The sequence below is a fragment of the Squalius cephalus genome (genome assembly GCF_949319135.1).
Source record: "Squalius cephalus genome assembly, chromosome: 1".
Lineage (NCBI taxonomy): Eukaryota > Metazoa > Chordata > Actinopteri > Cypriniformes > Leuciscidae > Squalius > Squalius cephalus.
The window spans coordinates 14,480,440-14,532,166 of record NC_137122.1 but is presented as its reverse complement, the minus strand read 5'-3'; the positions used below and the strand labels follow the sequence as shown (position 1 = coordinate 14,532,166).

At 38.2% G+C, this 51,727-nt stretch overlaps 1 protein-coding gene across 1 annotated transcript; it reads left to right on the top strand.

Moving 5' to 3' along the window:
- Nucleotides 1-22,034: 22,034 nt before the first annotated feature.
- Nucleotides 22,035-51,287, top strand: LOC307163678 (uncharacterized protein). The gene is made up of 3 exons (XM_079879854.1): nt 22,035-22,387; nt 23,441-23,719; nt 49,497-51,287. The coding sequence occupies exons 2-3, from the start codon at nt 23,617-23,619 to the stop codon at nt 50,330-50,332; spliced, it is 939 nt and encodes a 312-aa protein (XP_079735980.1). The 5' UTR covers nt 22,035-22,387; nt 23,441-23,616; the 3' UTR covers nt 50,333-51,287.
- The last annotated feature ends 440 nt before the right edge of the window (nt 51,288-51,727 follow it).

The window sequence follows — 51,727 nt, the reverse complement described above, 5'->3', positions numbered from 1 at the left end:
TAAACGTTTAAAAAATGGCTGTCTCATATGACCTTGTTATTTGTACACACTGTGACTATACAAATCACAACATGTAAATAGGAAAATGTTGGCGTTATTTTGTCACTTATTGGCATTAGTATGCTAGCTGTAGCCATTTACATCCAGTCTTTGTGCTAAGCTAGGCTAGAGGTGGGTGCGTCAAACAGACTTAAAGCACGCACGGAGATGAAAAAGGTATGTATGGACTTATCTAACTCTGGGGGATACGGTGAATAAGCTAAAGTCCCAAAAAGTCGAAGTGTTCCTTTAAAAATAAAGCAAAACAGGCAGATGTAAAAATATTAACCATTTAATCAATAGTCGAGTACAGAATGCATGTGCACACAAAGTACAACACAATGTTTCAAGCTCAATGACTGGACAGACTCACTGTACTGTACATTATTCAGTTATTTACACTACAACCTCTAATTAAAAATGCTGCTTTTGAGAAAAGTTCATGAAGAGATAACAGTTAACCGAGTTTGCACTTTGAATAAAATTAAAAGCATCTGACAAAATATTGCATATAAATAACTTATTTACTCTTTTGTTTACCTTTTTGTTTGAGAACATTAACACTGCATAACATGCACATTGATGCTGAGTTTCTGCATAAAATATATTTTCACAGTTAATTAGGGATGTTTTTAAGGCATAACCACATCCATTTTTAAATCCAATCTGGGTTTATATTTTAGTTAAAAATGTCTAATGTCTGAGTTACAAGGTGTCAGGTCTGCTGATAAAAGGCAATGCACAGGTGAATGGAAATGTTATGGAAATTGTGGCCGAAAAGAACGAACAACTCAAACCTGAAGACTCGAGGTGAACTAATTATTTGTGTTTCCTCTAGATCTGAGTTGTTAGTTCAACACATCATATCCCCATAAGCTGAAGCTATCCAGCCTGTACAGGTTAAAACGACAACACATCAAAACACAACAACACAGCAAATAAAAATAAGGGTGACTAATGTATACAAACAGCCGTCTCATTCTATCTCAGTCATGTGTGGAGTAAAGTATAGTTTATTAGGTAATTGAAGAGCATTGAGTGATTCAAAACAGAGCACCCAAAAAGCAAACATAATACTTCAGATTACTCAATACTTTTCATATATTATGACAGTAATATCATGATTAGGGTTGGGTACCGAAACTCGGTTCCAAAAGGGAACCGGTTCCGACGTAAACGGTAGTAACGAGACCGAATAAGAACGAAACTTTCGGTGCCTGATTCCGGTGCCTGACTTTTTTTTACCGCCCCCTGGTGTTCCGGCGTCAACTTGCGTGACGTCAGTTCTGCTACTCGGCACACTTGTTTAACTGATAGCGACTTAGCGAGAGGATTAATGAAGATGCCGAAGGCAAAACGCTCCAAGGTTTGGCTGCATTTCACGTGTAATGCAGAGTTAGACTCTGCGACATGCAACAAATGCCTTAAAGCAATATCATGCAAGGGAGGTAACACTTCAAATTTAGTAAAACATCTGACGAGACATGGAGTGTACTTAAAAGCCGAACAATGCACCGTGTTTGACAACCTACGAGACGCAGAGCCAAGCACGTCAACAACAGCAGCAGCTAGTGTTGGCCTCGCCGCTGGACAAATTGAAGAGAGTCCCAGCCCTGCCAGTGTGGTGGTGGACACCACAGATGATGATAACAGCAGCCGTACGTCTTTGGGTAAGTCTAGTAATTTAATGACAACTGTAAATCTTGCATATCAAGTAGGCTAGCAAACACCGTTGCCATTCAACAGCGTGTGTGACAACGTGTGCAAAATGTTTTAACAAAGTTCTAACACTTCTTTATACGAAGCTATACTGTGTGTGTTAAATATTTCTGCTCAGTGTCAGATATTTCTCTGCTTAAAGTAAAAGTCATAATACAGCGGGTGAAATAAGTATTGAACACGTCACCATTTTTCTCAGTAAATATATTTCCAAAGGTGCTATTGACATGAAATTTTCACCAGATGTTGATAACAACCCAAGGAATCCATAAATAAACCAAAACAAATAAGTTCAGAAATTTCACATAGAATAAAAGTCTTCTCACACTCAAAGCACATGTACTCTCTCACACCAGTGTGAATTTTCTGATGTCTATGTAAAAATTGCAGCCGTGAAAAACTCTTTCCACACACAGAACATGAATGCGGCTTCTCCTTTGTATGAACTGTCAGGTGTTTCTTCAGGTGTGATGCACAGATAAATGTTTTGCCGCATTGATCACATGTGAACGGCTTCTCTCCAGTGTGGATCCTCATGTGTACTTTAATTGTTTATGATTGGGTGAAACTCTTCCCACATTCATGGCATACATGCGGCTTCTCTCCGGTGTGGATCCTCATGTGTCGCTCACGATTTTGTTTGCGTGTGAAACTCTTTCCACACTGAGTGCAGGTTGTAGATTTCTTGGCTCTTCTTTTCTTTAAAAATGTCTGTTTAGTCTTTGAGCGACTCAAAGGTTTTTCTCCAGGTTTGACATGATGCTCCTCCTCCACTTCACTCAGGTCTGACATGAAAGAAATGTATTAAATGTAGAGAGTAGAACTGTTATAAAATTGTACAAATTGATTATATGTTGATATTATCTAGGTTAGCTTTTCTTTGGGTTCAGTAGAGATAATTTTGCCTAGATTTATCACAGGTTTAGAGAAAAAAATAAATTCATTGTTATAGGCATATTGAAGTCAATTATACTTGTATATTTATTTATATCTGCAGAAACAGGTGCATGGTTTCATGCTTTCTTTTCTGCTCATCATGATTGATTTTACAAATTGATTATATGTCCTTGAAACTTTCCATGAATGAGGTATATTAATAATCTTCCAATTATTATTTTTAAAACATTATAGACACAAATCCCATGTTTCTTTAGCAAAAAATATTAAATATATTTGATCAATGACAAAATTATCTAACATGATATTAACTAGGGCTGCAGCTATCAATTCTTTTTGTAATCGATTAACAGGGCTCTCAAGTGTCACGCATTGAGCGTGACAGTCACTCATTTTGGTGTTTTGTCACGCACTCCCGCCGTCACACATTGTATTTCTCACGCAGAAAAACTATTTTTAATATATTTAATATGCCGCAGCGCCCGAAATTTCTCTGGCGGAATCTCTGTGTGAAAGGGGCTTTATTGTGTCACAAAATGTAATTTTAAGAGTGTTTCAGGCGAGAATGTAGTTGTTTAAAGCTCAAATCTGTGGTTTATTTATAAAGATATTGTGCCTATTTGAAAAATGCATCTGACGTTTTCGAAATTGTGAGATCCAGGCGAACACCGGCCGTTCAACGCTTATTAACCCCGACTGGAACAGCTTTTCCTCGGCTAGTCCTTCTGATGTTTGCCCCTGGCTCTAATGTCTCTAGTCTATTGGTTAAACATGTGATACAATTCGTCTTGTGTATAAGTCGATCTTTGGTCTCATTAATCTATAGTTTGTTCCATGGCAAATCGTTTTGGCAAAGTGAAGTTTCACAACTTTATATATTTAACTTTAACTTTGTAGCCTATTAGAGAACTGACTTATGTTTGACTGAATTGTTTGCTTTATTTCTCAGTGTATAGCTTCTTATACCTTTTAGGCTACTTATACTTTTATACTGGATATTATTGATCATTAAAACTGACATTTAATAAAAAGAGACGGTTGTGTAATTTTATTTTATATATTTTTAAATATAGGCTATAGAATATTTTTTTATCTTGTAGGTTTTTTGGGGATGCAAGGAAGCAGAGTTGCTTAAACCAGCAAAAGGCATCTACTGATGCAGGTGTTCCACTTTCTGTTGAGGTGACTGTTATTCAGGTAAGAACATATTTAGTGTTTTACTGTTTTTATTTTTTGAATGTGTGCCTTACTATATTTTATACTTTCTTAGACTCACCATTCTGTAAGCCGAGCAGTTGAAGTCCTTGAGCAAACAGAAAATAAGACCTTCCCTAAAAAGCCACAATACTCCATGCCTACATGCACTTTGAAGCCTTGACCTCACACAACTATTTATTTTCTTCTTACAAATGTGGATACTATCCACCAGTGGTGGTCATGGACCTTCACAGAAAGGGTGTATTCAATATGTCTGGTAAGCAACAGAACAAACAGCTTTTGATGAATGAAAGAAAAGTTACAATATTTTTTAATACCATGCCTAAATCTGCAGTAAGTGAAATGGAGGCTCCACCAGCACACTTTGATGGCACTGTCGATACCAAACAATTTTGGGACTCTGTGATGTCTGACATCATTTGCAGTGGATTACTTGCTTGTAAGTTTAATTAAAGTATAGGTCTTGTCTGTTCCCCACAATATTGCAGTAATAGTATTGTGATATAGACTTTGCATGTTACTACTACTGTTTTGTCTTAATCACAATTGTTAACTATGGCAACGTTCTTAATTGAAAATAAATTTAAATGTGGGTTCACACAAGGCAGTTACTAACATGTCCGCCCCAATTTCAAGGTGGCCAAAAGAACCCGTTTGTGGTTGCTCCAAGTTATACCAACTGGGCTCCTTGGATTGGACCAAAAACTAGAATGGCTGACACCGTTTTTAACACAGAACATGAAAAGTTTCATGCACCAAGACAGGCTACTGAAATGGCAGATCTCCAAATGACAGAGGAGAGGCTTCAAGATGCACTAATTAATCTCAAGGTAATGGCTGGTTACACTAATTATTTAATTCACTGTGTTTGAATTAAGCTAATTAGTATTTAAATATTGTAAAATAATAGGTGGACATGGTTCAAAATCTGTGCAAGCAATGTGGCCTGGACTCAAAAGGCTCAAAAATGGACCTCATCCTAAGACTGCGGGATGAAATGAAGAACAGGTCATCTTACGACAAGATCTTTGAGAAGGTCTGGTGAGCTCTTTCCTGTAGTTGCATCTACATTGTTATAAAGCCCTTCTGCCAGGAGAATGTAATGTTTATAGCTCATGATGAATATTTGAAGACAGACATACAGTACAGGTTAGCATTTACCACAGGATCTTAATCAAGGGCCATATGGAATAATACATTAATCTGTAGCTGAATATTGTTTATGTACATTATTATTACATCAATTATGTGTTTTCCATAGGTGGTTGGGCAGTTGTTATGTGCCCCTGTGCAGTGGTATACTCAATCAAATTTAATTTAAGCGCAGAGAGTCCCAGAGACTATGCTGACATTTTGCTTAGCTGGAAGCACTTCCCAAACATTGCCATATATGACTTTGCAAGGGGACTGGCAACACACACCAACTTGAGGGAGCCTGAAATATTGCCATTTAGACCACATGAGGGGCAACCACAGACAATCTGCATCTGGCTGGTGAGGGAAAGCTAAAGGTCAGCTTACCATGGCTCAAAACAAATAATACAGATACAGATGCAAACTGCCACCCAATCACTGGGACATCTGATCACTACACCCTATATGACGTTTTCCATGAGAGAAATACAAAGGATGCTAGAGACGCCCTTCGGAGGATTGGACTTGTCCCAGAACTGGCTGGCTGGGTTAACAGCCAGTGCGCTGAGCAATTGTTTTCAGACATGAGGAAGAACAATTATTTTTTGAATACCCTCACACCCTCTGAGCACATCTTCATGATGCGGAACATACTGCACCACCACAACACAAAATGCAATAACAAAACTGAAGCCAGTTTCCAGAAAGTAGTGGGCAAAGATGTTCAGCTGCAGTTGGATCACAACGGTCAGATAGTAATTGGTAAATTAATTACGCTTTTTATTTTGTCAGTTGTTTAACAATGAACGGTCATCTGTATTATTATCTTATAATCTGTACTGTTTTGGTTTTGTTTTCTTTTACTACAGGCACAGCTGCACAGATACCAACTGAAGCAGAGGAAACAATACAATCCAGTGAGTGACAGAAAACTAAGTAAAAAGCAATAAAGCATCGGAATTTAACAGTATGGATCTGCTTTATCTTGGAGAATATTTCTTGATGCGTCATGTTTTCTACTGCTCTTGTTTTCACAACAGTAGTTTAGATCAAGAAATTGTTTATTTTCTTGTGATTGTACACCACTTTTCTAACTTTTCTACAGCAATAAACAAGCCTTATAAAGACCATAAAAATTAATTTACAAATATGGATCTTCTCTTAAGACTGTCCTAGCCCATCTGACCTAGTTCAAGGTGTAGCAACAAGCCAGACAGATGAACAAGCAGGCAGGAGGATATGGGATGTTGACTATTTACCTGCACAAGAGAATGTGGTAATGTGTTCTTATTGCAGTGATTGTCATAAATATTTGTATCTTGATTACTTTTCCAGAATACTGTTCTATTACATGTTTGTATGTTTTAATGAGTTATATAACCATGTTTATTCCATTTTATCAGCTGGCTTATGTCTTGGATAGAGCCAAAGCTCCAAATGAGGAAGTACTTCAGCTGAGCCCAACTCAAACATTAAAAAGAAGCGACTTTTGTTCTTTGGCCTTTGATGAGTTGTTAGAGGCTACGGTAAATGTCAATTTATAGGCATAATTTTGCTGTTGATATAAATGCAACTTGTCCTAATACTCCTATTTTTTTTATTGCTAATCAGTGCTTTCAGCTCATGGCTGCACTTGCAGCTTCACAGGTCAGTTTAAAAGCTTCTGTAGTGTTTAGTAATTCAGGGGTTATGAAAAATATTCAATGTCACACTAGGCTATGTGTTTTTATCATTTCAGGGCAAAGATGTGTTTGCTGTCAACAGTTATGTGGTGGTCACGTGGTTGCCCCCATATGACAATGATCCTCTGTCAGCTTTACCTGTTAGTATCCTTTAAAGGGGGGGTGAAATGCTCATTTTCACTCAATCTCCTGTTAATCTTGAGTACCTATAGAGTAGTATTGCATCCTTCATATCTCCAAAAAGTCTTTAGTTTTATTATATTTCTAAAAGAAAGATAGGCTGTACCGAGTCTTTCCGGAAAAAAACGAGCGGCTGGAGGCGGGCCGTGTGGGCGAAGCTAAAGCTGTGTGGTAACGCGCCGAGCTAGTAACAACACACAGAGACAATAGAAGCAGTTTTACTCACCGTCCGGTTCCAACGCACGACCGCGAACCTTTATCATTGTGACTGCTCGATCCTTAAGCATTAGACGATCTGCAAATCCGTCGATCTGGGCTTTGTTTATAAAACAATCATTGTCGAAATGCAGGGAACAAACAGTCTTGTACAACCTACGTTGATGCTCTGAAAAAACAAACTCCATCCACTGCTCCCTTAACGCTGGGTTCTTTGGGAATCTGTGCAGGGTTGGCTTGCCCTGGCAACCAAAAACCCACTTCTTTGGTGACATTGACTTCCCTAAAGCCGAGCATAGCGCTTTGATGGGCGTACTGCTTTCGCTCTCTTGCTCTGGTCTACGAGTGCGCGCGCCCGCGGTTAGGACCCGTATAAGGAAATTCCGTTACATCTGACATCACACATGCCCATACTCGAAAAAAACTTTCCGAAACTTGTGACAAACCGGAAGGAGCATTTTTGGAACAGAAATACTCCTTCAAACGTACAATTTAATTTTTGAAACTTTGTCCATGTTTAGCATGGGAATCCAACTCTTTAACAGTGTAAAAAACTCAGTATGCATGAAATAGCATTTCACCCCCCCTTTAAAATATGTGGCACACACATTTGAATGATGTTCTATATGAATTGTTAGTACAAGAAATGATTAACCAAATGCAGGAAATTAATCTCATCTCACAGGATGATGCTGCAACCAAGGATCTGATTTTACTTCCTTCATGGGAGTCAGGGCACTGGATTATATGTGTACATTAATTTCATATGTTAGCCTGGTATGCATAATGTACTTGTACTTTTTGGTTGTTATACCCATAATTACACAAGTGCGCATTATGGACTCTCGATTGGTCCAATTCTCAAGGATGCGCCAACATTCTGGCAATCGAAAATTTCAGCTGAAATCCTAAATTTCAGGATAAAAGTCCCAAACTAAGCGGACATCTCATGTTGTAGGGTTTAGGTTTGTTGGTAGCCTATTATCGAAACTTCATGTCTGCTACACATCAACATACTGTGTCTTAAAACAAGATGCTGTTGTTAAGTCACACTAATGGAAGGAAATTACTTTTTACCTATGTAAAGTATTTTAAGAGTAATAGAATTGAATGATAGTTATTCAGACCAAAGCTATTTTAAAATATACGTGTATAAATTAAACGTTTTTTTTTTTTTGTGCATCAGTAATTTCTAATGTCATGTTCTTTTACAGATCCTCAAACCAAAGTCAAAGGAGATTTTCTTTTTTGACTCCATGAACCCTGTAGACGTTGGACATGGGAGTTATATTCAGATTTTCAGGTTTAGCACTTTTCTAGTTCTACTGTTCTGCGTTCATACTAATAACATGCATGTGTTTGGAGTTCATACTAAATGTGTTCTTATGAATACCAGCTTGTTTTATTTCGTAATAGTCTTTACTTAATTTTAAATGAACTGGATATACAATTTATTTTATTTTTTTACAGGTGGAGCAGTGACGGTATAGTACTTTCATTCGACTGCATGAACCGAAATGTGTTGTGCATTATGAAATATATGGTGGATCTGTTTGAGCTCATACTTTTATGTTTCAGCCAATTATGGTTTTCAGTATTATATAATTATAATTCATTCATAGTCAAGTCATCTTTTATATAGCGCTTTTAACAATGTAGATTGTTCCAAAGCAGCTCTACAGTGATAAACGGATAATTTAAATAATAGTAAATAAATAATAGTAAAACCAAACCTCTGGCTCTAAAACATGAAACAAAAACATGGCGTGGCATGAAAACAGAAACCAAAGCATGAACATTGCACAACAGCAGACTACAGGAAACAATACTTGACCAAGACGCATGGCAAACATGAGGGCTTAAATACACAGACTAATGACAAAACAAGGGACACCTGTGAACAATGATCAGACAATAAACCAATGACAAGACATGGCAGGATCACATGACAAACAGGGAATCACATGACAGACATGGAAACAAGACATGACACAGAAACATGACAAGAACAAACCCAAAACGTGACATTATGCAAATATTATTCTCTTTTAATTTTGTAGTTCTGTAAAGCACTTAGGTCAGTCAGTGGCTGTTATAAAATGTGCTGTATAAATAAAATCAACTTGAACTTGAATCTACCAGTGGGGGTACTTTGAAAATAAATATTGATTGAGTTTTGTAAAATATTACAATGTTATGTGAAGTGTGTTCTTTAAATATATTCATACAATTTATTATTTTATCTTATTATACCAAAAATGTTGTGTGGAAAAAAAAGTGTTGTGTTCTTGGGATATACTTTTTGTTTTTTATCTTATAACATTTTATCTAGATTTAGGATAAATTTTATGTTAGATGAACATTTTGCTAATTTAGGCTAATAGAAACAAATAAATCCAACTCAACACTTGTGGGAGAGTGGAGCAAGTGACTTTTTCTTCTCCCAAATTTGGTTGGAGTGGATAATCTCAGAGCACATTTGTTATCTTGTTTTTCCTCTAGTGTGGGAAGTCACATGGCTGGTTTTAGAGTACTGGACTGCTTGTTTCCATTTCATTAAAATAGCTTAATGCATAGCCTATCAAGGTTGAGTCTATCCAGAATTACAGTCAATATTCCATTTAAATTTACAATATAACAAAAAAACAAATTACAACTGGTCTGTTGGAGTAGCCTATGCTTTTACATTTACGTACAAAAAGGGTAAATTAGGTAACTTAGTCTTATTATTTTTTATTTCATAAAATGATTTAGATTAATTCACATAGCCTTTTAAGTCTAGTAATTTACATAATCATATAGCAGACGCTTTTGTCCAAAGCGGCTTTAAAAAGTGAGGAAAACAACGAAACTGTTCATCGTAATAAAGAGAAAATAATACATAGAAACAAAGTTTACACACACATACACACACATAGTGTGAGCAATGTTTTTATTGTTTACGCGTTTGTCACAGAAACGACAAATAATTAATCATAATCATGACAAATATTAGAGAAAAATACAATATTATGTATGCCAGCATCTTGCGCATCAAAACAAACTAGTCTTTTTATCATGGTTGAACTCGCACTAACATTAAAGGAGAACTCCGGTCAATTTTAACATTGAGCTCATTTTTTTGTACATTTGGAGTGCTGTCAGTACAGAGAACAACGACAAAAATCGGTGTTGCCTACACCGTGTTATCCTCTTTTTAAAATTTGCACCCTCTTGACTTCAATGGGGCAAGTTTTAAACCTGCTTTTTAGCCTCTTAACATCCTTGATGTGTCATTACAAGTGCACCAGCCATGTGAGTGATTCCTTCAGAGTGAACACGAGTGAATCTGACTGCAGTAGATGTGAAAGATATGAATAAAAGTGATGTTAATTCAGCCAGCGCACATACCTGTATTTACTTCCTGTTTTCGGTCGAAGTCCAAAGTAGTCGATTGTCGAGTTCACGCGCGTGATCATAGGTAACTAAGCAACAGTGGAGAACTCGACAATCGACTACTGTGGACTTCGACCGAAATATGATGTGATATATAAGTGATCACTGGGAATAAGACTTATATTGTATTTAAATAAAGCGTTCACATGCAAATTTGCTTCATGTATTTCCCCGGCGTCGACATCAGGCTCATTTAAATGTCAGTAAACGTGATTCCTGCTGCATGTCAATATCCATGATCACTGGATCATTGGTAAGTTGTAAGGAACACTACATCGAGTCAAACCTTTAGTGTAAACTGATAATCGTTTGTTTTACTGGTGTTACCATAAAAATGAATATTTGTCTATAATTGAGTTTGTCTAAAGTAACTGATGAATGTCATGTTGATGAAGTTCAGAATCATGTGTTTGTATTGACATGAGTTGTTCTGTTCTTGAACAATTAAACATGTTTCTGTGTTTAAAAGCGAAACACCAGCTAGGAGTTCAACTGGAAACAGTTTCTTCTACTAAAATAAAATAATAAAGTCTGTTTACAGCTGCATGTGTAAATCAAGTATTGTAGAGCAGATCTGATGCTTCAGTCATTGATATTGCAATGAGGACATTTTCAGTAAGATTAAAGTTCATCTTTTGTTTTGCCTTTTATTTCAGACCAACCAGAGGTTTAATATTTACATTTCATATTTGACTGTTGTTTCGGATGATCTCGTGACTACAGCTCAGAAATATTTGACTTGCTTTATTATGAATTTAATTTATCTTCTTGCCAAATAAATGTAAGTTTACCATTAACAAACCTTTTTTTCTGTGTTTTTGAAAGAATTTAAAATGCATCTTAGCCTACTACAGCCTACTACATATGAAAGCAAGTATTTGTAAGAATTGTAATATAATGTGATTGATGTATATTTTATTTTCTTACCCTCGAGTTACCCGCTTTCTCTCTATCTTCTTTTTTGTCTTTTTTTCAGTTTTCAGCTAATCACCATTAACTCATTTTCTCATTTGTATTCTGATGACACTGAACACATTGTTAATACATTTTGTATACAAAGTTGTATATCATAAACATGTCATCTCTGTGCTTTTTGAAATTAAAGGTAGGGTAGGTAGGATTTTTCTAAAAAACTTTCTTTCAAATTTGTTTAAACTGTCTTTATATACCAACACATAATTAAAATGTAAGTGCTCTGAAAAAGAGAGTATAAAAATCGAGTGACTGTAGACCTTTTAATCTGCAATAAACACAGCTCATTATTTCCATTCGGGACGAAACAATTGATTGGTTTGGGCGACTGTCACTCACTCTCGCAACCATGGCTACCACCCCTGTTGCTAGATCTGCCCATATGCGCGCGCACCCGTTTGATTTGAGGAGTGCAAGAGAGGCGCGGAACCTACGAAGAGTAAAATTATGGCAGAGAAAGAGCATTCAAAATTCAAAGCACCTGCATATTCAGTCAGCGAAGGCAAACAAGGCAAAAACTACTTCCTCGGACCCTGGTTGCCCGCACTCTTGAACGACCTCCTTTGCTTCGCCCTCGACCCGGACCTGTCCTCGAACCGACGAAGCGGTACTTGTCTCCGGAGTGTAGTCCTCATTAGAGTCAACAATGTTTTCATCATGGAAACTCGCAAAACACCGTATATGTTATGAATCTTACACGAAATTCACCTTCATCACAGTGCAACTGATGGTAATGGAAAAACGTGTATCAATGCAACCTGTTTTTAGCTTTGCCTTATAAATATAGCTCGTTACTTATAAATAGAGCTCGTTACCGAATCAAACAAAGTATATTTAAAATTTTACCAGTATCGATATGCTAGCTTGATAGTGAGTACTAAAATAAATCTTATTTGTTTATATTCATAGTGATAAAGTTAGGTTTTTTTATTACATGTGATTCTGACATGATGTCACTGCATGCACTGCGCTCCTTCCTCTCCACTCGTCTCAGGTAAATAAATGCGTCTTCAGCTGAGCCTGAGCGTTTGGCGTCGCGCGTTCATGTGTTTTGGGGGCGTGGCTTTGGAAGGAGCTCAGAAGGGAGGGGGTGGAGTGAATGGAAATAATTAGCTGTGTTTACAACAGTCGTGAGAGGTCTAAAGACACTCGATTTTTATACTCTCTTTTTCAGAGTACTTACATTTTAATTATGTATTTGTATATAAAGACAGTTTAAACAAATTTGGATTTTTTTTTTTTTTTTTTGAAAAATCCTACCTACCCTGCCTTTAAAAAAGTGCTTGCTTCCTCGTTATCATGCATCACTTGAAAAAAATGAATACAATGAGTCTCTGTTCCAAAAACCACAATAGATGGCGCTAATAGCCTCTGTGCACAAGCGTAGTAACGAACTTCCGCTGTCGCCAGAAGTCGGCATATCTGTTTCCGGTTTACTTGCGCGTCGCCATTGGTGCAGCGAAATTGAAGCTCAAATGGCTGTTAGCGACTTGTTGAAGCAGAGCAAAGTGGCACAGAGTAATGCTCCTTACGTACCCATGTTAACAGGTTAGAGCTTTCACACTGCACGTGGTTGCAGTATGTCGATCCAGAGATCGTTAATGTTGTCTATTTTTGCTGTGCTGCAAACGCTGAATTAAAGTGACAGCGCATGTTTCGTGGTCAAAATGAACAAAGATTGACCTGGGGTGCGTTCTCCGAAACTACCTTAAAGGACAAGTTCGGTATTTTACACATAAAGCCCTGTTTACAGATCGTTTCTGATGAAATAGAGCGGTTAAGATTAAACTTTTGACACATGCTGCTGTCGCGAGAATTTTAGGTTTATTTCGCTTTCCCCTCCCCCCTCAAGAATGGTAGTCTATGTGCACTGGAACAATCCTTCCTAAAACGCATTAAACTTTCATTTAAAAAGAGATGAAACTCACCGAGTGGTCAGGGGTGTTCACTGATATGCTCATACAAAAATCGCTGCAAAAGATGCTTTCCAACAGGTTTTATCATAGTTTTTGTCCAACTCCATTGACTTGAATTGAATGTGCTGTGTGGGGTACGGTATTACTCCGCCGCTTCTTCTTCTGCTTCTTCTGTGTATTCAGTGAAATGCCAGTGGTTTGCTTGCAATTGGCAAATGTGCATTATCGCCACCAACTGGGCTGGAGTGTCTATTATTCAAGCTCTCAACGGAAGAATCTACGGGTGTGAGAGGTTTGGAAAAATAGATCTACAGTTTTACAACGAATGGTAAAACACCTGTTGGAAAGCATCTTTTGCAGCGATTTTTGTATGAGCATATCAGTGAACACCCCTGACCACTCGGTGAGTTTCATCTCTTTTTAAATGAAAGTTTAATGCGTTTTAGGAAGGATTGTTCCAGTGCACATAGACTACCATTCTTGAGGGGGGGTGGGAAGCGAAATAAACCTAAAATTCTCGCGACAGCAGCATCTGTCAAAAGTTTAATCTTAACCGTTCTATTTCATCAGAAACGATCTGTAAACAGGGCTTTATGTGTAAAATACCGAACTTGTCCTTTAACGCTACGTCGTTCTTAAGTTGTACCTTAAGAAGTACCTTATCGTTAATACGTGGTTTCCGAAACCTTCTTAGTTAAGTATACCTTCTGTAAGTCATACGTTCGTAAGGTTGGTCTGGAGCGCTCTTAGCTATACCTTATCGCTGCTGACGGTTCATACCGCTAGTGGCCACCACTACGCAAAAAGCTTTTCTACATCGCAGTTTAATTACACATAGAAAATTTTATATGAACATTTAATATAAAATCTGATTTAGTATTAAAATTACATTTTTACTCTACTTTAAAATTTTACACATAAAATACTTAAGTTGTTATAGCCTACACCCAGTGTATGGAAGTGTTTTCATTAATAAAGTTTCCATACACTAATGGTTGTTAGCTTTTTTAATTACTATCCTAAGGCACATCAGCTGGCGAACCATTTGACAGAAATGGCTTAGGAGTCTATATAAAGAAAGATGAGTTTACACAAACTTTATAGCTATGGCAGCGAGACAGCGAGTACTTGTTTTAAATCAAAGACGGCGCCGTCCGCGGAGCCAGTTAGTGTATGTCAACTACATGGCTGGTGGATAATCAGCATACGTTGTGGAGAACATTATGGCCGTGAGGGTTTGGGATTGCACACTTGCTAAATTATAAACACATAGCCTACTCATATTTATTTCTGCATGTACATATTTCAATGAGCCCCGATAAATGCAGTTTGTACTATTTCTAAAACGCTTCTTTATAAAGAACATTGTTTTCTCAATACTTTACCTATACCGCTGTGAAGGAAAGAGCGCACAATCGATCATCGAGGCATCGATTTCAACCTATTCAGCACCTCCACCATGGACAGCGCCTGCTAAGGTCGAACTTAACAATATTTTTCTGGGAAGTGTAGATGTTACAAAAAACAAATGTTCAAGTAATTACATTAGAAATCTTTTGGTAAATGTTACGGTTCTTCCTGCTAAAATTTTTTGGACATCTCTTTATAAGGATATTGATTGGAAAAAAATGTGGTTGATGAGTAATAAATTCTGTCTTAACAATAAAATAAAAGAAGTATCTTTCAAAATTATACACAGAATATATCCGGCAAAAAAGACGTTAGAAAGATTTAAGATTGATATTGAGTATTCATGTAATTTGGCTTAAATGAAGAAACTATTGAACATTTGTTTTATCAGTAGGCTACTAAAATGTTCTGGATGAATGTACAAAATTTTATTGAAAGGAAAACAGGACAGTCATTATATTTGCAGGAGAAGGACGTTCTTCTTTACTTTGAGGACATTAATTTGGAAAAGGACTTGATTTTCTTTGTACAACTTGTTTTATTTTTAGGAAAATGTCACATTCATAAAAGAAAATGGACTGACAGCAAGCCATTATTTAACCTATTTCTACAAGAGCTATCTCATTACAGCACCACCATCAATGATCTTAAACAGTCAAAGGCTTTAAAAACAAATTCTATTCTGGAAAAAATTCCTATGCAACTAATGTGTTTTTTGTATACTCTTTGTAACCTTATTTCTTTTAATGTTTGTACCCCTGGCAAACAGTTTTGTTCTGTACATATTTGTTAATAAAACTCATTTAAAAAAAAAAAAAAAAAAGCACTCATCTTGTTTGTTTATAGCGGATGTTTTATAGCGGATGTTTTTCGTAAACCGGAAACTGATATGCCGACTTCTGACAATAGCGGAAGTTCGTCACGACGCTTGTGCACGTAGCCTATTCGAGCCGCCAATAGAGTGCCGAAGTTATGAAGTCACTTTGTAGGCCAACACGGAAGTTAGCGGCGCATGGGTTCCCTCGATCAAAAAGCTATGCATTTTTTTTAGACTTTTGGAAAATCGCAAAAAATAAGATCTGTGTTCAACAAAGAGTTGTGACCCTAACACGTTTTGTCTATCAAGATAATCTTTACAAGTTAATCCAAAATGTATACATTTTGAAGCCTAAATAAAGCCGTCAGATATAAAATGCTAACGGTAGGCTATAAACGGACTACAGCCAGAGCCCTTCTCTGCTACAGCACACCATGGTCGCGGATCAACGTCATCATCAAGCTTCCTCAAACTCGCTTGCTCATTATGATCTGCGCTGAACCTATTTTTTACAGTCTATGGTATGAATACTTATCCACTTTTTCATGAGCAATATTATTCGTTTTTTCCAAAAATGTTAGAAACTAATTTTGTTTATGCGTGCCTCTCTGAGTTTTTAAAAAAATCTTTTGTTAATGTTTTATTTATTCGTTTATTATTTTGTTAGTTTATATAAACCTTAATATAAACCTTAATATTATTTTCTTTGTGATTAAGATTATTAATATGCCTGATCATTGTGCCCCAAATAAACTTTAAAGATTATCTTTCACTGTATTATGTTTGACTGTATGTTTGGTAAACGGTAAAAACGAGCATCTTTCATTCGACGACTTGTGGTTGCATCTCGGGACAAAACAAAACACCATTGTCGAACTACATTCTCTCCACAGAAATAAAGAACTGGTAATCGGTTACCTTAATATCACAGAATTCTGTGTACAACAATATTTGGAAAAACTATAATTTGAAAAGACTAAATATATAACGTTATGTATAACTGAAAGGTAAACTTCTAAGAACGTGAGGCTGTTTGTCATGATGACGTCTAAAGTCCCCGCCAAAGGATGTGGTCCCTTTTAGCAACTTGTTAGCAACCACCGGTTTTAAGACACAATAAAGTTTTAAAAAATCACAAGCAGGTTATAACTGGTGTGTTTTATGTCATAGATCAAAACGTGAAAATATGTAGAGGCTTTGTTAACCAGACCTTATTTCAGGCGATTTAGCAAAAACCCATTCAAAAAACCCATAGACTTTAGGGCGAGGGAACCGGAAGTGCTAAAATGCTAACTCACTTCCGCGGTTTGGCCTACAAAGTGACGTCGCCTATAGATACAGACGGTTGGTCCGGGAACGCCCCCGGGAACGCCCCGTCACGTGATGTAAATTTAGCCCATGGGGGAAAACATTGCCATGGCGCTCATTGAAATATACGGGACAATCATGCCGAAGAGTTGCTGTGTCGTTTTCTGTACCGCCAATAAACAAACAAATTATGAATTGAAGTTCTACATCCTTCCTAATAAACACACAGAACCGGAAAGGAGGACAAAATGGCTTTTGAGCTTTCTTTTTTGAGATTACTGTGTGAGTAGATCCCTGTGTGATATAGTACTAGTGGGTGTTAAACTCGTAGTATTAGCCAGATTTGTCTAACGTTACATCCCTTACGAAAAAGAACTATAGTAATCCTATAAGATTTCTATAGTAGTGTATAATTCTGTGATGTTCTGTAATACCTCTATAGTAGCCTATCCCAAAATACTATAGTATTCCTATACGATTACTATAATATTTTGTCCCAAAATACTACAAGATTCCTATAGTTGTTTTTCATAAGGGATGTCTCATTCACATTAGCGTTATCAGCTGAAGGCTCGCTTGATAGGCCAATCGCGAACCCATGGAGTAGTTTGAGGTCTACACTGAATACAGACTGCAGTCTGTGAGTTAGGGATAACTGTCAGCACAGTCCCTCGGCAACTTCGTACTGATCACCGTTTTACAAAAGGATTAATAGTTTGGAGTGAAGCATATGTACAATTGTTAAGTGACAAGGTTTTATGGAGTTATAGTATGCAACATATACAAAAGTCGATTGAGTTATAGGCTAATGTTACCGCTACAGCTACCGCAATGTCTTACCTGGAGATTCAACCAGATAGCAAAATATGTCTGGAAACGACACCTCCGGCTATTTGGTTGGGTCATTGACCCAGTTTTTAATTAAATAAGGGCAATCATAACCTATTGCAGTTAATTTTGCAATGTACCGTTGCCGGTCGGCAGGCGTCAATGATTCGCAATATTTTTGTCATTCAAATACACACGATGTTCGCTGTGTTTTCCCCCACGCCGACCACGCCCCCAACTATGACTAGATGCCGACCGTATCTATGGCTGCGTCCGAAACCGCATACTGAATGAGTAGGTACTTAATTTCAATAAGTACTTACTTAACGAGCGCTAAAAGAGTAGGTACTTTATAGCCAGATCTCGTTGAGTATGAATGCGAACCGGACATCTGCCATGTTTACGTTATCATGTGACCTACGACGCGTTATCACACGCGCAACAACTTAAAAGATTTGAACGACACGTTTAATTCATCTATCCGTAAATATCTTGATATTGATTAAACTTGTTCATTTTGTGGTCTTTTTGAAGAAACTGCTGCCCATTTATTTTGTGAATACATTTAGGGTTGATTTAAGTTATTTTATTTAACCCTACTAATGTGATCCACCGTTTTATCCTTAACGATATTTATTTATTTTTATTACGGAATCCCAAAATTGTCATCTCTTGAATATATTGTTAATTTATTTATTTTATATCCAAACATTTTCATCCACAAGCAAAACTGCTTACTGCTTTATGTTTTCCTCTTTTTCTGGTTGAATTTAATCCCTCAGGCCTAGGCCTATAAATAACAAAAAATGCATTTTTTAAATGTATTATAATTAATTATTTAAGAAAATATATATTAAGATATTCAACCTTGTAGGTTCTTTTTTCCTGTGTAAATAATCTCATATTATGTATGCAAACCATATGCAAACCCATGATATATATATATATATATATATACCTTATAACATCAGTAACTTGACAGACCTAGAATGTTTTTCCTCAGTGTTTGTAATGTCTGCACAAAGGGCAGCTGTGCGAAAATTCGCCTTTGGAGAAAACTGTTGATTTTATACTCAAAAAATGTAAGTATCATTACTATTAAAAATGAATATTACCCCAGAATGAATTGCATTGCTATCCCACCCCAAAACATACAATAATAACAATGATAAATGCTGACCAATACTTAATTATATTACTTTTTACTGAAAATGATATAATTCAATAAAACAAAATGTAATGTATGTCATATGACATAGCTATGCATAATTGAATACACTCTAGATGTGTATATAGTGAACATATCTACATTTTTATTCAAACAATTAAATAAAGCATTAATTAAATTATTATATTTTATTTACTGACAACAATGAGAAATATTAATAAATTAATAAAATAATGAATGAAAGTCACCATCACACAATAAACAAATGCATACAAGTCAACACATGAAACAAAGCTTTATTCAAACTACAATCATGTATGTAGGCTACAGGCGCTGAACCCCACATCCTTCTGCCATCTCAACACAGCGGTTCCTATTCTGCAGCTTTATTCTGATGAATCAGCTGACCGCCAGAGGTGAGCCGTTCCCTCGTGCCAGAGGTTGTTGCGTGATGCGTGCTTCACAATCTGAGGCAATAAGGGCAGATGGAGTGATGGAGGGTCTCATAAGGACAGGTGGAGGGTCTCATAAGGGCAGGTGGAGTGATGGAGGGTCTCATAAGGACAGGTGGAGGGTCTCATAAGGGCAGGTGGAGTGATGGAGGGTCTCATAAGGACAGGTGGAGGGTCTCATAAGGGCAGGTGGAGTGATGGAGGGTCTCATAAGGGCAGGTGGAGTGATGGAGGGACTCATAAGGACAGGTGGAGGGTCTCATAAGGGCAGGTGGAGTGATGGAGGGTCTCATAAGGGCAGGTGGAGTGATGGAGGGACTCATAAGGACAGGTGGAGGGTCTCATAAGGGCAGGTGGAGTGATGGAGGGTCTCATAAGGACAGGTGGAGGGTCTCATAAGGACAGGTGGAGGGTCTCGTAAGGGCAGGTGGAGGGTCTCATAAGGACAGGTGGAGGGTCTCATAAGGACAGGTGGAGGGTCTCGTAAGGACAGGTGGAGGGTCTCATAAGGACAGGTGGAGGGTCTCATAAGGACAGGTGGAGGGTCTCATAAGGGCAGGTGGAGTGATGGAGGGTCTCATAAGGGCAGGTGGAGTGATGGAGGGACTCATAAGGACAGGTGGAGGGTCTCATAAGGGCAGGTGGAGTGATGGAGGGTCTCATAAGGACAGGTGGAGGGTCTCATAAGGACAGGTGGAGGGTCTCATAAGGACAGGTGGAGGGTCTCATAAGGGCAGGTGGAGTGATGGAGGGTCTCATAAGGGCAGGTGGAGTGATGGAGGGACTCATAAGGACAGGTGGAGGGTCTCATAAGGGCAGGTGGAGTGATGGAGGGTCTCATAAGGACAGGTGGAGGGTCTCATAAGGACAGGTGGAGGGTCTCGTAAGGGCAGGTGGAGTGATGGAGGGTCTCATAAGGACAGGTGGAGGGTCTCATAAGGACAGGTGGAGGGTCTCGTAAGGGCAGGTGGAGTGATGGAGGGTCTCATAAGGACAGGTGGAGGGTCTCGTAAGGGCAGGTGGAGTGATGGCGGGACTCATCCATGTCACCGTTCTGGGCTCTTCATCCTCAGTGCTCACACCAGCCTGCTGACATTTCAGATCCTACAAAAATGCACAAACATAACACAAAAGCAGTCATTTTAACCGCACAATGTCATTTGATTTCAGTATTATTTAGAAGACAAAAACACTTTTTTTTCACAAGCGCCGCCATCATCTTCCTTTGCAGGTCCTGCTCCACCTCAAAAGATCTGCAGCAAATGCACAGAAATCAAGAATCAGAAAAGTGCTGTAATAGCTCTGTTTGAAATTACACTACTTAAAATAAACTACAACTTAATATTGAAATAGTTGTTGTTATTATTAATTTCTGTAGTGTCACTCAAAGCCTTTGATGGCAGCATTCAGCTTCATGAGCCACTCTCCACCGGATAAACACACTTCTGTTCATCTGTCCCTGTAACATCCAGACAAGATTCACATTACCATTTATGAACTCAACAACATTTACATGTTGAGGTTGTTTTAACTTTTTATCCAAAATAAATGTTCCTCAATTTATCAACAGTAATGGACAAATAAAATAGATAACTTATGTTTATTACTTTATAGATTTGTTCTACATAATAGCACACATTCATCACTCAGATGTCTATTTCATGTTGTGATGTGCTCTTCTGCAATACTTACTTAAGATTTTCCTGTCAGATGTAAATAGATATTTAAAATAAGCATCTTTAAGATGTATATGGTTTATGTAAATCCACTTTAGAGACAACTTATGTGTCCTTACCATAGGTCCTTACTGGAGCTCCCCTGTTAGCTAACGTTATACATAATAAAACGTGTTTTTACAGCAAAATCACAACTATACTATACTGTGTAACGTCTTTACACCTTCAACAATTCAACTCTACAGTAGTTCAACACTTGCAATTTTAACAAAAGGAACCGTGTTTACTCACATTTGAAAGCACCCGCGTCGCTGATCTCTGCGATGTTTTATAATGACGTATCCTCTCGCGTGGCCTCCTGGGATAGAAGAGTATCCATCGGTTGAGCATGAAATCTGGCCGGAAGAAGTAAGCCATCCGGGAACTTCTCGCCTACTCTTTTATGAATACTGATGTTTCGAACGTACTGCTTCCTTCACGTACTGTTTTCGCCTACTATATAGTAGGAAAGTAGGCATATTCGAACGCACTTAAGTCCGAATCTCGCGATAATTAGTACGTCACCCAGGTAATTCTCGCCTACTCTTTTGGATTCGTACATACTTTTTCGCTCGCCTACTCTTTTTCCCATACTAAATAGTAGGGAAGTATGCGGTTTCGGACGCAGCCTATGTCACACTTCCTTCTTCCGCAACGCGGAGTAGGGATTCAGAACTTCCGGTCAACAGTATTTCTCGATAAGGATTTAGATTATCAGCCATAATGTCTAAACCATCCGAGGTAGACTGACCACGAGCTATGAGGTTGTGAAACGAAGGTTTCTGCTCCTGTAGAAGCTATATGTTCGTATCAAATCAACCTTGTTTTAAGAAAAACATGTTTTATCCGCGATCTTATGAAACAAAACTACACTACCCACAATCCTAAGCGTAGCCGCAACGTCTGATGATTGGTCCAACTTGCTGTTACCATAGAAACGTTTACCTTACTGGCGAACGGCCCGCCGCTGTTGTTGTAGTGCACCGGCTTGCTCTGCGTCAGGATGTAGACAGCCATACCTCAGCTTTCACGCTTTTCCACTTGAGAGTTTTCATTTACCATCCGAACCACATCGTCATATGTGACTTCAGGCAGGTTGCGGAGAGATTTGGTCCAGCGGTATCTATCGGACTCCGCCATTGTAAAAAGCTAACCGGAAGAGCCGTATCCCTACTAAAAGACGTAAGTTACTTCCGGTCTTCAATTTTTTCGTGACATAGGCCTATAAAGAAGAAGAAGAAGAAGAAGAAGAAGAAGAGTTTCAGCGTCGAGTCTTCTGAGGTGAGGAGAGCAGTTCACGGTATTTCTCATATTTGCACAACCATCACACACACTTTATGCATTTTGATTAAGCGACAGACTCATTTCTGTATTGTTTTCATCGATCACAGCGATACTTGTGCATCTTTTCTGGCGTCTTCCTACTGAAATAAACATTTAGTGCAGCAGCAGCGAGCATGAGGAGAATATGTTGAGTTCATTCAGACCTGAGCGATTTTGTGTTCGTTTGTGTGATTGTCTCGATGTTTGGAGTGAGAACTGTTACTGAATGTCAAGACAAGAGTTAAAGTTTTGCTGCTGCTTTGCTTTTATTTCTACTTTTTGACATTTTTGGCAGATCAAATGTGATTTACGTTGTTAAAATACTTGAACAGATACGGCTAAATACTTACTTACTTACATACTGAGCTTATGATTACTTTTTTAGGATCATTGTCAGTTTTGAATAACATTAGTGCAATGAATCTAGTTACTAGAAAATGTAAATATATTTTAGATATTGACATTATAAATGCTGCTGTAGTTATTTAGATGAGGTGGTTTAGATGAATGCCATTAGCTAGTGTTTGTTTTTATTTTTGGTTTTATCCATGTCATGTTGTGAGAAGCAACAGTATTTTCTTTCAATAGAGCAGTTTTACAGGCTTTTATCATATATCCTGACTCAAATAATGTGTTTCTAACAGCAAACACTCAGAATAAAGTGAGATGATCTGCTGATGATCCTGAATGGCTTGTTGAATGAGTGTTGATAGTCTGAGGCTCATCAATATTAACAGATCTGATGAAAACACTCTTTATTAATAGTTCCTGTTTTCTCCTCATTTATTATGCTGATGTCTTCAGATCTCCTGTAAATTTACATTTAAAACGTTTTTTACTTTATTTCTAGATAACTATTTTTATGAAGAAGCAGAATAATGTTAGGATTAGTAATGCAAATAATTAATGATTGGCATCAGTTACTGTACGATGAATAGATAGACAGACATAAATGCTTAGAAGTGTCATTTATTATAAAAACAAATTCAGTAATTTATATTTTTCATTTAGGCAGATCAGCTTCTCCCACTGATCACATCATCAGTGAAGCTCCTCCCACATTGTCACATCATCAGTGAAGCTCCTCCCACATTGTCACATCATCAGTGAAGCTCCTCCCACATCAGTTCTCCAATAAAAGCTGTACATTCCCATCAGCTACAAGTGAAGACGAGCATCAGGAAGAGATGATATCTGTAAAGACTGAGTTTATTAAAGAGGACAGTGAGAACATGAGTGATCCAGAACCCTGCAGAATGAAACACACTGAAGATCCTGAAGAACAAAGAGGTTGGTGTTTATTCTTCATTCATTCATTCATGATGCTGAAGAACATTCATGATAGAAACATTCAAGCACTTCATCACTTTTAGATATGCAGATAAACTATGAAATGGTACAGAATGTTCTGGGGGTTTTCTTCAACAAATGGTCAGTAAAGCAGACCTGCCAACCTCAGGGCTCGACATTAAGGCTTGTCCGCTTGTCCGGGACAAGTGGATTTTTTTGTAGGACAAGTGGAAGAGAAAATTAGTTGTCCCACTGGACAAGTTAAATTTCAAACAAAATAAAATGTCATGTTACTTCACTTATGTGCCACTCATTACGTCTATAATTTTACAGATTTAATTTTACCGATTTGAGACGTCGCATAACTGCCAGATTCAAACTGTGCTTTCGCTCGTTGGCTGGCGCTGAGCCAGAGTCGGACGCGTTCAGCGCTGTCATATATCACAACTAAGCAGTGTTTTAACCTCATAATGTTTATTTTAGGTTTCAGATATTTAAATACACATAAGCACGAGTAAAACAATACATTTGGAGTTTGTAAAATACACACTGATGTCTGTGGAAGCAGCAATAACAATCTATTCAAATATAATTGGCCGACGTGTGTTATTCATATCAGACAAACATAGTGGAAGTAACTATAAAGTTTACTCTATTCTTCTCAGTTCACCGGCCACTTTCTTGCATTTATTTCGGGAGAAACTGATGAATTCACGTGCTGTAAATCCGACTGACAGGACAACATTGTGGCGCTCATCTCATGATCAAGATTATTTATAAAGGTTTTTAAACAACCAAACACACTCACTCACACGTATTTGAGAATCGGAATATCAGATAGGTTGATTGATGACATGGTAAGCAAGTTTGTGAATATTTTGAATAAAGGAAAAGCGAAATAAAAGCGACACATCTGTCATACATTATTATTGTGGCTGCGGTGTATCGCGTGACGCGTCGCCATGGAAACATTAAAGGGAACGTTCGCCTTGAAAAAACTCACTCTGGGGGGTGGGGGGGTCAGTTAGAATATTTTAAACTTACGCGTGAAAGGGTTAAAGAAATGATCAAAAATAAATATATGTGTGTGCTGTAAAGTGGTTAGAAAAAAAAAATCGGAATCGGCAGGTCAAACTCAATGAAAAACCGGAATCGGCCTAGAAAATTGAAATCGGTGCATCTCTATGTCTACAAAATTATTTTAGATATAGTATACAGTAAGTCTAGCTAGCTTCAGCTTGTATAGCTAGCTTGCAAATTCTGAGGATACCTACAAGAGTCACCACTTCCTCTGGTGATACACTGCGCACCCGCGTGCAAAGTATTACTTTGTATTATGGAGTCTGGAGATCTGGAGTCTGGAGATCCTTATTTCTTGTTGAAGGGGAACTCTGTTCTTGGGACACGTTCCTTTCTACTGTTTCAACTGAATTTTATTAATATTGATAGTGTTTGGATGCTTTCAATGGTTTGTTCGAATTCTGCATTAGCAAAACACAAAACAAAAAAAAATGATAAAATTATAAATCTTTACCCGGACAAGTGACTTTTGTGCATGGACAAGTAAAACATAAATTTACTTGTCCGAAGGACAAGTGCCTCAAAAAGTTCATGTCAAGCCCTGAACCTGTACGCATTTTGCGTAGCGGATACGCATTTTGACTTCAAAGTACGCTGGTACGATTTGTTACTCTAAACTACGCAAAAACCTGGTGACGCCTCTGCACGCGCAGTCCTCAAATCAAGCAACAGCAAAAGAAGAAGAGTTCGACCAATCATAGCGCTGGATTCATTCCCCTAATAGCAAGCGGGGATGATTGACAGATGCGTAAGGCCTATCATTAAAAAGAGACCGAATAAAAAAGAATCCCGCTCGACCCGCCTTCCACTCCCGCGGCCCGCCGTCTGACTGATTTCATAAGCGTGGACAGTACAGTAGTCACTGTACATCTGACTCCTGAAGGTAAACGGCCTGGGCTCGATGTGAAAAGTTGAAATATTAACCTAATCCTATGGATTCGATGATCACACGGATCGCATGGATTATCTTAAAATACTCCGTTCTTCATGGTCACTCAGAAAAAAAGGAAGACCTCATTCAGCCACGCAAATAATAAAATGCTCAAGAAATGCTGAACAAGAAATCTTAATAAACTTGAAATCGCTATGGCTTCGTGATTATGTAAGTGATGTGATTTGTGGATTACGGATAAACGCGAGTCTGGAGAAACAGGCGTTTAATTAATTCTCAGTGCTAAGAAACGTAGCCTTCATGTGTTACGTTATTGTGTTAATAATAACTAAAGTACCTAATTCAGGGCTCGAATTTCGGCGCGGGCATTGCGCACAATTTTAATCATTCCCGCAGGTCTGCCATTTATAATGCGGGAAATTCCCGCAAACATTGATTCACTTTAGCATGTAGGTTGTATTAGTAAATTAATCCACTCAGATTATAAAATCAAATACGTCATTTTAAAACTGTCTGCGAGACGCAATTTCACAAACAGCGTGAGTGATTCAGCGGTGCTGCGTCTTCTATCTCTCGTCTCTCTAAATGGGTTGCACAAGGCAATCGTTAAGCGCGCTGCAGGCGGCGATGATACACTCTCGCGTTTCGGGAGTCGGGATAGACGGAATTGCACTTGCATAATCGTGCCAGCATTGCATCATGAGTAACTAAAGTTTACCATTTGCACGTCTTTTTAAGTCTTACCAGTTTAAACATTCACGCGATTTTAAACTCTTCGGTACATGCGCGCTGTCTGAGAGACGTTTTTTTCTCTGCACACATACATAGAGTAAAGCCGCCTCACAAACAGCTCGCGGGTAACAAAAGTTATTTTTCGTGGATTATATCGCTTTAACAGTCAAACACATACGAAAATCATGTCAATTTCGGTCTTGGTGAGTATCCTCTTAACACAGTCGGTTATGTCTTAAATAAGCATAAATCGCACGTGTCCGTATAATGAAAACAGGATCCGTGCACTAGCTCTTAAAGGGACAGCAGCCATATGTGTCTGTCATTAATTTGGTTGTCAAAACAACAAAATATAGCTTTCATTTTAAGGAATCAGGATTACTAGCCTATGTATTTAAATAGTCAGGACTAAAATACTACCCAGTGTTATTTTACATTTGATTACTTTATTCAGTCTTTGTATTTCTGAATACTAGTATTAGACCTAAGCAAAAACTTTTCTCTTTATTGTGGTATCTTTATTCTATTGTATTTATTTGTGCTACTTTTTTCAATTTAATTCAAAGATTGAAATTAAGCTTCATTGAGTTGTGTAAATCCTTAAGAACAAAATTACCCCATTGTAAAAATGCAATGAGTAAGCATACATTTAGGCGAGATAAATGTAATAAAAAAAAAAAGGTCTAAACTCCCCCCCTCAAATTAAAAATTCCCCCCCATAAGAATCACCTAAGGGGGATTTCCCCCCCATTTTCCAAAATGAAATTCAGGCCTTGTAATTATGTTACATATTTATTTTGTATGAAAACTAGCCTGTTAGTTATGGATTAAAAAGTAGGCTACCGTTGTATCAGTGCTGCGCGAGCTCTCTCACAAACACGGACGCGCGCACAGAGAGAAGATAATTGTAAAATTAAATTTGACAGGCTAAGTTTAAATTTGTTCTTGCTTGTTTTTGTTTTTTGTTTTTTCTGTCAAACTGCCAGAAAGCATTTTTTATTATCCATCCTTGTTTTTAAAATTCGTTAAATGACGAACGTTTTACTGTTACAGCCCTTATATGTCGGATTCGTCTAACTTACCGGTATACTTGATATTCTTTTTATAATAAGTGATTCGTTATGCTATTATTGGACTCCTGTCTAATCACTGTCAACTGTTTTCTATAAATATGTTTGTATTGGTAACATTTATTCAGCTAATGCGTGTCCTGTTTCAAATGCGCAATGTTCAAATGCAAATGCACGTCACATATAGATGCCCTTTCCCCTGTGGTATTTAGTATCATATTTGGATATTGGAATAATAAATTAAGTAGCCTATCTTAATTGTAAATTTTTTTTTTTTTTTTTTTTTTTTTTTTTTACAGTTTTATAGTGGTTTCTTAATTTTAGATGTGTTGACCAGCACACATTTTATGCAATGCAATATAATGCATGCAATATAATGCATGTGTGTCGTCGTCGTCCACAACCCCCGTCGTCGTAGTAGTAAGTAATATATCAAAATATCAAAGTTTCATAGTTATAGAGATTCTTCTTACAGTGACTTTGGTAACAGGGTTGATAAGGCCATCCTTAAAAATATTCTTGTTTGCCGTAACCGACCCTGTCAATTTAGGACCGACCCAATTAATTATTTTTTCCTTTTAGTCCGACCAACTTACCGGTTGTAAACTTAATTTACACCTACTATTGGGCAGTTCCAGCGTTATGGACGTGACATTTGCATTCAAAACTTGAAATGTAAATTATCAGAAAACGCGTTTAATACTAATATATTGAAACATCTGTTTATACATCCATACTCCCTTAATAAAGGAGTTCAGCGTTAGAAAAATATCAGTATACACATGCGTTTTATATTTAATATGAGGGAAATACTTTGCGTTACGGTCCAGACGTGACACAAAAAATCTTTAACTTTTAGGTGGTAAAATATGTTTTAGTACTTCTATGAATTACACTGATCAAACCAAAAGTATTAAAGAATAAAGATAAAGAAGGGTCGGCTCTCCACAGAACATAATATATTCATTTTATTTTATTTTTCGTGTTCGCATTTATGAGGAAGAAACAATGTTACGGACGTGAGCGCTCTGAAAGCGGCACTACAAGACTGCTTTAAAACTTTCACAGAGACCTCAAACAGGCATTTGAAACACCAAATATTAAAGATTGGCATATCAAGCAAAATAATATTTGACGATTGATCGAAAAGCGAAAAGATTTTGACCACTTCATTAAGTTTGTTTTTGTAAAAAGCCTTTCTTTAAAGTGAATTTCGTTTTGTATTAATTGTATCTTAATTAGGGATGTTAACCGATGACCGTTTGACCGATGGTTGACCGTATCAACGTTAACCGATCAAAGTTGTCGGTAGTCGGTAAAAAAAAAAAAAAAAAGTGCCCTCCGATTACATACAAGCTCCTCGGCGTCGCGTTTGCGGGACTCATGTTTCGCGCTGTAGGGGATTTAAAAAAAGTGATGTGTGTGCGGGAGGCAGAGCGGCAAGATGCGGCAGAGTTGCGAAATTGCAGGCGTGGCTCGAAATGGCTGTTATTTCAAATAGCGTATCATATTTTAAATAGGGCTGTGCCTGTGACGGTGGCAGTTTTTTACCACCACGGTAGTAAGTTAATGGACCCAAATACCGGCGGTGTTGCAGTGGTTGGGGGGTTGTTTTGAAATAAATTTAAAAAAACAAAGAAACAACACACTAAAGCCTGTAAAGCATTGAAATAAATATCAGTAAATGGTAACTTACATAATATAATAAAGTTGAATCTATAAAAAAAAACAAAAAAAACTGTCGTTTAATATTTCCATACAAAGACGCGTGATATACCGCTCTTCTCTTCGTGAGGGATGTGGGACACGAGCAGGAAAGAGACCATCAATCTCTTTTCTGATATCTTCATGTTTTCTACTTGTTGTAAAAGTTATAAAGAGGGAATTTTATCTTCCACAAGTGCAAGGCATTTAGGCTATGTTTGCACGCTGCCAGAGAAAGCCAAACTAAAATCACCCGTGCGTGTGAAACGCGCTTTACAAATAAACTTGACGCGCCTTACCAATTATCATATGTCTATTAACAAGCACAAACTGTGTTAAAAAGAATTTGACGTACAAGTAAAAATGTAGGCTATCTGTCCTACAGCGTTTTTTCTACTTTACCACAGTAAAGAATACGAAAATGATCGACCTAAAAGCGAACAAAGGAAGAAACGTTTATAATAGCCTACCCTTTGGAAATGGGTGAGACGCGAGTGAAGATATGGGAAAAGAAAAAAGAGATTCCATGCAGGGATGAGTCACAATTTTTGAATATTCGATTAGTTGATTTAATTATAGAATATCTAATGTTCTAATGTCTGTTGTGCGATCATTCTCTAAAATAAAATCTCCATGTTCTGGTGCTGATGCGGTGGTGACGCGTTTATATAGGCCTAACCAGAGGGTGACGCTGCCAGTAACGCACATAACAGCTGTCACAAAGAACCGGCAAAAGTAATGATTATGAATGTGTCAAATATAGCAAGGAGACATTTGAATTGTTTATTAATAAAGTGTTTTTTTTGTGTGTGTGTCAGTGTCGGGCTGCAAAGAGGAAGTTGACGATGCTCACTCGTCATCTTCGCAGTGAACGCGCCTATAGAGTAGGGCTGTTGGAACGATTTCCGAAATTCGAATATAATTCGAATATTAAAAAAATCAATACTATTCCTATTCGAATATTGCTTTTTTATGTACATTTAAAAAAAACTAAAAAAAAAATGCAATCTTGCCTTTCTCGTGAAAATAAAATGCTGTTTCGTCAGATGAGCAATAACGTTTTTAAATTGTAACACAATTGTGCACGTTATCCACGCTGTATCATAACAATACTGTCAAAAATCGCGGAGAGCAATGTCTGCACGGAAACGGAGATCACCACTTCTGACAATTTGAGAAGCGATGTGTTGAAGGTGTTTGGATTTCAAACCCTAAATGGAAAAACTGACAACGTTACACCCTGACAAGCTAGGAGATCTGTCCGAGGAATCGCCGCTAAAACAGGCAAGAATTATTATTTTCTGCCTCTCTCCTCTCTCCACATCACGGGGCTTAACTGTTACCAGCTGTCTGCCAAGTAAGGGATAATGTAATAGCGAGGCGGTTGTTATAGCGAATAACAACCCCGACAGGCTGAACTTATTACATGGCTACCTACAAAATAAATAAATAATTTGACAAAATATTGATTTAAAAACGATTGTATTGCTTCCGCTAAAGAAAATAGTCCGTTCCGCATCCATAGCAACGCTGTTTTTCATGGCAACGATGTGTTATAGCCTACTTCGCAGCGGTCTGTTATTTCTTGATAAGTACTTCTATACTCTGACCGCATTCTACATTAGAATTCAACCAAGCCATGTAATAAAAGGCGATAATAGGCAAACTGACACGGTTTATCTGTGAAGATATGAGACCGATCAACATCACGCATTGGCGATCCATAAGACTGTGTAATGTCGTAAATAGGGCTGTAGCTATCGATTATTTTAGTATTCGAGTATTCTACGGATTATTCCATCGATTAATTGAGTAATCGGATAAATGGTGGTAATAAAAATAGATCCAAGTGAACAACAGCTTTTAAAATGACTTAAAAATACAAATAGGTAACACTTTACAATATGGTTCATTAGTTAACTACCTTAGTTAACATACTAAGAATGAACAATACTTCCACAGCATTTATTAGTCTTAGTTAATATTAATTTCAACATTTACTGATACATTATTAAAATCAAAGGTTGTATGTTAACATTAATGTACTGTGAACTAACATGAACAAAAAATTAAACTAAAATGAACAAAGATTAATAAATACAGTTACAAATGTATTGTTTATTCTTAGTTCATGTTGGTTAATACATTAACTAATGTTAACTAATGAACCTTATTGTTAAGTGTTACCTAAATATATAATAACAAGCAATAATTATTTGTTCAAATAAAGTATCAAAGTAATCATATGGGTTTTATTAAACAACACTGTTAAAATACTTAATGTAAAATAAATGATATAAAATATAAAAATAACTTATGTACATTACGTTAAAAAATGTCCGCAGAGAGTGCCAACGGCCTGGTTACACTAAGGCATGATCAAATCATTGTTTAATATTGACCAAACAAAATTTAATTCAAATGTAAACTTAATCTTTAATATTTGGTCACTTCTGTACGATAGAAATGCAACAGTTGCTGTAATTTCTTGAACAAGAACATGTGCAAACTCAGTGCAAGTGTAATAATGCGGTTCATATGTATTCTCTGTGGAAAGCGCCACTTCCGGTATTTTTCCCTTATACCGTTTCTTAGGCGGGTTATTAAATTTATTTCAATGCACCAGTTCAGCTTAAGAGTCTGGAGGCTACTTGCTTGTCTTTGCGTTCCTTTTGGGGATTCCCTTCGTCAGCGTGAAAGGGGTTTACCGGGTTCATTGGCTGGTGTCTCCTCCGGCCTGGATAGATGTCTGGGGTGGCCAATCATGTTTAACCCATGTTCTTCTGATCTTGATTTGGGTTCTTTCGTCTGCATGGTTACCCATCTCTCTGGTTACTCCGTCATGGCTTCTCCATGATCGTTTTTAAATCTACTTTTCTTTTTTAAACTTTGTTCGGGTCCTAAGATTTTAAACTCAAATGTTTGTCCAACCTACTGGAAGAGATCTGACCAATTAGACACTGTCTTTATTTGAGAGACTGTGACATTTTCTTCACTTCTCATCGTAAATCATGCGTTATCTTTGATCTCCTTACTCTCCAGCTCTAGCAGAGAGAACAGAGGCCACAGTTTAGACATCATTACTATTATAAGAATACAAAACATTTTACACAGATTTCAATCAAGCCATAGCCTGGGTTTCCCCATACTGCCTTGAGCAGCGCGATTTTTATTCACGCTGCAAGGTAGTCTGGATACCATGGACTAATTTTTCCCCTGAAATACCGAACCAATCACAGAACGGGGAGGGAGCAGGAAGACGATGACGAAGTATATGCGACACACCGAAGCAGTTTGTTTATCTATGGATCCAACATGACAGACGTAAAAATATATGCATATTTTTAGGAACACATCTACAAAAATATGCCTGTATTTCAAGTTGATAAAATAATTTAAAATCCACATCAGTTTATTTGTGCCGACGCGCCACGCCCTCCCAGGATCTATAACGTTACCAAGGCTACTTCCACTTTTAAAAATGCATCACAACCGCGCGCGCGCGTTCTGCTTGCAGTCGTCAAGATGGATGCTGAGGAGTTGAAGAAAAGAATAGCTAGTGGAGATTGTAAAGTTGTCGACAATACGTCATCAAAAATCAAGTCTAGTGTGTGGGAGAAATTTGGAGTTATCTGAAGAAAATATTGTGAAAGGCTTTGCTGCAAACATTTTCGTGTTGGATAGCCGCAAATGTGGAACTTCATCCCTGAGGAAGCACGCAGATAACTGGTAACAAAGCAGCTCTATCGAACGGTATTTTTCATATTTAACACTGTTAGTATGTGTGGTGTGCAGGGTGTGTTTGAACCCAAAATTGTCAGATGTAGGCTAGACGAAATTGTGTGGCATATAGTGTTGTAGCCGCGTCTGTTCGATTTGTGTGGTAACGTTAGCCATGTTCTTCATGTATCGGCCTTTTGACAGCTTCGGCTGAAGTTGTCCTTAATGGTCGTGTAATAACTTCTGTATGACCTGGCAATAAAAATGTTTGTAAGTGTGTCTATAATGTGATAGTCTAAACTGATTTTATTTCGGGTGCGGGTCGGGTGTCGGTTCTATTTTAAGCGGGTCGGTGCAGATTTTTATTAGTGCTGCTGTTGAAAAACGGGTCGGGTGCGGATTTACAAAATCGGACCCGTGCAGGACTCTCTGGTGTACACATAAATCTGACCCATCGTCGTCTTCTTCGTTGAATATCTGTCGCTCTACATACGTCATCTGGTATAATTTGAAATGATTGGCTATGAGCTGCGTACAGGCGCATTTGATAGACATTCGTAGCGCCCAATAAACGGCTCTGGGCATTCGTAAACCACGCCTCAAATACGAGAAAATGTACATGTGGTATCCAGACCACTTCTCAAAGAGAAAGTGGTCTGACTTTAGCCAGGCTAATCAAGCCATCTTTTGAATCAAGAACATACGATCGTACTGATAGGAAACGAGGCACTTTCATTCAAACATCTAATAGTTATAACAATTACATGACTTGTATGGGATCTAAGCATATTAGACACACATATAGGTTGTAGACACAACATAGAATTATGTAGTTGAATGATGTTTGATTATAGACCAGTTATACTCAGTGCAAGGGTTAAACTTTTATTTTGAAATCGCGATGAACAACAATTCGCATCTATTTCAGAAAGATATTTATGTATTCTCCTGTGTTGGCGTAGATTTACAAATTAGTTGCGTTATGAATCTTGTGAAACGGCGCACACTGCGTGCAGATGAACATTATAAGCCACACAAACTCACAGCATGCAAAGATGGAGTTTGAGAAACCCGAGACGCTGACACGCATATAAATGATGACAGTGCAACTATGAAACGCGCGTCAGAAGTTTTGCGTTCCCAAATGCACATTATTGGAAACCTAAACAAAAGCACATGTAGAGACTGATATGTGTGGAGCAGTGTTTACTGTGAACAGAGCTGAGGTACTTTTAACACAATCTGCACGCATGTAAATAAAGCGTTGTGCTTCTCTGTGAAAAAAAATATATATTTAGCATATTTTTAACTAAATCACAGCCTTTGTGATTTCATGATAGCACTATGCTATATTATGATTGTAAATGGTTTTAAATAGATCGCGTAGCCTTAGAAAACGGTGTAATAATGCGGTTCATATGTATTCTCTGTGGAAAGCGCCACTTCCGGTATTTTGCCGGTTACTCGACACAGGTAAATTGCAATCGAGGATTTTTTCAAATCGAGTACTCGACTTAAATTGAGGAATCGTTACAGCCCTAGTCGTAAATATTAATAATAGGATACAATTTGAGCATTTAATGTTCGAATATTATTCGAATATTAAATAAAATAAGGAATGGAATTCGAATAGTATTATAGAGGAAGATTGACAGCTCTACTATAGAGTAGGGGTGTCCATGGTTAACCGATTAACCGTTAAAAATTGCGTAACCGAGTGAAACATTTTGCTCGGTTAAGTGGCGTCAATGGCGTGCAGTGAATTTAATTGTAATACATTTTTGCACCACCAGAGACCGCTAGACCAGTTTTCTAATATGAAGCGGGCAAAGAAAGCGCGCGTCCGAGAGTGAAGGCTGTGCGCGAGCCAGAAACAAACATAGTATCCGCGCCACTGATCGCAGCACAATAATATCTGTCTGCAGAGCCGCAGAGCCACAGCTTTACTCCAGCAGTTTTACCCCGCGCATGCGCAGTTTCATCACAACAGTTTTACCCGCAGAGTCCGTTTACCGTTACATTAACCCATACAATTTGTATTATGCATTTCCTAAACATGTACTTACTAATCAAACACTTTATATGAACAAACTACTAATCTATAAAACACAATCGGTCTTCCGACCTTTTACTATTGTGTTGATATGCGCGAGGGAGAGAGAGCAATACAGCGCTCGTGTTGTTTGAAGGCGGTGACAGTGCGCGCGCGCGCGGCCGGGGCTCTCTCACTGTTTGTTCTTATGCGCCCTGTCCACTGATCTAAATAATTAGTTGTTACGACGACTTATTTGTTCCCTCGTTTTAATAAATCGTGGACACGTTGAACTAATTCCCTCCCTCATTTTGATTTAACGAATTACAACGTTGCCAAAAACAGTTTGACACTATTAATTAGTGAATGCTAAAGACCTATTTTTTGTGAATTGGTGAATATTCAGGTGAATTATTTCGTGGCCACGAATTAATAATAATTATTAAACAGTTTTTCTTACCTGTGAAGATAGCTCTTCAGTGAAGGCCGACTATTCTCGTACAGCTTTTTATTCCTTTTTTTTGTGTGTGAATTGGTGAATATTCAGGTGAATTGTTTCGTGGCCACGAATTAATAATACCTCAGCACGTTTTACAAGACCCTTCTCGATCGCAGCGGCAACGCGCACTTTGATCACTTGATTTAAAAAACAAAACATTTCAGCGCTAGATCGCCTAAAAAAAAAAAACGAACGAAATGAATGCTCTGCTATAGTTAACTGGAGATGTTTTGTTTATTTGTATTGGTATTCGTGCTGCGAGATGTTTCAAAAGTGGTGGGGACAATATCGACCTTAGAAAATAGTGGTGGGGACATGTCCCACCCGCAAATTACGCCTATCTCGGGGTTGCGGCGGGCACACTATGGTTAACCGAGTATTAACCGCTAAGGGCCTCGGTTAACGGTTAATGAAAAACTTGAAAACGTGCAGCCCTACTATAGAGAGATGCACACTTCATATGGAATAGGCTATAAGCATGCTAGTCGGTTTATTTTCGTTTTGAATTGTTTTGTTTAAAAGTAGACAATTCAAGCTTTCTATAAGGAATAACTAATGGAATATTTTTAAATTCGCTGATAATCGGGTGACCAGATCGCAAACCAGAATTCAAAGCCGACAAAGCTTAAGTTTATGGGCTCACGCACAACTCTCTCATTCGTCATGAATTCAAACTTTTCCATGGCTGCGATATAACATTTAATTGCTAACCTATTATTTATTTTGTAAACAAAGCTTTGTGTGTCATAATATTAATGTAAAACAGCATTTAGGCTACTACTCAGCCACCGCGGTGGTGCGGGTGTTTAAGCATAATTAAAAATGAGCAATAGGTACATTTGTTACTGTATTATTAATCTTTGTTAATCTTAGTTAATAAAAATACAGCTGTTCATTTGTTCATGTTATTCACAGTGCATTAGGCTAACTAATGTTTACAAATACAACTTTTGATTTCAATAAGGCTACTATAAATGGCAAAATTAACATTAACAAAGATAATAATAAATGCTGTAGAAGTACAGTTTATTTATAGTTAATGTTAACTAATGTAGTTAACTAGAGTTTAATAAATTGAACTTGATTGTAAAGTGTTACCGATTTGTTATACACCAATTCAGACGTCTGGTGAGTTCAGTGTTGGAGATATCAGTTGTTTTAACCATTCATTAAAGTGAATCGGTTCAAAGGAGTCATTAGTGCGTAAATCAGAGGTGTCATTAGCGGACATGTACGTGTTTGTGTGATTATCCTGGCAGTTTAGGACATCGCTCAAGATTTGTCTCAACACAGAAAACATTTTATCACTGGATAGGTTTTTGGGTTTATTGAAAGTGTGGTTTGTGTCAGCTGAATGTGCGGAACGCTTTTCAGAGAAGAACGCAACATTTTTTTTAGCACAATTCACACCCAGCGGTAATTCAGGAAAAAAAATCTCCCAGTGCTCCACATGAAACTTCGGTCTTCCGACCTTTTACCATCATGTCAATTCTCAATTGATTTTGATTAATATGTGCGAGGGAGGGAGAGCAAGACAGTTTGAAGACGGTGAGAGTGTGCGCGGCCCGGAGGAGTCTCTCTCTCTCTCTCTCTCTCTCTCTCTCTCTCTCTCTCTCTCTCTCTCTCTCTCTCTCTCTCTCTCTCTCTCTCTCTCTCTCTCTCTGCTCGTTCTTTCAGCAACATGCGACCTGTCACAAGCGCAGTTGTCAGTCATATACATCACTCAGCGATCAAATAAGGCTTTGGCTGAATAAAAATTCGCTTTGGCGACAGCAAAAAAAACCACAAAATGTGGCGGCCGGTGTTGATTCTGTGGCGCACTGCCACGAATTGGTCTATGTGTGGGAAACATTGGAGAGACACACACACCACACGCGTTCAAACCTCTGCCAGGTGGTCGCTGAATAAAACTCCCACAAATACCACGGAACAATGTAGGCATTACTTAATCCTATGACCAGTGTTCGTAACAGCTACCGTATGCATAAGAATAGCCTACAACTTCGCTATTTGCAGCTCCCTAAATACAATGGCAAGCCGTTTTATAGAGGCATTTGGCATTCGCATTTTTCATTTGGACCCACAAACTTGCTTAGCTATCGTTCCAAGCACATATAGAGCAACGTTTTTCCACTTTCAAAGTGTATGGCAATATTTCAGCTAAGTCAAATCAGTTAAAAGATGCTTTGAAAGTTTAAAACTTATCGTTGTCTTGAAGAGCGGATTACAGCACTCTGCTAGTGGGGGAGGGGCAGTGCAGCGTCTCCAGCAACACAGAGCTGCCTGCGGACGCCTGTCTGTAAATAATGCCGGGAAAAAACTATCAGCGAACGCAGCAGCCGTGTTTCGGCATCGGCCGATACATGGCTGCTGCGTTCGCTGATAGTTTTTTTTTTGGTAAAACCGTAAATATCGGCCCGATTTCGGCCAGCCGATATATCGGTCAATCACTAATTTTAAACAGTGTTTCATCAACCAATTTCCTGGATTTAATAAATAAGAGGTAAATCTAGCAGGCAATATAATCAGGACTCTGTAGTGATTCTGACAGGTCAATTTAGCTCAAAAGGAATTATTAATTTATAGGGAATTCGAAAGAATCACTTATTACGACCATGCTAATGACTCGTCCAGCATTCATTTGAACGGGCCGTAACGTTCAGCTCTGCAGCGGATATAAATATCCAAACTATAGTGAAACACTATTTATTAGCAAGGTAACTTAGATCAGGAGTTTAAGACATTAAATTCGTAAGCACTAAGGGTGTCACGATTCTCCAAATCCTCGATTCGATTACATTTTCGATTCTAAAGTCACGGTTCGATTCGATTCTCGATTTGTTTGATTGTAAAAAAGAAATTGCATCACAATAAGTGTATTGTGATTGTCACTAACATTTTTCACAAACACTAACACTAACATTCAAAACTGAATTTTATTAGATTTAGTGACATGTTACAATGTTTACATGGTACAATTTCTGGTATGCTACGCTTTTTTATTATTTCAATTCAATTCAATTATTGTGATTTGATTTAATATTGACTCATTTGGATAAATATTAGGTAGGCTACACAAGATAGGCGTTAATGTGTCTAAAAAAACAAAAAACAACTCACCTAATGCTGTAAACATACAGAGAGCCCTATCAGCTGGTAGTAGGATATTATTTAAGGTTAAAAATAATTAAATATAATGCATTATAATAACAACTTTATTTAATAATACAAGTAAAAAATATATATATAATATGTAATATAGAACACATATTTAGCAAAATACTCTCTATAGCTATTTTTTTTTTCTTGCCTTCTACGTAGCCTATATTATGGTCATTGAATGGCTTTCCTGAGGTAAATGTGACATAGGCCTAATTGTTCTACAGCTATGTTATTGACCTCTTCACGCTGATGAAAAACACAGATTGATCGATATTATGTATGAGGAATATACATTTCGGAAGTTGTACTATATCTTTCAACAGTGTTCATGTTTTTTTTTTACTATTAGCGCACGTGAACCCATCATCTCTACTAGCTAGTAGAGATAATCGGTTCACGTGCGCTAGGGATCTGTCACGTAACATTTACAAGCGCCAAAACGGTATTTATTGTGTGAATTTCGTAATAAAATTGACAGAATCTGAGAGCTGAGATTTTTTTATATCATAAAGTAACCTGCTCTAGTCTGTCGGTCTCCGTGTCCTCTTTGCTTCGCGATTTTTCTGTGCGTGAGAGCGTGTGAAAAGTGTCAATTGCGCGTGTCTCACGGTGAATGCGTGAGAGTTGGCAGCTCTGACTCGCAGCACTTGTCTTCAACACGTGTTTTTTTGTTATTAAATTTATTTCAATGCACCAGTTCAGCTTAAGAGTCTGGAGGCTACTTGCTTGTCTTTGCGTTCCTTTTGGGGATTCCCTTCGTCAGCGTGAAAGGGGTTTACCGGGTTCATTGGCTGGTGTCTCCTCCTGCCTGGATAGATGTCTGGGGCGGCCAATCATGTTTAACCCATGTTCTTCTGATCTTGATTTGGGTTCTTTCGTCTGCATGGTTACCCATCTCTCTGGTTACTCCGTCATGGCTTCTCCATGATCGTTTTTAAATCTACTTTTCTTTTTTAAACTTTGTTCGGGTCCTAAGATTTTAAACTCAAATGTTTGTCCAACCTACTGGAAGAGATCTGACCAATTAGACACTGTCATTATTATTTGAGAAACTGTGACATTTTCTTCACTTCTCATCGTAAATCATGCGTTATCTTTGATCTCCTTACTCTCCAGCTCTAGCAGAGAGAACAGAGGCCACAGTTTAGACATCATTACTATTTTAAGAATACAAAACATTTTACACAGATTTCAATCAAGCCATCTTTTGAATCAAGAACATACGATCGTACTGATAGGAAACGAGGCATTTTCATTCAAACATCTAATAGTTATAACAATTACATGACTTGTATGGGATCTAAGCATATTAGACACACACATAGGTTGTAGACACAATATAGAATTATGTAGTTGAATGATGTTTGATTTAGGGCTGGGAAAAAAATCGATTTGATTTAAAAATCGAGTTGGTAGGTCAAATCGATTCATATTTTCAAAAAATCGATTTTTTAGATTTTTTTTCTCCCCCTCTTCTATATAGCGTACAATACATACATTTTGCATTCGCCAAATCTTCCTTCAGGGTTTCCATAGAACGCTCCATGCGGCGCAGCCCTCGATGCTTCACGACATCACGACAAAAAGATTAGCATGTTTAATTTTTTAACGATCCTCCACGACGACGGCGCGCGAGTGAGTGAGGGAGAGTGAGGGAGAGTGAGTGAGAGTGTGTGTTCGCGAGTGAGTGAGTGAGCGAGTGAGTGTGACTGTGTGCGCGCGAGAGTGAGTGAGTGAGTGAGTGTGTGTGTGTGTGTGTAGGCTATGTGAGTGAGCTTGTGTAGCCTATATGTGCGAGTGAATGAGTGTGTGAGACGGCTCGCGATGACTGGTCGTAAAACAACGTGTAGTCTGACATGTTTCTTGTCCACGACATGACAAGATTTTTTTAGGAGTCAAAATCGTGTAATCTGACAGTGAATATTGTAACAGACAAACAAAATTTTGTTTATGTTGATGCACTTTAATTAAATACAATAAATATATATTTTTAAAATATATTTAGCCTACAGTTCGCAGTTATTTTGTTTTAAATGAAAAAAATAAATAAAAATCGAATCGAATCGAATCGTAAATCGAGTTTTTTATAAAAAAATCGCAGATTTTTTTAGGGGAAAAAATCGCCCAGCTCTAGTTTGATTATAGACCTTATGTAGCCCCGCCCCTTTTCAGCGCTGCGCTCGTTGTCTTTTGACTTCCGGTTTTATTTTCACAGCGATCTTGCATATTTATTAGTGCTGTCAAATAGTGGTCGACCGATATTGTTTTTTTGATGGCCGATGCCGATATCTTAGAGAGCAGGGTGGCCGATGGCCGATATAAAGCCGATATTTTTATATATATTTAATTTAAAGGGGGGGTACAATGGTGTTTCATGTATTCAGAGTTGTTTACAGTGTTAAAGAGATGGATTCTCATGCTAAACATGGGCAAAGTTTAAAAAAAAAAATTTGGACGAATAACGGAGAATTTCTGTGCCGAAAATCTTACTTCCGGGTTGGTACAAGTTTCGGCTCGTTTTTTTTCGACCGTGGATCTAATGACGTAGACCAGAGGGGAACTCCTTATATGAGCATTTCTCCCGGAAAAGCTCGCCCGCGCACACGTCGACTAGAGGAGAGCGAGACCGCGCACATCAACGCGCTTCAACAGGAAATCATCGGCAGCCAGCGCTGCATAGGATTTGTTCAAGAATGTCTCCAAAAAAGTGTGTTTTTGGATGTGAGGGAAAGCTTACCGTGTTCAGTTTTCTAAAGAACCCAGTGTTACAGGAACAGTGGATGCAGTTTGTTTTTCCGGGGCAGCAACGGAGTGTACCAAGTGCGGTTGTGTGTTCTGGTCATTTCAGTGACGAATGTTTTATTAACAAGGCCCAGGTCGACGCTGGATTTGCAAATCGTTTGCTATTAAAACGTGGAGCGGTCCCAGTGATAAAAGACCCCATTCATGTAAGTACAACTGGATCAGATTTCTGTCTTTTGCTGGAAATCAAGCACTACCGCTTGACTCTATAGCGCCGCCTCCAGGACTTCGGCTTTTTCCGGAGAGAATCGGAAAGCTGTATTTTTCTATTATAAATATAATAAAACTAAACACTTTTTGGATATATTAAGGATGCACTACTACTCTATAGGTACTCAAGATTAACATGAGATTAGGTGAAACTGTGCATGTTATGTACCCTTTAATCAATATTTAATAAATTATAAATAAATTATAAAACAAATTTTTTAAATAAACATGCTTTTATACTTTTTTTTGCAATCCTATTACAGTATTTTTCACAAAGTAATTGTTTAGAAATATATGAATATGTGCATAAAAAGAAAGTAAACACTGTAACATTGCACTCGGTAATCTGGTAATTTCGGGCTGGTAATCATATTTTTTCAAATAAAGACAAGGTAACGTTAATTTTACATAGGCTACAGCACAGTGAAAACGATATGAATATGACACAGTTGGCAAATGGATATCACAGATATGAATATGACACAGTTGGCAACTGGCTATATATCAGCATATTTTAAAATGAAGGATTTAAAGTTTTTCGATCGCGTCTCCTGTGAAGCTAATCTTCTGTTCGCATTCACTCACTTCGCACGGACCAACCATCACTCGCAGACAGTAATGCACACTTCACAAGATATCACAACTGGATTCGATTAAATCTGCAAGGTTTGTGAAATTAAATGTTTATTAGATATTCAGATATTTGTTTAAAGCAGGGCTCAGTAGCTTCAGGATTTCTTCGCTGTATTCTCGCTTTTTGCTCGCAGGTTTCTCTCTAGAGCTCCCCCTACAGCTTCGGAATAGATATTTGACAACACTGTTGTAAAAACTCGTTGGTGATTCTCAGACACCAGAGGCTAGTAGATCAACGACATCAAAGCAGATGGGACATTCTTTAAAACGTCTTCTTCATTCGGGTTCGGACAGCGTGAGGGAGCGCAATAATGACAGTATTTGAGCAGATTTCTTTTGGCCGTAAAGCAATTGTTTATATCGCGAGACCTGATATCACGCGATACTTCCTGGCGCGGCGGCCAGCGGCCCGCCGGCTCAAAGTTGCAAATGCGGATTTTCCGCTCACGGGCACCAGGGGGGTACGAAACGACCACCATTCAACCCGCAATAAGTAATATAACCATTCCAATGACTCCGAAGCTGTTCAGTTAAGGTAAAAAAAGTTACTTAGTTCACCTTTAAATGACGTAGATGCGCATTTGCTGAATGTTGACGGCAAATGAGAAAGTAGTTTAGCCTGATTGTTTGCCTTTTCTGTTACAAATAATATAAAAGCAAACGCTTTACTTTACTTACTTCACATAAGTTACCATCATCTGAGGAGCTGCCGTTGCCGTTCTCTTCTGGCTGGTGTTCTCAGTGCCGCCCGTCAAAATAAAAGTCTGGAGCGCCGTCAAAATAAAAGTCCCGCTTCCAACACATCGGCCAATCAGAAAAACTTATCGGCCGATGCCGATATTTAAAAAATGCCAAATGTCGGCCAATATATCAGTTCCAACATTCTCACTTGGAACAAATAATCTCTCACACAATGTAACACTGTCCATCAAGAAAAGGGTGAAAGAAATACTGACGAGGTCCTGATATTGACGAGGGGGCGGAGAATTTGCATCAGCTGTGTGTGTGCTTGGCCATCCAGTGGTGTTTCAGACTGGACGTGCTGCGATGATAGCTTAGCTCACAACAACAAAACACACAGATCACTTTGCTCTTGTCAATTGAACCATTTGGCCACTTTTTTAAAATTAAACTTTCCATTCAGAATCTTCTTGGCATCCATTTCGGGGTCTCGTGCTCATCATTCATCCACTCAAAACGTAACGTTAAAGGGGGTCGCACTCTGGACGAGAAGCGAAGCGCCTCGTATTTAAAATTCAAACACATTATTCACCATGAGTGTACACACACCGGCTGCGCCATTCGGCGTTTTTATTGCTGGCCATAAACTGAGAAAGTGTGCAGTCCGATGTGCGATAAAAGTTCTCCTAGACGCGGCTTCTCGTCCACTCTTTGGCCGGCTCGCAAGCCCAAACAAGTGTGTGCGGCGTGCCTGTTGTTTTGTTTCCGGTCTAGCTAGATCCAGTGTGGTGTTGTAGTCTTACTGACGTTACTAGTTGTTGAAAATTAATGTGGAAAAAATGACTAAGTTTGCTAGGCGTTAATCGCGCGATTAAAAAAATTTACGCCGATAAAATGGGTTTGCGTTAACGCCGTTAACAACGCGTTTAACTGACAGCCCTAGTATTTATGAATGAACGGCTCATTTTAAAATCTTACTGGTCTACTGACATTTGTTAAGACACCTGTTTTAAACATTACAATCCTCATGATAACTTTCGTTAACTTTATATTAAGTAAATCCACTTCAAAAGCTAATTACTCCTGGATAGCAGTGCCATAGGAATATACAGAGCGACTGCAAAAACGGAAGTTCAAAGACAATATTCTAAAGATGGCGGCGCCCTTGTTTCTCTGGCGCATAAGGTCTATAAGTCCATCGAGAATTGTTCTGGGATGATTTTATGTATTTTTACAGGTAAAGTCTCAGTCTGTTTGGTTTGAAGAGATTTCAACCCTGGGGTCGTTCAGAGGTCCTTAAGAAGAATGAGGTCTGTTCTGTATATCTGTCGTGGGATCAAGCAACCTCTTGGTCGGGCCCTGAGCTTTGCCATCTCTGAACCAATCAGTCTTTTCCAAACTATCCAACGTTGACAATGTTTTCTTCCTTTAGTTGGGCTCATCTCTTTGAAGCTTGCATGGCTATAAAGTTCTTAGCTGGGGGTTTTCCGTTGGTTAGCGTAGACTGGCTGGAGCCTGAATTGTATGGTTCTGAATGGGTGATTTGGGGTCTGGAGTGTTGAGTTCTGTGTGGAATTATGTTGAACGAATCACTTGTAAGATTCATTTGTGTTTGGTTCGCTCTCAAACCCTTCAACACGGAGGCACCGGCGTGTGAACTGGAGCTCGTCTCTTAAATGAACCAAAACTCAGCGTATAAGCTACTTGCCTCACAGACCTGAGATATATATATATACATACATACATACTAGGGGTGGGAATCTCTAGGCACCTCACGATTCGATTCGATTACGATTCAGAGGGTAACGATTATCGATTATTAATGATTTTTTTTTACTTGGTACTTTTAAAGCAAAGTATTTATGATGACCCATAACGAACTTACTTATATCTTCCGATATTAATTTTATTAATAAAACAAATGGAAGTGATTTGAACATTGCAAAGAACCAACAGGAAAATAAATGTGTGCCTGTACTAGCAGCGTACTTGTAGTAAATTAATACAAACTTCAGCATATTCTGAATCTCTAGCATTTAATAATAGACTTCTAACCAACATCCTCTTGTTATTTCCAATGAGCAATATAATCCTTCAGACAAAAAAACATTTTGCTGTAGCAAAATCACAAACAGTTTTTGTTCAAAAATATAGGATTATGTACCAGCAGCTCTCATATAATGCTTGTCGACTTACGCATATTCTGAATAATTAGTAACATACAAAGCTGCTCTTATTCACAACTAAATAATAAAGAGTTATGACTTGAAATGTTTGCTGTATACCACAATCAAAAACAGCTTATACAAAAAAAGTGAATGAACATCTGCAGAGAGCAGTCAAAATGTAACTTTTTGTGACTTGCATTGCACATATTGCAGGGCAGTATAACGTACGTATAACAGATCGGTTTACAGTATATTGATGAGAAAACTAAGCTACTGAAAGCTTAGTATTTTGTATTTTCATACAAAAAATACTAAATAGGTAACAATGAAATTGCCAATTTTCCATACGTTAGCTTTTAACGAAGAGGGTGCCGTTCGAATTTGGCGCTCAGCCATCATGCGTCTGTTAAGTGCGCGAGTCTGTTATGTGCGCGCCACAGACTGCACGCGCACTGCACGTCTGCTTAGAGTTCCGCCTTTTGCGTTCCGTCAATATTACGTTATTAGAAAAAATATATATATATTTTTTTAGAGAATCGATTTTTTGACATTTGTGAATCGATTCAGAATCGTCCACGTCCGCATCGCGATGCATCTAAGAATCGATTTTTTCTCCCACCCCTAATACATACAGTGAGGAAAATAAGTATTTGAACACCCTGCTATTTTGCAAGTTCTCCCACTTAGAAATCATGGAGGGGTCTGAAATTGTCATCGTAGGTGCATGTCCACTGTGAGAGACATAATCCAAAAAAAAAAAATTCCTGAAATCACAATGCATGATTTTTTAACTATTTATTTGTATGATACAGCTGCAAATAAGTATTTGAACACCTGAGAAAATCAATGTTAATATTTGGTACAGTAGCCTTTGTTTGCAATTACAGAGATTAAACGTTTCCTGTAGTTTTTCACCAGGTTCGCACACACTGCAGGAGGGATTTTGGCCCACTCCTCCACACAGATCCTCTCTAGATCAGTCAGGTTTCTGGGCTGTCGCTGAGAAACACGGAGTTTGAGCTCCCTCCAAAGATTCTCTATTGGGTTTAGGTCTGGAGACTGGCTAGGCCACGCCAGAACCTTGATATGCTTCTTACAGAGCCACTCCTTGGTTATCCTGGCTGTGTGCTTCGGGTCATTGTCATGTTGGAAGACCCAGCCTCGACCCATCTTCAATGCTCTAGGTGAGGGAAGGAGGTTGTTCCCCAAAATCTTGCAATACAGGGCCCCGGTCATCCTCTCCTTAATACAGTGCAGTCGCCCTGTCCCATGTGCAGAAAAACACCCCCAAAGCATGATGCTACCACCCCCATGCTTCACAGTAGGGATGGTGTTCTTGGGATGGTACTCATCATTCTTCTTCCTCCAAACACGTTTAGTGGAATTATGACCAAAAAGTTCCATTTTGGTCTCATCTGACCACATGACTTTCTCCCATGACTCCTCTGGATCATCCAAATGGTCATTGGTAAACTTAAGACGGGCCTTGACATGTGCTGGTTTAAGCAGGGGAACCTTCCGTGCCATGCATGATTTCAAACCATGACGTCTTAGTGTATTACCAACAGTAACCTTGGAAACGGTGGTCCCAGCTCTTTTCAGGTCATTGACCAGCTCCTCCCGTGTAGTTCTGGGCTGATTTCTCACCTTTCTTAGGATCATTGAGACCCCACGAGGTAGGGGTGGGAATCACCAGAGGCACCACGATACGATATTATCCCAATACTTGGGTCACGATACGATATTATTGCGATTTTAAACATATTGCGATATTCTGCAATATATTGCAATTTATTACCTTTTTCCAAATTCAAATTATGTCCGCAAAGGAAAACTGTCAACATCTGTTTGTTCATGTCACATCAATTTTAATAATCTCCGTTAATAATCTGCGTTAATAATCTGTTACACAGAAGAACTTTATTATATTAAATATTAATCAAAAATGATTCACACCTTCACAAAATCCAAACATTCAGTGTAAGAGTAAAACAATGACATAACATTATTTATAGTAAGTTTATTTGATTCACATCTTATTTAGAGTTTTGACCTCGACAACCCAACTGCATTTACCGCAAACAGTCTAAACTAAAAGATTGTTTTGGTTGAATCGGTTCAAAGGAGTAGTTCGCGAATCAGACGTGTCATTAGCGGACTTGTACAACGCGTGTGATTATCCCGGCAGTCCGGACATCGCACAAGATTTGTCAACACAGAAAACATTTCATCATTGGATTTTGTTTTGTTTATTGAAAGTGTTTTTCATGTCAGCTGAATGTGCGGAACGCTTTTCAGAGAAGATAAGGCAACGTAAAAGTTTTTCTTCTTTTTTTTTTGCACAACACCTAGCAGTAATTCAGGGAAAAAATACCCGAATGCTGCACGTGAAACTTCGGTCTTCCGATCTTTTACCATCGTGTCAATTCTCAATTGATTTTGATTAATATGCGCGAGGGAGCGAGAGTGAGAGAGAGCAAGACAGTTTGAAGACGGCGAGGGTGCGCGTGCGCATGCGCGACCGGGGCTCTCTCTGCGCGTTCTTTCAGTAATATGCGCATTCTCGCAAGCGCAGCAGTCATGTACATCACTCACCGATCAAATAAGGCTTTGGCGAGACAAAAAATTGCTTGTGAGAGAGACGCGTGAGTGACAGAGAGACGGAGGGAGAGCAGGGAAAGAAAATGCCGCTGAATGAATATGCTGCGTGTTTTAAATTGTGTAAACATTTTTTTTATAACGAAACGCAATATGTGGCTGGTGTTGATTCTGTGGCGCACCGCCACGAATTAGTCTATGTGTGGGATTTCTTTCTCTGATGCTGCCATGTTTATTTTATCTACGTCCTCCTGCACGCTGACAGTCAACCCGACAGTCACCCCGCTGACCTCACCAGAAAACAAACAGCACCATCTAGTGGACTGCATGAGCAATTAATTTTTAGCATTCTACTACCAAAGTTAAATTCTCATGTGTAATTTAAATAATAAAAGATCGATACTTGGCGCCCGTGTATCGATACAGTATCGCCACAGAAAATATCGCGATACTATGCAGTATCGATTTTTTCCCCCACCCCTACCACGAGGTGAGATCTTGCATGGAGCCCCAGTCCGAGGGAGATTGACAGTCATGTTTAGCTTCTTCCATTTTCTAATGATTGCTCCAACAGTGGAACTTTTTTCACCAAGCTGCTTGGCAATTTCCCCGTAGCCCTTTCCAGCCTTGTGGAGGTGTACAATTTTGTCTCTAGTGTCTTTGGACAGCTCTTTGGTCTTGGCCATGTTAGTAGTTGGATTCTTACTGATTGTATGGGGTGGACAGGTGTCTTTATGCAGCTAACGACCTCAAACAGGTGCATCTAATTAAGGATAATAAATGGAGTGGAGGTGGACATTTTAAAGGCAGACTAACAGGTCTTTGAGGGTCAGAATTCTAGCTGATAGACAGGTGTTCAAATACTTATTTGCAGCTGTATCATACAAATAAATAGTTAAAAAATCATATATTGTGATTTCTGGATTTTTTTTTTTAGATTATGTCTCTCACAGTGGACATGCACCTACGATGACAATTTCAGACCCCTCCATGATTTCCAAGTGGGAGAACTTGCAAAATATCAGGGTGTTCAAATACTTATTTTCCTCACTAAAATATATATATATATATATATATATATATAATATATATATAGAAAGCATGAAATGTACACTTTTAAACAAAACAATTGAAATCTAAAGAAAACAGACTGCTCTCTGCTTATGTAATACGTATGAAATGTGCATTTCTTTCTGGCGCGTTCACTACTGCGAAGATCGTGAGCCAGCATCATCAACTTCATCTTACTTGTTTATTAATAAACAATTGAAATGTCACCTTGATCTATTTGACATATTAATAATCAATACTTTTCCAAGTTATTTGTGACAGTTTTCAGGTGCGTTATTGGCTGTTACATTACATTGTCACCACCGCTCAATTGTTAATAGTATATATATATATATATATATATATATATATATATATATATATATATATATATATATATATATATATATATACATAAATAATGTATCAAAATCTCTTTTTTCTCAAAATGTCTTTAACTTGGCACAAAAGTTCTGGAAAACTGTCAGTGAAGTCCGATATGCAAATTTGTTTAAATTGCGTAAACTACGTAATCACCATGACCAAAATTGTACTTTTTTTTTTTTTACATTGAATCTTAAAAAAAATAAAAATAGACCGACCTACATATATATTTTATAACAGTTGTCTACTTTCTACTATTACATCAGGGCTCACTTTCATGTCCTTTCACTTTATATTTCCCTTGTTGAATTATTTTGATGTTCTGAACATGAAATTTAATATTTTTTTCTTTCCTGTCAGACCTGATGGAAGTGAAGGAGGAGAGTGAAGAACGGAGTGAAGTGGAGGAGGAACATCATGTCAAACCTGGAGAAAAACCCTTGAGTCGCTCAAAGACTAAAAAGACATTTTTAAAGAAAAGAAGAGCCAAGAAATCTTTCACCTGCACTCAGTGTGGAAAGAGTTTCACACGCAAACATTATCTTGAGATTCACATGAGAGTTCACACTGGAGAGAAGCCGTTCACATGTGATCAGTGTGGAAATAGTTTCAGTCAATCATCATCCCTTAATGTTCACATGAGGATCCACACTGGAGAGAAGCCGTTCACATGTGATCAATGTGGGAAAGATTTCAGTAATTCTTCACACTTTAATGTTCACATGAGGATCCACGCCGGAGTGAAGCCGTTCACATGTGATCAGTGTGGAAAAACATTTCTTAGAGCATCAGAGCTGAAGACACACCTGAGAGTTCATACGAAGGAGAAGCCGCATTCATGTTCTGTGTGTCAAAAGAGTTTTTCACTGCTGGATAGTTTACATAAACATGAGAAAATACATACTGGTATGAGAGAGTACATGTGCTTTGAGTGCGAGAAAACTTTTATTACAGCGGAGAGTTTAAAACTGCACCAGAGAATTCACACTGGAGAAAAACCTTACAAGTGTTCACACTGCGACAAGAGATTCAGTCAGTCTTCATCTCTGAAAACACATGAGATGATCCTCACTGGAGAGAAGCCGCACACGTGTGATCAGTGTGGGAAGAGTTTTGCTTTTAAAAGTCACCTGAAGCGACACATGAAGATACATACAGTGGAGAAACGACTTAATCACAGTCTGATATCACAGTAGTTTATTTTCATGTGCTGAGCAACAAAGTCTCTTCTGTGTAACTGTGGGATTACAAATTTAAGAATCTGGTTAAGATCTGCTGATCTTATTTCCTTACATACAGGGTTCCCGCAGGGTCTTAAAAAGTCTAAAATTCTGAACTTTAACCCTCTGGGGTCTAAGGTGTTTTGGGGGTCCTTGAGATTTTCTGACATGCTCTGACATTTGTGCTTTTTTCAGTTGCTTATAAACATATTAATGGCAACGGTGTAATTACACTCTATTTAGCACAAACAGGGCTACCATAATATGTGAGCAACATGTATGTACATTAGGGGTGTAACGGTACGTGTATTCGTACCGAACCGTTTCGGTACAGGGCTTTCGGTTCGGTGCACGTGTGTACCGAATGACTGAATGCAATATTTTGTGTGCGGAACATAGGTACATTTTCGTGTTTCCACACGAACATATTAAGTGGCGGAAGTCTCCGCGTTCAGCGCAAATCCCGCCCTGCAGCTGATTCTAATGTTTTTTCCTATTAGACATTCTCTGGTTTTACCCGTGTTTTACCCGTCGTCACTGTAACAATGAAATAGACTGCAGGGCGAAAAAAAGCTTTTCCGCTTCGTGTGCGCCGCCGCACTCTCCGTTCCGTGGCGTGCGCGCGCGCGTGTGTGTGTGTGTGTGTGTCGGCCCGCTGCGCTCTCTGCTCAATGTTCGAGTCCGTGTTTGCGCTGCGCGTTCTGCTCTGTCGTTAACGGCCCAAACACTCCAATCATGTACCGATCACGCACTGGAAAAGCAAAGTCCGCTCAAATAAGGTGAAATTTCTCAGTAGTAACTTAGATTTCTGTTTGCTGAGCTGGTATAGTCATGCTGGCAACAATGGTAAAATGACCTGCTCTGATCACATGCTCTGGTAATAATAGCTTTGTACTATAGCTTTGGACTATATTTTATTTTGATAATTATTAAAAAAGTGGAAAAAAAAAATCGTAAATTGATTGTTGATTGATTATTGAAAAAAAATAATACATTAATATATTTGTTTAATATTATTTTAATATAGGGCTATTTTCTGTTCCTGCACTGTAATCATAGTTATTTATTTATATTTTTCATTATATTTTATTATGTGATATTGGTTTGAGACTGAGAGTATTTTATTTAGTGGAGAACTTTGCAGCAGTATTTTATTTCTTATTCTTTTTTTATTTTATATCTATTTTTATTATATTTTATTAAAAAGTGTTTAAAAAAGTGTAAACAACTTGTTAAAAAAAGTTTATAGTAATAAACAACCTGCAGTTTAATGTTTGCATTTCTTTCCCTTACTGTACCGAAAATAAACCGAACCGTGACTTTAAAACCGAGGTACGTACCGAACCGTGATTTTTGTGTACCGTTACACCC

What these genes read in the sequence shown, in the direction of transcription:
- LOC307163678 (XM_079879854.1), top strand. Translation starts at nt 23,617, where the DNA reads ATGATATCTGTAAAGACTGAGTTTATTAAAGAGGACAGTGAGAACATG. An exon ending in AGATCCTGAAGAACAAAGAG is followed by an intron (nt 23,720 to 49,496) that starts GTTGGTGTTTAT and finishes CTTTCCTGTCAG; the next exon opens with ACCTGATGGAAGTGAAGGAG.